At 39.6% G+C, this 72,089-nt stretch overlaps 1 protein-coding gene and 1 long non-coding RNA gene across 4 annotated transcripts; one reads left to right on the top strand and one right to left on the bottom strand.

Annotated features, from left to right (window-relative positions):
• Positions 1 to 34,718: 34,718 nt before the first annotated feature.
• On the bottom strand, positions 34,719 to 68,682 carry LOC143875702 (uncharacterized). Of its 3 annotated transcripts, none has more exons than XM_077377305.1 (10): positions 68,051 to 68,681; positions 67,405 to 67,554; positions 67,070 to 67,219; positions 58,478 to 58,567; positions 58,188 to 58,346; positions 57,120 to 57,344; positions 44,084 to 44,181; positions 43,509 to 43,578; positions 36,860 to 37,194; positions 34,719 to 35,504 (listed from the first exon to the last, which is right to left on the bottom strand). In XM_077377305.1, exons 1-10 carry the CDS (start codon positions 68,580 to 68,582, stop codon positions 34,896 to 34,898), a joined length of 2,418 nt encoding a protein of 805 aa, XP_077233420.1. In that variant the 5' UTR covers positions 68,583 to 68,681; the 3' UTR covers positions 34,719 to 34,895. The 3 variants fall into 3 exon arrangements, with proteins under 3 accessions (XP_077233420.1, XP_077233421.1, XP_077233422.1); XM_077377306.1 differs by having other exon boundaries at positions 58,188 to 58,337; XM_077377307.1 differs by lacking the exon at positions 58,188 to 58,346 and having other exon boundaries at positions 68,051 to 68,682.
• On the top strand, positions 53,545 to 57,503 carry LOC143875703 (uncharacterized). The gene is made up of 3 exons (XR_013250176.1): positions 53,545 to 53,566; positions 53,730 to 53,783; positions 57,130 to 57,503. It is a non-coding gene; the product is annotated as an uncharacterized LOC143875703 (long non-coding RNA).
• Positions 68,683 to 72,089: the final 3,407 nt, after the last annotated feature.

Here is a 72,089-nt window from a genome sequence, read left to right as displayed (position 1 = left end):
TTATGGAACATCACTGTATAACTTTCGAAAGACAAATACAAACTAAGATAAATAAACAAAATATGTAATTCCATATTCAATTAAGCACTATGAGTAGGAATTCCAACATATCAGTCATAAAATCACACTTAGATTCCTGTTTTCAGCAGAAAACAGAAAAAGAAATTATACGAATATGACGTGAAACTACTTTAGCATTGCCAGCATGAAGCATATTTGTACATCCATTCTAGGAGTGAAATGATTTTTCTGCAAAATTAAGTCCCCATTCCCATCAGCATCAACCTAACAAAGCAAGAAAAACCATGGTACAGAATCAATAAATAATTTCTCACTTTACCATGACCTGAAAACAATACTTAAGATTATAAGATACCAAACTAATACAACCGACTTAGGAATAAGCGACAGAAAAAAATAGTAATCCCATATATACACTTGCATTGACATGTACACAAACAAATATATAGGCCCAGAGAAATAGATGTGTTTGCTCGCACAAGTACAAATAAGAAACAATAAACTGCATGCATAGAGAAAGTCCCAAAATGAACCCGATGCTCACACTGTCACACGACACCATGGTAAAAGTATGGAAGTGACAACATGTAAAAAAATAGCACATAAATCCCTTCTCCTTTTACAGAGCTATTTAATCATAAATGATAAGCATGATATTGAAGGATACATTGGCTGGGATCGCAATGATCTTTGATAGCTCTAGCCTCTCGATACATTTTGAATCAGAGCCCTCTAGGTCCTCCATCTTCACTAACCTCAGCCTCAATCTTCAGGGAAAAAAAACATGAACATGCTTTAGAGTTTAGACACCAAAACCACAACTCATGCAGCTTACAAAACAGAAACAAAAAATTAGTTTGAGCAAGAATAGACCCAGGGTAGATATAAGATCCCAAATATGGAAAAAAAAACCAAACAATTTCAAGTTCTAACAGAACAGTATGCATCATGTTTCCAAACAACTGTAAGATACGAATACCACTATGCGGCCATGACGATTATGCTGATAACCAAAGTTGGGTTATTAGATAACCAAAGTAAAGCTTGTTGAATGGGCAACTCGGGTAAATTGTGGGACCAACTTGGTCGGGGTCTTGTTGAATGGGTAGCTCGGGTATGTAAAACCTGGGACCAACTCGGTCATGGAGGATGCACCTAATAGCTATTAAACACGTTAGGCCCTGTTCGTTATGGATTTTGAAACTGCAGTTTGGTGTACCCTATGAGAAAAGAACCAATTCTAGATAAATAGAAATCTAATGAAAGAAATTTATCTAGAAATCTAATGAAAGTAAATAGGAATCAAGAATGTAACAAATCCTTTAAACTTGTTCTCTATTTCATACTTTTATCTGTGAGAGCTTTATGTGATAAACACTTAAAGCTCTTGTAGCTATTGTGGAAAGAGTAACACAATATCAATTCAACAGGATCGAGGACACATGAAGATGTGTACATAAAGATGTGTACCTGCCATCCCCAAAGCCATGTCGATTTTCATTATATTTGGATGACTCACTCACTCAAATAAAATAAAACATATAAAAAAGAGAATAACCCAAAATAAAAGGGGACATGGGTATTTTTCCACTAAACATAAAAAAATGAGATTGATTTCCTCAAAATTACATAAAAAATTAATATATTTCTATGATTTTTCAAATATGAAAGCAAACATATGAAAAGTAAAAAAAGAAAAAAAAATAACCACCTGGCAAGATGAAGAAATTGTTCAAAAAGGTAACCCCTTCGGAAAATTTCACCTGCAAATCCACTGCATATATGCAAAAGCAAAATAGCTCTGAATAAAAGAAATCAGAAAGAAAGAAATATTATTATTTTTGAACAATATGTCTTCTTGATATTAGAGAGAATGAAAAAAAGGAAAGATCCTAGAGAGGAAACACAACACAACATAAATTAAAAATCTGATTTACAAAGAGAGGTAGATTTCATTGAAATACCATAAACAACTTTGCAACGCATGTTCACAAAAGCAGAGACATTTGAAGGAGACCAACTTGAGAATGCTTTCAAGGAGGTTCCACCAACGATGCCTTCCTAGTTCTTTCCTCTTCGGAGGCTTGTCGACAAATGTGCTATGTATATGCTGCCAAAACGAATTGGCACTTAAGAGACCCATCTGGAATGATCAAAATACGGTGTATAGCCGTCGATCAGGAAACTTGCTTTTCAAGGATCACAAAGATAAAATCATAGGAATCAAGTAACTCTACAACGCCCACAATCACACAATGAAATTAAGAGATTTGAGATCTTCTACCCAATACAAACGAAAAGACCCAAAAAAAAAAGCAAAAAAAAAAAAAACACTATTAAGTTCATCTAATATGAGTTACTTTTATATGATTTATGGTAAATAGATCGACAACTATAGATCTAATAGGATTTTGCATTTATTGAGTAAAACCAAAACCTATTTTCATAAGAATGACCAAAATTTTCAGAATCGAGAAAAATATCTCAAATACTTCCAAGAGAGAAAATTAACATGCACCCACTTGAAATTGGTCTCCGATATCGAAAAAACCAATAAAAGAAATCCACAAATTTTCATTTTTTTATATAAAAAACAATAAAAGAAAATCTTAACATATAAGCAAAAACAAACATATTCAGAGGAAATCTCAACATATGAGTAGAATTATATAGCTACTGCTTCCACTAAAATCAATAAAAATCTGTTAATTTCTGTGCCTCTAAGAACACAATCCAAAATAGCCTAAAAAAATGACAAATAGCGTAATTTTATCCATCGTTATACATCAAAAAGCTCTATAGCGAATTAATAAAATTCATAAAAAAAATTAAGTGTTTGTCGTTCATCAAAAGACCTTATGACTATGTAAAGTTTTGTAACTCATATACAAGCAAATTAGTAAATTCAGGATTAAAAAAAAAGCCATGAACTATAATTAAAATTGGAAAGAGCCATGAAAATTTCAATGTTTCACATACCGATGGCCCAACACCGTCTACCGTAGTGATCCTTGCATCCTCTCTTCATATCCTACTCAAAGTGCGAGCCAGTAATCAATGTCATGAGATGTAACATACCGATAATGCTTTCCTTGAACTATATGAATAAATAGCAAAGAAGAAAAATACAGATCTTGCATTCTCCATTGGAATATGCAGAAGCTAAAGAAAAGAAAGAAAAACATAATAGATATTGACATAGATGTGTCACAGGCTTTTGTGCTGACAAAAAGATATTTGCAACTGCACAACCTCTGTTCTTTGATACCTAAATTCAACAATGTCATATTTGAATGCATTTTAGTGTAGAAAGACTACTTGTCAGACATTAAGCAAAAGCTTATCATACAATTTAACATAGATCAACGTTGAGAAAGGAAGAAAAAGAAACTCAAAGAATACGTACCAAGATATTTTTCCTGTCAAAAAGCTTTGGATAGAAAAAAGAAAAAAGGCTTTGGATAAAAAATAGCAGATGAATTATTCAAGATATAAAAAAAAAGTTCATGACTAATAGATGGCATGAGAATCCTCCACTTAGTGAAAATCCACTACAATTTGAAGGTCAATGACATCCATAATGTTAATGGGGAATTAATACATATTATACCAAATAATCAACGAAAAAATGCAAACCCAAAGAAAAATCCATGCAGGCATAACAAACCTCAGGTTTCACGGATCCAGTTAGGTAAATGGCGCATCTCTCTGGAACGGATACAGAAAATACAATAGAATTTAGTATTGAATCAACAAAATAAAGTCTATTGCTGGGAGGTACATGTGGCAGGACAGATAAAGGAATTTGAGGAGAAGAAGCCCATGAATATTTTTTTCATTCAGGCTTTAAGAGTAGTAGAGGATTACGCATCTAATGAAATCACCATTAAAGCAAAGTTTGAGGTAGCCTTCCTTCATCGTTTATGGGGAAAAGGGAGACCTTGTTTTTGTTCTTCCTGGAGAAGCCAAATCTCGATACGTTATGACTGTTTTAGACAACCCATGACGTGCGTATTTTGATGGAAAAATTACAATGGGGGACATCAAAATATGAGAATGGCCAACGGGTGACACAATTTTGAAAAAATTTAAAAAGAGGGTTGATAACCCCCTTTTGAGAGTTTGATAACCCCATTCATATAGAGACTTGATAACCCCATTTCGTCCCTCTCTAACAATTTTTCGAAAGTATGTCCCCCGTTGGCAATTTGGTAATTTTTCCTATCTTGCTATCTTTTGGACCAATTACCAATGGGGGACAAACATTAGGCAAAATTATCAACAGGACCCATGCTTTTTAAAAATTATCAATGGGGGACAAAAGAGTCTTGTCAGTAAAAGCTGGACGAAAATGCCCTTTGGCATTTACAACACGTTTTGACCTTAGTTTTTCCTTCTTCCCTCTTGTTTTACTTTTCCATTATCACCTTTTTTATTTTTTACCCTACCAGTCATCTTCCTCCTTGTTCAGCCACCATTATTGTTGGCAAATCTTGAAAACTTGAATGTTGAGTTCTTAGCATCTATCTCTTTATATTTAGGTTTTGTTTTTCTTTTTTTTTTTAGGGTTTTGCACTATTTTTCATTCCACTGTTTCTGATTTATCTTGTTTACGGTTTAAGCTATTTTTTTTAGGGTGAGTTCTTGAGATAATGCATGGATGGCTTCACTCACTTTTTTGGAAGACAAGTGGTTGTATAAGAAGAAGTTGATGTAATACATGAATGGATGGCTACACATTTTTTGATTTACTTAAATTTTTTTTTTGTAATACACAAATTGGGATGTAATATATGAAGCACATTTAATGAAAACAGCATCCATTTCTTTTGTTATTTCTATCATGGACAGAATTGTAATGCCATTAGAAGAGTTGCTATAGGCATGGGGTTTTGTAGCAGAAGGGGTTTATCAACTCTCTGGAAGGGGGTTAGTAACCCTCAAAAGTAGGGTTATCAATTTCTGAATGGGCTTATCAAGTGCTTGAAAATTGGCCGAGAGTTCTGCAGTTTTGGAAGAGAGTTTTCAAGTCTCTAGGAATGAGGTTATCTAGTATAAAAAATGGGGTTACTAATTTCCGAATGGGGTGATCAAGTCCCTGAAAATTGGCCAAGGATACTAGAGTTTTGGAAGGGGGTTTTCAAGTCTCTGGGATTGGGGTTATCTGGTATAAAAAATGGGGTTACTAATTTCTGAATGGGCTTATCAAGTCCTTGAAAATTGGCCGAGGGTACTGGAGTTTTGGAAGGGGGTTTTCAAGTCTCTAGGATTAGGGTTATCAAGTATCAAAATGGGGTTACCAATTTCCGAATGGGCTTATTAAGTCCTTAAAAATTGGCCGAGGGCACTAGAGTTTTGGAAAGGGGTTTTCAAGTATTTGGGATTGGGGTTATCTAGTATCAAAATGGGGTTACCAATTTACGAATGGGCTTATCAAGTCCCTTAAAATTGCCCAAGGGTATTGGAGTTTTGGAAGGGGGTTTTCAAATCTCTGAAGTTGGTGTTATCCAGTATCAAAATGGGGTTACCAAATTTTGAATGGGTTTATCAAGTTCCTTATGAACACGTTTTTACTTCCTGTTTTTTTTTACTCGTTCATTTTCACGTTTTTTTCTTTCTACCGTACGATTCATCTTCCTCATCCTCCATTGAAAGGGAGAAGGAGAAATGCAAAACCCTAAACAAATGAAAAGCAAAACATAGATATTGAGAGATAGATGGGAATGAACTCACGTTTCAAATTTTTGAGTTTTCCCGCCTCCAATGGTGGCTAAATGATGAAGAAGATGACTGGTAAGGTAAAAAAAACAAAGTTGAAAATGAAAAAGTAAAAAAAAAAAGAGGGAAAGAAGAGAGAAGAGGCAAAAGTGGAAAAGCAAAACGTGTTGCTTAAGAAAAGGGCATTTTCGTCCAGCTTTTAATGACAAGACCTCTTTTGTCCTTCGTTGATAATTTCTGAAAAGCATGGGTCCTGTTGATAATTCCACCTAATTTTTGTCCCCCATTGGTAATTGATCCATATCTTTTTGTTAAAATGTACGGAGAAGTACTTTTTTGAATGGCAATATAGGGAGAATTACTAGAACCCCCTTACCAATGTTTCTAACAAAATTCACCAAAAATTTATTTAATCACTTCTCAATGACTTTAAATTTTTTTTTAGAGTGACTGCACATTAAATAAACCTCTGCAGATCTGAGGGTTAGGATCATCCTATGGAGATGATTGACAGGGTACAACTTTTTTTAACGTTGTAAAGCCCATGGAATGAACAGTTTGGATCATATTAAGAAGTGCCCCCCACTGCACATTTTGAATAATACTGGATGCTCACACATGATATAAAATCTCTGTACAATGATTGCTTAAAGCATACATTGGGATCATTTGTCATGATATATGTGTGGGTGTCTGAGTGCGTGTGAAGAGGGCATGAATTCAAAAAGAGTTCAAGAGGTTAGTTAGTTCATCAATGAGTTCATCTTTTACTAGGTTAGTACATCAAAACTCCATTTTCTTGGAAATTTGAAAAGAAGAAAAATACCCCTTGCCTTAGCTATGAAATAGACTATGTGGTCTCATTGGCCACCTAGACTGAGGCATACAATTACTTAGTAATGCAGACACACTCGGCCAGGCTAGTGTATCGACATTTCTGTTAGCTGATCTTCTGATATGGTGGAGCTGAACTATACGACCCTCCACACCATCGAGGATCTCGCCAATAAGCTCGGCCTGTTTGGATTGCCGGAATAATATTTCTTGTAAAAAATTTTACTACGAAATTTTTGTTCACACAATTTAGATATAAATGATAAATTGTAGAGTTATCATTATAAATTAAAGCTACTTGTAAATGAAACTCCAACTGAGGTGGCTCAAGTTACATTTTTTCATGTGCAACCAAACTATGAGAAGCATGAAATTTTGCGAAAAGTTCTCCTTTTCCAAACATTTTGAGAAAATTCCTGCAATCCCAAACAGGGGTTAAGACTGCATGATAGCCTGATTTTTTGGGCCAAAATAAAAAATCCTTAACCAAGCCTACTTTTGATTGATATGAGATAGACCCAAAAATCAAAAGTAGGCTCGACTAAAGATTTTTTCATTAGGCCCCAAAATCAGCATGGTCATGCTCTAGTTAAAGCATTTGTCAACAAATATATCCTTCTATACTTCAGTAAATGTAGACAAAAAACCGAAACAAAAGTCCAACAAATACTAACCCTAATTTGGATCTCTCCATTCATTTCTTGTCGTTTTGGAACATAAATGTGGTGTCAGTGGCAGTGCGACCTGCAACCCATACGTACTCATGGAAGTGTCCTGCCAGACATAGAAGAAGAGTAAAAGGGTGTCCTTATCATTTTCATCCGTTTGTTATATAGAGATAATAGAGGGTTGCAACTCGGTTCGGGTTGGGCAGGTCCTATCTTTTACCTTTAAACCTGAACTGACTTGAGATTACTACTTGGTTTTTACATTTAAACCCTAACCAACACAAGGCCCACAATTTTTTTAACACGACCTAGGGTTTCTTGGGGTTGGATTTGTTAAACAATCAATTGCTCCAAAAGCTTAAACTGTTAGAGTTGCTGTTAATTAATCATTTATTTATGCTCTGGCCATGTTCGTTTCAGATTGTGACAACCGATGGTGGGAGCCCAACTGACTATTGGCCCAAAATATAAACATATTTTTCTATTGGGGGCTTCTCAAGTAAAAAATGGGGAGAATATATCACATTCCTTGGCAAAATTATGAAGTCTGAACCTGTCACATTTAAGAACGTACAATATTTGGTTAAGATTGTCAATCGCATTCAAGGATGTACAGTAGACGGTTCAAAAGTACGTTTGTCAATGGATACACATCAGATTTGATCCATCTATGTCTTAGTCACGATCCATCCACATCCCTTATTGGTTGGATCGGTTAGACCGGAGTCGGAGTGTTCCTCGGATCCTACTTTATGTCTCTCGGTCACGATCGATTTCAAATCGGACCATCCATCGGAGAGTCCTACTAAGTCTTACTTCATTGTACATGGTTAAAATTCTCACACAAAGGCGAATGTGAGCCGTATCAAAAGCCATTGAATGGGTTAGGGGCTTCGGATAAATGGTTATAGAAGGAAGAGAAAGGGGTAACTTGAGACTTGAGAAAGATTAGGGGTTCAGACAAAATGAGGAATGATCCGATGAAGGGCGCCCTTGCAAAACTCAGCTTTAAGGATGCCCCGCCCTTATTGGTTGATTTCAGCAAAGTCAAAGGAGTGGTGGCACCGAAAAAAAATGGATGGGGCAGTGAAAAGTGGAAATGCCTTTGACTTTGCTGAAATCAACCGGTATGGGTTTCCTTGAAGCTGATTTTTGCAAGGGCGCCCTTTATTCTATCATTCCTTAGACGAAACACTAAAAAGAGAAATCATTCAAAAATTGCATAAGATTTACATTTACTAAAATACCGCTGAAATAGTATAATGAAAAATTGGAGAGGGTATTTTCATAGAATAGTGTAATAAATTCGGATTTAGGAATGTCCCATGGGCTTTAGTACCTTCTAGATCCGATTAATGTTTTTTTTTTTGGATATTATCTTAGGTATCCAAAATGTATCCATGGATCTTGATAACATGTCTAGATCCTATCCATTTAAGTGCTTATTCCGATGGTCCATCGGACGGTCTTGATTCAGTTGACACCCCCAAAAGTCATAAATCTTCTCGCAATAACCCAGGGAAAAAAAGAAAAAAAAAGAAGAAGTGACAGTTGAATATAGATAAGATATATTATTGCTTTTAATGGTGGCTATTTTCCCTTCAAATAATAAAAACAGATACATAGAATCTGTCACAGATTTTCACTTCTAATAATACATGTGTAAAAGAAAAAGGAAATTTGACGTACGGGGGACAAATAATACACAAAATATCAGAGGGGTCTGGGTTTGTCGAAAATGACAGATGGGAGTCAAAACCCGGTTTACGAAAATTTGCATGACAAAAATGCCCCTCTGGCAGAAACAGAGTGATTTGACTTTGACAATTAAAAATACATTTCAGTTTTCCCTCCTCTCTTCCCTCTTCTCTTCTTTCGTCTCTGTTTTTTTTACCTCCTCTCCTCCGGCGACAGCGACCTCGACGGCGATCTCGACGGTGAGGACGAAGGGGAAGCACGTATCAAACCTCCAAAACAGCAAACACTACCTGGTACGTCGTTTCCTTCCCTTCATTTATTCAATCTGTTTTTTATTTTTTTTTAAAAAGGAAAATGAGGTTGAGAGAGATGCAAAAGGGGGGGAGGGAATCCTTATTTATTCAATCTGTTTTTTATTTTTTTTTCATTTCATATACATGTCAGTTACTACATTTCCTCCTACAGAGTAAAATAGTTGTAAATGCTTGTAAATGCTGTTTCTTGCAGCTAGGGTTTTATGTTGTACATTAATTTGTGAAATGGAGAAATGTTATGCTGTTTTTTTATTCTAGGGTTTTATTTTGTACATTAATTTGTGAAATGGAGAGATGGGATTTCATTTCATATATGCGTATGTTACTGCAAATCCACCTACAGAGTAAAATAGAGGTGCATGCTATTTGTTGATGCTAGGGTTTTATTTTTTACGTTAATTTGTGGAATGGAGAAATGCGATTTCATTTCATGTACATATCACTTACCGCATTTCCACCTACAGAGTAAAATAAATTCAAATGCTCGTCTGCTATTTGTTTATGCTAGGGTTTTATTTTTACAATTTGTGGAATGGAGAAATGGGATTTCATTTCATATAGGATATGGATAGAAGAAATCTTGCTATTATTTTTTTTTGTATGCTTTGGAAGGAATGGTAATTTATATAAATGGCGTGAAGTAGATGTAAATGTTCATGTTAGAAGTCTCATGTGGCGATTTAAAAAGAGGAAAAGAGCAGATTCAATGTGTAGGAGAAAATCACGATTTGAAGTTTGACGGTAATTCAAGTCATTTGAGATTCAGGAAGTCAAGTCTATGGTTCGCTTTAGTCAAAATAGCCAAAGAAAATATCCAGGTGGCTCGTGGCAATGCTCCAATGAAAAATATCCAAGTCCCCCTTTACTACTAGTAACCCTATGTAGGTAGTTGGAAACCCCTGAGTCTGAACTTCATGACCATGGTTTGTAGTTGATGGGCCCTCTATGGGGACTTCTTCTACCCCATTTAAGGGCCAATAATACCTTCTTCAATACCTTGTAGAGCTCCCCTATATTGCCCTTCAAAACCCTCTTTAGCTAATAGTAACCCCACCTAGGTAGCTAAAAACCCTTTTCTGTGAACTTGGGGACCATGGTGGGCAGTTGATGGGTCCTCTATGGGGACTTCTTCTACCCCATTTAAGGACCCATAACACCTTCTTCAATACCATGTAGAGCTCCCCTATATTGCCCTTCAAAACCCTCTTTAGGTATTAGTAACCCCACCTAGGTAGCTGAAAACCCTTTTATGTGAACTTGGGGACCATGGTGGGCAGTTGATGGGGCCTCTATTGGGACTTCTTCTACCCCATTTAAGGACCCATAACACCTTCTTCAATACCATGTAGAGCTCCCCTATATTTCCCCTTCAAAACCATCTTTAGGTACTAGTAACCCCACCTAGGTAGCTGAAAACCATTTTCTGTGAACTTGGGAACCATGGTGGGCACTTGATGGGCTCTCTATGGGGACTTCTTCTACCCCATTTAAGGACCCATAACACCTTCTTCAATACCATGTAGAGCTCCCCTATATTGCCCTTCAAAACCCTCTTTAGGTATTAGTAACCCAACCTAAGTAGCTGAAAACCCTTTTCTGTGAACTTGGGGACCATGGCAGTTGATGGGCCCTCTATGGGGACTTCTTCTACCCCATTTAAGGACCCATAACACCTTCTTCAATACCATGTAGAGCTCCCCTATATTGCCCCTTCAAAACCCTCTTTAGGTACTAGTAACCCCACCTAGGTAGCTGAAAACCCTTTTCTGTGAACTTGGGGACCATGGTGGGCAGTTGATGGGCCCTCTATGGGGACTCTTCTACCCCATTTGAGGGTCCATAGTTCCTTCTGTAATACCATGCACAGTTCCCCTTCATTGCTCATAAGAAGCCCCCCTTAGGTACTAGTAACCCCATTTATGAAGCTGAAAACCCCTGAGTTTGAATTTGAGGACCATGTTCTGGATTTGATGGGCCCTCCTAGGGTACTTCTTCTACCCCATTTCAGGGCCCATTATCCCTTCTGTAATGCCATGCACAGCTCCCCTCCATTGCCCATGAGAAGCGCCTCTTAGGTACTAGTAACCTCATTTATGAAGCTGAAAACCCCTGAGTTTGAATTTGAGGACCATGTTATGGATTTGATGGGCCCTCCAAGGGTACTTCTTTTACCCCATTTAAGGGCCCATAATCCCTTCTGGTGTCATTTAATTAAGAAAATATTATATCCTTGGCAGATCTAACATGTTAAACTAATTTCTGGTAGATTTCATCTTTAAACTAGATTTCGTACTGTGACCTGTATACTTGAAATGCAATGTTCACTTATGTACAATTATTTGCATGCTTTAGTCTAGTATTAAATGTACTCTAAATAAAAATGTTATCATCTTCTTCTCATGTTTAAGTCTTAACCATATCATATACTCCTTTTGCAGACAAGTTCTAATCAGGAAGGTCATATTTTCTTCTTTCAGAACCACAGTTGTCTGGTTCACCTCCTCAACGTGTGCCTCCCAAGGTTTTGGTTAAGCCGGCCTCTACTTATTCACCTTGAGAAGCCCCCTTTACGTAGTGGTTCTTATGATATCTTGTCCGCCCTTTGCAGGTCTTCGTAAACTGGCACGCACAATGCTTTCTCTATTGTTACACTATGATGGCATACTGAAGGATGAAGTTAATTGGGAATATGTTGGTGGGAGTAAGAAATTCTTATTGGTAAGTCCCCGAATGAATCGTAAAGAATTGGAGGCTCTAATCCACAGTCGAATTGGGACTATTGGAGGACGGGTGTCACTATCCATCAAATGTCGATATGTTGTTGATCCATATATAAGCACTCTAATCGACGTCGATAGCGATGATATCTTCCAAACGTTGGTTAAGGTGCTTGAGAAAGAAACTTTCAACTCTGTGATGCTATACATAACAAAAATTGACAATGGCCTAAACAATGTCATACCTTCTACTTCCTTTTCACCGCGAAATCCCTCTCATAACCTGGCCATACCTTTGACTTCTGTACCGCCGATTCCCTCTCAAAATTCCTCTCATAATGCATGCATACCTCCTACTTCCGTTCCACCGATTCCACACCTAAGATATCCACCTGAACGAGTAACTGTCACTCCTGACTCTCATTTTGAAGTAGACTTACAAAGAGAATATGAAACAGAATTGGGTAATACAAGCATAGGAGGTGACTCAGCACAATTTAGTTCAAGGTATATCTTGTAGAATTTGATTTATATTCAAGTACTCAATCTACTATCCTGATTTTATATTGTTGAACTGTGTAGGGTTCGAGTTGACCTAAATGAAAACTTCTCGGACGATATGTATGGGAACCATATCTCCGAAGATATCATTGTCCCCGGGAAGGATGCAGATGTGCCGTTGGAGCATATTAATATTTTCGAGGATGATTTTCATGTCTTCGGTTGTGATTTGGAAGAATTTAGAACTGAAGATGACAATGATGATGATCCTGCAGAGGATGATGATGATGATGATGACGAGGCTAAGGCTGAGGCTGATGTTCAGGATGAGCAGGGTGATGAGGCCGCCCATGATCCTGAAAATTATATTGGAAATCAAAATCACGACGAAGATTCTTGTGAAAACCTTAGGCCAACAGAAGTGGCTCCCCCTACCGGCAATGGTCGGCCATTTCTACCTGCTGGTACAAGTCGGCCAGTCGAAGTAGATGACATGTATGTTGGGGCTGATGAGGTAGATGCAGATAATCTTGAGTTCGATGAGTTAACTGTTGGGGCTATGTATCCAAATATGAAGCAGTTCAAGAAGGCCGTTAAGGAGTATGCAATTCGGCAGCGATTCATGTTCAAGAAGTCACGGTCAACTCCCAAGAAGTATGCCGTTGTATGCAAGGAACCAGGTTGCAAGTGGCGTATATCAGGCATTAACCGTATGACTTATGTGTTAGTGAAGAAGTTTGTCAGCGACCATACGTGTACATCTCACTTAAAGGGCAATGATAATCATCTAGCTACATCAGCATGGGTTGTCGAGACATGCTTACCCCTATTTGATCGTCCAGAAGATGTCGGGACAAGGATCATAAGACAGTACATCAAGTCGCACTGGGGTATAACCATGACCTACCGTAGAGCACACCTTGCGATGAACATCATCCTTGAAATAGAGTGTGGAAATGAGGAGGACTCGTACCGCTTGCTGCCTGCACTGATAGTTGAGATGATGAGAAGAAACCCGGGCACCTACATGCGTATTTTTCGAGCGAGAGATCTACATCCAGGGGGAGATGATAAATTTGCTCGCTTATTCTAGGCATTTGGTCCCAGCATACGTTCTTTCCAGTCGCACTGGGGTATAACCATGACCTACCGTAGAGCACACCTTGCGATGAACATCATCCTTGAAATAAAGTGTGGAAATGAGGAGGACTCGTACCACTTGCTGCCTGCACTGATGAGGTAGATGCAGATAATCTTGAGTTCAATGAGTTAACTGTTGGGGCTATGTATCCAAATATGAAGCAGCTCAAGAAGGCCGTTAAGGAGTATGCAATTCGGCAGCGATTCATGTTTAAGAAGTCACGGTCAACTCCCAAGAAGTATGCCGTTGTATGCAAGGAACCAGGTTGCAAGTGGCGTATATCAGGCATTAACCGTATGACTTATGTGTTAGTGAAGAAGTTTGTCAGCGACCATACGTGTACATCTCACTTAAAGGGCAATGATAATCATCTAGCTACATCAGCATGGGTTGCCGAGACATGCTTACCCCTATTTGATCGTCCAGAAGATGTCGGGACAAGGATCATAAGACAGTACATCAAGTCGCACTGGGGTATAACCATGACCTACCGTAGAGCACACCTTGCGATGAACATCATCCTTGAAATAAAGTGTGGAAATGAGGAGGACTCGTATCGCTTGCTGCCTGCACTGATAGTTGAGATGATGAGAAGAAACCCGGGCACCTACATGCGTATTTTTCGAGCGAGAGATCTACGTCCAGGGGGAGATGATAAATTTGCTCGCTTATTCTGGGCATTTGGTCCCAGCATACGTTCTTTCCAGCGAACACTCAGATCGATAGTTTTGGTCGATGGGGCGCATCTACGTGGAAAGTATCTTGGAATCTTACTGATCGCAGTTGGGGTAGACGGGAACAACGGATTAGTTCCATTAGCTTTTGGAGTTGTCGAGACTGAGAACGAAGATAGCTGGTGCTGGTTCCTCTATTTGGTGAAGCAGCACGTATTGCCGGAGGGGATAGGCGCATTGACCCTATGCTCCGATCGACAAAAGGGGTTGATGCAAGCAGTGCCTAAAGTAATGCCTATTGCAAACCATAGCTACTGCATGCGTCACCTCGCCGCCAATTTGTACATCGACTTCAAAGACCTTTTACTTAAGAAATTGTTGTGGAGAGCTGCTAGGGCTTTGAGAGAGAGTGTTTTCATAGACACAACGGAAAAAATTAAGGCGAGGAGTGAAAATGCACACAACTGGATAGCCGCTATTCCCAAGGAAAACTGGGCTAGTTTCTACTTCAAGGGGGATAGATATGATGTGTTGATCACCAATAGATCGGAGTGTTACAATGCAGTGCTAAAGGATGCCAGGAAATTGTCGATTGCAGCTGCGGTGGAGCTGACTTGTTTTAAGAGCTCCGAATACATACAGAAACGTCAAGCGATGGGCCATGAATGGGAAACAAGGTGCACGCATTATGCAGAAAAACATTTGGGTCTGGCCAGGGAACAGGGTCGCGGATATGATGCTTATCGAGTAGGTGTGCACGAATTTGAAGTAAGGTCCCGTGATCATCATGATGTCGTAGACTTGCTGCAACAAACCTGTACATGTCGTGAGTTCCAAACGCTTGGGCTGCCGTGCGGACATGCCATGGCAGCCATTGCCATCACGGATTTTGATGAGTACGATTATTGCCATAAATGGTTTCGTATAGAGATGTATTGGGAAACGTACTATGAGGTGCTTCACCCTACAGTAGATCGCACTCAATGGGAAGTGCCTCCAGAACCTCTCAACACTGTATTACCTCCAATAGCGAAAAGACTACCTCGACGGCCGCATACGAGAAGATCTGACCACGAATTGCAGAGTGGAGTGCATCACAAATGTACGATCTGTGGAAAACTTGGCCACAACAAAAGGACTTGCAGAGAACCTCCCATGGAAAGACAACTGCCTGATGAATCTGCCATTGGACCCTCTGCCCCCGTTTTCAATAGGGACGTGATACGTAATTTATGGAGGTCAATAAGTGGTATAAAACATCCCCGATTCCATACTTATTCAGTGTGGTGGTGGTGTTTGTAGGTCGGGTGTACCTTGTGCAGCTCATTTTTTCACGTAATTACTCCGCGGACAATGCATTGGAGGCTCCACTAGGATGAAGGAGGAGAAGTGGATTAATTGAAAGTGTGCACAATAATTAGTTCATGTATTTAATTTTTTGTTACGGAAAACCCTTTTTTGGTATACTGTAATTAGTGGTGTGCATATATTTATCTTTTTTTGTGTACTGTAATTAAAAAAATGTACTTGAATCCTAGTTTATATTGGGTTTGAGTCTATTTGGCAGGGAAGATTCCTAAAACAAAGTATTCGATGTCTTCAAACAGAGTATATACCCAGGATACCCCGTCGCTAACATATGCTTCAAGGTTTATGGGTATATCAGTATGTCACAGGCTGTCACATTTCTGCAAGACTTCAAGCTTGGTCATTACATGAAGATTCCTCGAATAACAATGTTCATGGGTCAGGTTTGTGCCTCTCCTCTTCCACCTTTCCTCTTTACCCAATTGAACAAATTAATAATGAAATATGCCATCCTAACAATATCTTTTTCGTTCTAAATAATGACAATGAAGATGAATGGAATGAAAATTTCAGGTGGTGGGTACCCTGATAGCAGCACTGGTGTACTTGGGAACTGCATGGTGGCTCTTGGAGAATTTTAGCCTCAACCGGTGGGGAAATGACTTGGATGGGTGCCCCTTTGCTTCTTGTCCTACTGCGAAAGGCATCGTAGTTGAAGGCTGCCCAGTTTTATGAAGGTGGAATGAGTTCTCAAAGTTGAAGGTTACCCAGTTTTCTGAAGGTGGAATGAGTTCTCATAGTTGAAGGCTGCCCAGTTTTCTGAAGCTGGAATGAGTTCTACCTTGCAAGCATTGTTAAAATAAGTTTTTCCCTGCTGCTAAGAAAATAGATCAACAACTGGAAAAGAAATTTGGTTGTATATATATATATATATATATATATATATATATATATATATATAATCCATTTCAACTGAATCAATTCACTTTTTAGTGTAAATAACTAAAACAATACCGTTTACTTGAAATTTTTTTGATGAGTTTCAAATGCTATAAATTGTAGTTATGAATTCGATTTTGTTTTTCATTTTGGAGAATGCAACAAATCACGAAATAGAACTTTCTGCCAAAAATCTGGACGAATACAGAGAGAATGGGCCAAAAAAAGTTCATCATTTTGCAACATTTTTTTTGGGTTTTTCTTTTCCATCTACCATATTTACTGACATTTTTTTGTTCGTTTGAAGGGCATTGATGTCCCAAATAAATGGAGCATTAGAAAGTATCAAATCAAAATCCTTCATTTTTACAACTGTACAAAACCTATTTCTTTCCTAAAATACGAACTCAAATACAAAAAATCAATAATCATAGTGTATATTTTTTGGAAACGGCTAGAGCATTAGAATGTTTCATTCATCTAAGCAAAAGAAATCCCCACGAAAATGGAATTAATAAGAAAGCTCGATATACAAGTGTAAAAAAGAATAGAGTTTGAACTCAACTACCTCCTCTTCGATGAGACTTTAAGCTTTTGTCTGACCGTCCAAAAGCACTTTTACCCTGCTCCGTTTGGATGCCAGAATACCCCAACCCAGGAGAAAACCCTACGGTGGGAAAACAACTCTTCCTATCTTCTCAAATCAACTCGTCTCTCCTCAATCAAAGAATAACCTGTCCCTTCCTATATTTTGGAAGTTTGCAGAGAATACCCTGCAAAAAACCCAAAACAAAAGGGTAGCCTGCAAAAAACCTATACTGCAAAGAAAGAATGGAAGTTTGCAGAGAATAAAATTGTCCTGAAAATCCTGTGATGGTGGTAGGTGTAGGTAGGGAGGGTTCTATAAGAAGGAAGAAGAATGCAAAGAAGGGTGGTGTATGGAAGGGAAAGGGAAGAAATCTGTGCGTGAATCTGAGGAGGAGAGCACAGCTTCTAGCCCATTCGTATCGACGCAATCGACCCACTGAAGGGTAAAGCGAGCTCGACTAAATCTTCAACAGGTAGAACCCTTGCAAAATCGATTTGTGCTTTTGTTTTATGAAATTAGGGTTTTTTTTTTTTGAAAATAAACTGAATTTTGAAGTGGGTTTTTTCTGTTCTACAAATGTCTGTTGCTATATATTGCATACTGTTCCATGATGTTTCAAATCCTTCAGAAATCACAAGTAACAGATCTACAAATAATGAGTATGATCAGATTGGAGGATAATGAAATTGGTAAGGAGCTCATATTTGCCAATATCATGAGGCATATGTTTAAGGATGAGATAGTGCTCTAGGTAGTAGTGTCAAAATAGTGCTGTAGGTAGTTTTATAAAAATGAAATAGTGCAGTTGTCTACTTAATTCAACAAAATGACCCTACAATTTCGTGGAGAAGAACTCTTCCACCTGACCATAGCTTCGAAGTCTTCTATTCTTTCTGTTTTTTATAAAAAAAAAATTTCAGAAATGAATCCATTAATAAAGAGAAAATATAATAGAAAAAGTGCTTCCAAGGCAGATCCCACAAAAGATGAACATGACAGAACTTCAGTCTTTTGTCAAAGAAGCATATATTTTTTTCCCACAATCGACACATGTCTTTACTCCCTGCTCTGTAGTGGCTTTCTAATTCAAGCAATAACCCTCCTTTCTTGCTCCACATAATACTTCTTGTTCCAAAACCTTAATCTTGCACTGGACACACATTTGTGCGTAAGTCACGTAATCAACAGTCGTTAAGACTGATTAAGTGAAACCTAAGACTGATTTTTAAAACTAGCACAACTGCAGTTTTTTTATTTTTCTCATATTTAACATATTTCCCCTTTTAGGTCCTACTCTCGGTTTCCCTAGCATTACTCTTGACAGTAATATGTAATGTACATTATCAAATAGAAGCCAGGCTCAACCCTCCAGCAATTAACCATCTCAAATCTGAGATACATAGTTTTAATAAACTACAAATCATCTTTATCAAATCATCTTTTTTGATGGATGGCTGATAGAACTTGTTAATTTTTATGAGTCAGATAAGGGACTAATATCCAATTGTGATTGAATTGTTCCTGCAATTTCCATTCTTATGCAGTTGTCTTCACACGTACCTCTGTAATATTGGTTGCCTAGAATGTGAAGTCAATGTACTAATCCTTGACATTTGAATCTTCGAGTCATAATACTTACCCATACTTCCATCCCTGTTTCTTGAATAGATACATTCATTTCCCATTTCTTCATTATAGTTATTCATTTGCAATGAGCTTACCACCAACTGAAGATGATGGTAATGGAGAAGATGATAGAATGAATATGGTTAGACAAGGGGGCGCTTTGGTTGCAGCCGGTTCCGCTTTAGCCTTGGCGGCAGTGATGGAAGAAGAGCAAGCATTCTTCGAATGTTCTCCTTATGAGAACACCTATCTCACCCCACGCACATTTCTCCCCTATGTTGTGCGAAGTGACGAGCGCTGTCATGATCTCCTTCGAATGAATGTGGACTGTTTCACAAGGTTTGTCCATATATTAAAGGGTACCGGGCGGCTAAATGATACGATCCACTGCTCAGTGGAAGAGCAGTTGGCGATTTTCTTACACATCATCTCACATGACTAGAGGAACCGCTGTATGAAGGCATATTTTAGAAGATCAGGGGAAACAGTTAGTCGATATTTCAGTAAGGTTCTTAACGCAATTATGAGTATGACAGACTTACTCATAAAACCTCCATCATCGGATACACCGCCATAGATTAGAGCGAATGAAAGATGGTACCCTTAGTTCAAGATGGTACTCTCACCACAAATAATGCATGGCCTACCAATTTAATTTTCCGTTCTTGCAATTGATCTCATGCTTCCAAAATGGACTAAAAATACCGCACCATAGGATGATCCACAACCGTCCATTGATGGACCACAATGTAAAGAGGTTGTGCCCAAACTATCATTTACATGGGTTGATCCTAACCTGGGCACTCAATTTTTATTTTTTTGTTATGGAGTTCATCTACGGTGGAGGGCTACGATCAATCTATGGAATTGTCTTTTGCGACACAACCTATTTAAATTGTGGGCCATCAAATGGACGTTTTGGATCATCCTATGGTGTGGGGTGGACAGTCCATTTGGAAAGAAGGGGGTGGCTGTTGTCATAAATGGTGTTCAATTTATCAACAAGTTTGAAGAAGAATTTTTTTCTTCGCAAGAGTTCAAGCAACCAAACAAAGCACCAGATTTATTTTTTACCGGGATTTCTTTTTTCCCACCATAGTCCGCTCAACCAAACATGGGATTTTTATTTTACCAGGTTACTTCCAGGGAGTTTTTTTTGCCACCAATCTCCCAGGAAGATTTTTGTTCCACAAAAGTCCCAACAACCAAAAAAATTCCACCAACCAAACGGTTTGGGGCTCTTTCAGACAAAGTCCTAACATTTTTACCTACAATAAAAATATAAATACCCGGAAAAGCACAAAAAATAGGAATCCCATTGCCAACTCTGAGGGTGAAAATAAAAACTAGAGAGAATAACCACAATTAAATACAAATAAATCATATTTCCATCCAATAGAAATATAAATTCCCCCAAAACTTTCTGAACAAATATTTGATGATTTTCAAAGTCCTTTACCATATTTCGCAATGAACCCAATGCCACAACCACCATCACTTGACAGAACTTGATTTTTAATTACAAATACATAATTCTCAGTATGCTGAGATACAAACAAACCCTCCCTCTGTGTCTCTACAGCCTGGTTTCTGTCCTATACATATGCGCCCAACAATTACAAATAAATTTACCCCATTTTACCCCATTTTGCTTACAAATACACACAAAACTTCACTGGAAAGACAATCAATGTCCAACCTGTTTACACCATCCATGAGAACTTGACATAATTTACCCGAGGTGGATGAATAAATGTAAACCCGATATGCGAAAGACATAAGTCTCTCAAGCTCTGGAGGTCTTCTTCATTTTTCACTCATATATCCCCCTTAAGAAAATCGCCACAATCCTCGAACTCTCCGCGCAAGAATCTTTCACACAGCTGCAGCCGATAAGCTGGAATGTCACACTTGCTGAAAGTGAATGGATCCTTTGCATACAGATGCTCGATCGCTTTAAGCACGAACAAACCACAGTCGAACCTGCATAACAACGGTTGTATTGAGCGAATCAAATTCATACCCTAGAAAAATAAACATTTAAATATACTGACCCATTGGCCTGTTGTGGGAAATTGTCCATCTGAGCATATTGAAAATGGTCTATATCACAGCCCCTTTCCTTGAAGTACTCCTTCAACAACGCTACCTGCAAGTGATTAACATTGACAGGTTTAGGAAACATAAGTGTTATACGTATAGATTTATAAGTAGGAAAACATTGAAGATGCTAAGCCACTTATGGTCAATCCTGCTCGTTCCTGGAACTCCATTCCTTTACATGAATTGCATTCGTGGAAGATTTTGGTCACCATATCGACAATGAGAAGAACCCAGTGGCTGTCTTCTCATAATGGTAATAGTACCATTTTTACTGCTTCTAGCTGGTGGTCTATAAGTCTACCGTGCAGAGCGTCCTTCGCCGTCTTCCACTTTTCTACCCTCTGCTCCTCAGTCACTTCGCTCCCCACTGCAGTCAGAGTTCCCTATAAAAAAAAAGGAATTCAATGGAATACTACAGATATAATCTTATGTAAACTGAAATGTGGGATGATAGAAATTACACTTACATGTACCACCGAAGGAACGAAGACAATTCCACCCCTAGGATCTGCTAACCCATCCTCGTTGGAGGATTGTACGTGCTTCCCATATATATCCACGATCTTCAACGAAGAGAAGTAAATGTGAGATGTAGATTATTACCTGTGGTAATGTAGAATTTATTGATAAAAAATGACACTTACAGTGCCAGTGAGGTATTGTCTGACATTCCAAAGGTGTTGTAGGTCTTCAGCTATCAGCTGTACATCATCCTTTTCCATGAGAATATCACTGCAAAATTGTATTAAATTGTTACTTAATAATTTTCATTTATGATCACCTTAAATCATGGTCTAATATAATTCACATCTACTTGCCTTTTTTCATGCTTTAGAAGTCTCTCTATCAGAGCTGTTCTCCTTCCCTTAGGCAACTTCCCGTCATCCGCTTTCTTCTTGGGGGGTGGTTTAGGTATGTTGGGGTCCTCCACCTCTTTCTTCCCTTCCTTCTGCCTCCTCTTTCGGGTCTTCCCTGATAAGTAGGGGCTTTTTCTGGCTCTCCCAGGTTTCCTACTCCTTCCATCCATCTTCACACCCCTTACAATGCTCCCTAATTTGGAATCCACCATCTCATCCCTTGGACTCCTCACTTTCAGCTCAACTTCAGTAGATGGTGCCACTTCCTTGCTCACCTCCATTTCGAACAATCGTTGGAAAGGTTTAACGATCACCCCATGTGTGGTGCCGAATCTTTCTTCATGTGACTTGGGGTACTGAGACGATACATCTATTAGGGTGGCGGCTGCATCCATGTCACATCCAAGGTCAGCTAAATCCGTCCAATCCTCGCACAGCTGCGAAGATAATCGTGCACCTTGAGATGCATTTTCGCCCTTCCTCTCCTCCTCAACCCCCTCCATTCTTCCCCCTGTCCCTTCATTTTTTCTCCGCATATGCTCCCATCCTTTTTTCAATTCCTCCTCTATCTTTCCGACATCTTCCTCTCTTTTTCCAACATCTTCCTCTCTTTTTCTTATTTCTTCCCATGCTGCTCTAATCATCTGCCACTGTCTATCCACTACATCTCTCTCTCTCGCCAAAATTTTTATATGCTTCCAGTCATCTTCACTACTTCCTTTCTTCAATTCACTTTCTACTCCCAAAACTATCCCCTCGGATTCCAACTGTTCCTTATCGGCTTCCATTGTCTCCTCAACATCCTAATGTTTAAACATGACAGTCAATGATCAAATTTAAAATATCAACAAGTAAAATAAAATAACGTAGGCAACATAGTCCTGCTCGACTGCATTACCTCATCCTTTAGGTACTGTGACTTCTCTAACAAAGATACTTTCAATGTCACCAGCACCTAAATTTTTGGAAAAGATAGTCAATTAACAAGATAGTAGTATTGATATATACGTTAACAAATTTTTAATATCTCACCTCCGATTTCTTTATCTTCTTCTGCTCCACTAATCGATATATCTTTGATTCGTTTGCTTTCCAGTCCCATTTAAGCACACGTGGACGAGCACTTGGTTTGGTGGGAATCCAAAATATTGTATGCTCGTATAACCATACCTGAATACATATGAAACACCATGTTAATCATACTATAAACAGCGCAGTTAGAGTATTAAACGTCATGAGTCCAAATTACCTGAATTACCAACGAGCAGCCACCAAGGTACTTGCCACCCTTGCTGACTCTGTCTAGGTAATCTACGAGCCAGTCATACACTGCCATCGCCCAATTATACTTGCCAATCTTTCCTATGTCGTCGATATAGGGCCAGAACAGCTCGTCAGCTCGATATGTTCAGATGGACAAGTTCCCTCGAAACTCCAAGAAATGGTCCAATAATATTTTTTACTTCTGATCATTTTCTCGAAACTCCGAGAAATGGTCCAGTAGAATTTTTCCAACTTCTGGCCGTTCTCTCGGAACTCTGAGAATTTGTCTCGGAACTCTGAGAATGGTTCTCGGAACTCCGAGAACGTCGCGACACCCTAGAAAAGAGCCGTTGGTTTTTGAATTAAAAATTAGTTTTTGATTTTTATAATTCCAAACGGTCATATTTTCTTAAGAGGCAATATATACACATTCAAGAGGATCATTTTCCTCTCTTGAATATTTGGAAAAACCTCTTTAAGCATTCAAACAAACTTGCAACCCATTTGAGCTTAAGAATTTGTTTTCTCCCCAAACTTGCCTTGCACTTGCAAATATTTTGAGTTTGGATTTAGGGCTTTCAACTTGCAACCTACTTTGAGAAGCATTCAAGGGACTACAACGTGCATCAAGCTTTCAAGAGAAGCCAAGCTATTCATCTTCTTTACTTGTAAAGGTGGCTAGGGCATCCTATCTTAATACCCTAGGGAGTATCGCTTAGAACTCGGCGAAGAAGGAGAGTCGGTGTAAAGGTGTCAAGGGCATCCTCATTTAATATCCCTTGGAAGTGTAATCGCCTCGGAGCCGGGCATCGTAGAGGTCTCGCATAGTGGAAATCCTTAAGAAAGATCTTAAGAAGAGTGGAGTAGGGCTTTGCCCGAACCACTATATATCGGTATGTTCCTTCTTTTTCTTGCACTTTCATTCTTGATTTTGGTTTGGCATTTTATTTTGTTTTGATCTCATTTGAACTAACCAAAATCTAATCAAGAGAAGAAAATTCAAATTAGGTTTCATAATTAATTTTAAAAAGGCATAATTTAGTGTTAAAAACAATTCACTCCCCTCTTGTTTATTTCAATTGGTATCAGAGCCTCGTCTCTACTTTTTTTTTATAAAAACCCTAACCGGTCTAGAGAAAAGATTCTAAAAATGGCAAACTACCCTCAACACCATGAAGGTTACTCAAACACTAGGCCACCCTATTTTGATGGAACAAATTATGGATTTTGGAAAACTAAAATGAAATCTTTTTAACCCAAGATTACCAAATGTGGAGAGCCATTCATAATGGATATACATTACCTACTAGAAATCTAAATGATTGGACCGAAGCCGAACAACAAGCCTCAAACTACAATGCCAAAGCCATGAATTCCCTTATTTGTGCTTTGTCACCCGGAGAATTCAATCGAGTTTCAAACTTGAATTCGGCAAAAGAAATTTGGGACACCTTAGAAGTTACATATGAGGGAACTAATCAAGTTAAAGAATCTAAAATGAATCATATATTTAGGCAATATGAACTTTTTCAAATGACACCCGACGAAACTATTGCCGACATGTACACTAGATTCACTAATCTAGTAAATGGACTAAGGGGACGTGGAAAATAATTTTTAAATAGAGATTTAGTAACCAAAATCCTTAGATCCTTACCTTTATCATGGGAATCCAAAACCTCCGCAATCACCGAAGCCAAGGACATGAACACTCTAAACCTAGATGAACTTATAGGGTCCTTGATAACCCATGAGATGATTTTCAAAACAAAAGCACCCGAAATTGAAAAAGGAAAAGGTGTTGCTTTCGCTTGCAATGTAGGTGATAACGAAGAGGCAAAGGAAGACATGAAAGATGAAGTAGCCCTCCTAACAAGAAGGATCAAGTACTTACAAAGGAATATGGGAGGCATGAAAAATAGAAGAACCAATCCTCAATTCAAGAAGAAAGAAGAGCTCGGTGACGGATCATCCCAACCCCGATGCTATGGATGCAAGAAACTTGGTCACATTCGCCCGGATTGTCCACTCAACAATGAGCCTACCTCAAACAATCGTTTCAAGAGAAGAGAAGGCAAGAAAGGAATGACCGCCACATGGGATGAAGAAAATGAAAGTGAAGGCGAGCCAAATGATGGAGAAGATTGCTTGATAGCAACAAATGTTTGCTTCATGGCCTCAACAAATGACAATCAAGAGGTAAGTACCTTAAATGATGTTATTGTTTTAAAAGAAGTTCTTGATTCCTTACAAAATGCACATGATGAACTTGAAATTGAATTTGATAAAAATGCATCACTTGAAAATTCTCTTTCTAACATGACAAAGGAATTTGGTTGGTTAAAGAAAGATCATGAATTTTTAGATGATGAAAATGAAAAATATAAAATTAAAATTCATAATCTAAATGCTACCATCAAGATTTTAAATGAAAACCGACAAGAAATATCTATTGAAAACAACAGGCTAAAGCATGAAAATAGTAAACTATCTCATGAATATGATGAGTTAAAGAAACTCTTTGAAAAATTTGAACATGGTTCACTAAAATTGGATAGGCTTGTGAATATTCAAAGATTGTCACATGATAAAAGTGGACTTGGACATAAATGGAATACTACATTGTCAAACTATAAAAATAAATTTGTAAAGGCTTCTTCTAGTAGTACCAAAACTTGCTTTTATTGTGGTCTAGAAGGACATTATAAAGTTGCTTGCATGTATGCTAAACAAGATAAAATCAAATTGAACTCTAAAGTGAAAATAAATGAACTTAGCAAGATTAGGAAGATTTGGGTACCAAAGGGATCTCACTTGCCTATTCATGTGTAGGTATGCCCTAAAAGCCATAACAAGAAGAACACATGGTACCTTGATAGTGGATGCTCTAGACACATGACTGGAGATCTCACTCAATTTGCATCCCTATCACTCAAGGATGGTGGAGATGTTACCTTTGGAGATGATAAGAAAGGAAAAGTCAAAGGAGAAGGCACCACAGGTAACTCTACCTCTCCCATACATGATGTACTTTTATGTTGATGGCTTATCTCATAATCTTATTAGCATTAGTCAATTGTGTGACAATGGTTTTGAAGTAGTCTTCAACCCCGACAAATGCATTGTTAAAAATAAGATAGATGAAAAAGTAAAATTCATAGGTTTTAGAGACAATAACATTTACACTATTGGGCTAGATGATCTTAGACTTAAAAATGTAACTTGTCTTAATGCCATTAGTGAAGATTCTTGGTTATGGCATAAGAGATTGGGTCATGCCGGAATGGATCTCATTTCAACCCTCTCCTCAAAAAACATTGTTAGAGGATTGCCTAAGTTCAAATACACCAAAGATCACATTTGTAGAACTTGTCAATTAGGCAAACAATTGAAGAGCTCATTTGCCCCTAAAAATATGATCTCTACCACTTACCCCTTGCAACTACTTCATATGGATCTTTTTGGACCAATGAAGACAAGTAGCCTTGGTGGAAAGAAGTACGTGTTTGTCATTGTAGATGACTACTCACGATATACATGGGTCATATTTTTAGTACATAAAGATGAAACCTATGAAAATTTTCTTAAATTGTGTAATCAAGTCCAAAATGAAAAAGGTATTTCCATATCTTACATTAGGAGTGACCATGGAACGGAATTTGAAAATGTACAATTTGACACTTACTGTAATGAACATGGCATCAAACATAATTTTTCTGCACCTAGGACACCTCAACAAAATGGGTTTGTAGAAAGAAAGAATCGAACCCTCCAAGAAATGGCTAGAACTATGTTGCATGAGAATGATCTTCCTAGATATTTTTGGGAAGAGGCGGTTAGCACCGCTTGCTATATCATAAATAGGGTATATATGAGGCCAATTTATAAGAAAACACCTTATGAGCTTTGGAAAAACTTGAAACCAAATATAAGCTATTTTAGAGTGTTTGGTTGTAAATGCTATATCTTGAACATTAAAGATAACTTACACAAATTTGATAAGAAGTCGGATGATGGCATATTCTTAGGATATTCTATACATAGCAAGGCATATAGAGTATTTAATAGAAGAACTCTAGTTGTAGAAGAATCCATGCATGTGACATTTGATGAGAGAGAGCCAACACTTAAAAAAATGCCACATGATGAAGATTAACCTATTGAACATGTCTTACCTAAGACAAATACTCCTCCCCATACATCTACAAGTAATACATTACCTAGTGAGGAAGTTGAGAATGTAGATGATGACTCATTGCCTAGGGATAGGAGAATATTGGTAGATCATCCTGAATCCCAAATCTTAGGTGATGCCACATCGCCAATAAGAACTAGATCATATTATCGAAGTGTGAGTAATAACTTGGCGTTCCTATCCGAATTAGAACCTAAGTCCATCAAGGAAGCCGAAAAGGATGAATATTGGTTGATGGCTATGCAAGAAGAGTTAAGTCAATTCGAAAGGAACAAGATGTGGAGGCAAGTGCCTAGGCCTAGTGGTCATCCAGTCATTGGCACAAGATGGGTGTATAGAAACAAAATGGATGAAAATGGAATTATCACTAGAAATAAAGCTAGGCTTGTAGCCCAAGGGTACAATCAGGAGGAAGGAATAGACTATGATGAGACATTCGCTCATGTTGCCCGTATGGAAGCTATTAGGATACTCTTGTCAAAAGTGCCTTCCTAAATGGCTATATCTAAGAGGAAGTGTATGTTGAGCAACCTCCAGGATTTGAAGACTACAAACATCCAAATCATGTCTTCAGGCTTGATAAAGCTTTATATGGATTAAAGCAAGTTCCTAGAGCTTGGTATGAGAGGCTTTGCACATTCCTAGTGGAAAAAGGATTTGAGATGGGAAAGGTGGATAAAACATTATTTATCAAAAGAGAAAATCAAGATATCCTCCTTGTCCAGATTTATGTGGATGACACCATCTGTGGCTCAACAAATCAAAAAATGTGTGATGAATTTGCAACTCTAATGAAAAATGAATTTGAAATGAGCATGATGGGTGAGTTAACCTACTTCTTAGGACTCCAAATTAAACAATACCAAAATGGGATATTTATAAACTAAGAAAAATATACAAAGGAGTTATTAAAGAAGTATGGCATGGATAGCAGTAAGACATCAAGAATTCCCATGAGTACAACTGCTAAGCTAGAAAATGATGAATTTGGCAAATTTGTGGACCAAAAGATGTATAGGGTTATGATAGGTAGCTTACTCTATTTGACAGCCAGCAGGCCAGACATTATGTTTACTGTCTGTCTCTGTGCTCGATTTCAATCGGATCCAAAGGAGTCTCACCTATCGGCAGTCAAGAAGATCTTCAAGTACTTAAGAGGAACCCAAAGTCTGGGACTATGGTATGAAAGATCTACTGCCTTAACTCTCATTGGATATTCAGATGCAGACTTCGCTGGATGTAGAGTGGATAGGAAAAGCACTAGTGGGACTTGTCAATTCTTGGGCAAATCACCTGTTTCTTGGTTTAGCAAGAAACAAAATTTAGTAGCTCTGTCCACAACAGAAGCAGAATATGTGGCAGCTGGAGCTTGTTGTGCACAAGTCCTATGGATGAAAAACACATTGATGGACTATGGAATTAAAATGGAAAATATTCTCATCCAATGTGACAATACTAGTGCAATAAGCTTGACAAAGAACCCCATACAACACTCTAGAACAAAACATATTGAGATTAGGAACCACTTCATTAGAGATCATTCACAAAAAAGGGATATTTGCTTAAAATATATCAACACTGAGGAACAATTGGCTGATATCTTTACAAAATCCCTTAGTGATGATAGAATATGTTATATCTGAAGTGCCTTGAACATTTGGAGTGCGGATCAAGTCAAAGAAATTGCCAAATAAATACTTTGTGCCTTTCACCAGCTTATCTATATAGTATATATATATCATCCTTGTTTGGTAGTATCTGCATGAATGAGATGTCAAACATTAATCTTAAAAATCACTCAATTGGTACTCTTAGCCTTCTTAGTTCTCTAAGATGGAGACGTACCTTCACCTTAATTAAAATACCTAACAATTTGACAATATGTCAACATCTCGATCATGAACAGGTATATGTGCATTACTTGGATAGATATTTTATACCATAAGCATTGATTTAGGGGGAGTACCTAACTCAATCTTCATTCACTCCTAAATTGCTATACATTTTAGTTCGCCCTTTCCGTCGATGACAAAAGGGGGAGAAGTTTGAAATTGATTATCTATTCAATTGCCTATATGCACTATATCCTTTTAATTGTTATCATTTATTACTGTGCATATATTGAGGGGGAGTTCCTGCATTCACTTGCCTATTATGTCACTCCACACACTCCTCATAATCAATTTTGTTTGTCATCATCAAAAAGGGGGAGATTGTAAGCCCAAGGGTCTACTCTCCTATCTTGTTTTGATGATTCTAAACATAATTGATTATGTTCTTGAATACTAATTAATTTGCCTTGAAGTGTTGTGTTAAGATAGGTTGATCATTGAAGAAACCAACACACCACATGGTCATGCTTGAAGATGTACCACACAAGAGTCAAAGGAGCTAAGTGGAGCTCACATCATCTCTCAAGCAAGCATACACAAGATGGAAGACCAATTGAAAACCAAGGCTAAAGAGAAGTTGAGAGTTACCTAGAATTCAATGTACATCTTTTCTCTTTAGATTTCTAAGTCAAGGCAAAGTGTTTTAAAATAGTTTTTCAAAAACACTTAAGAACTTAAATGGTTTAGTGAATGGTTATGTGGTGGACCAACATGTTGGGACCCTCATAACATTCCAAATTATCTTAGGAATTGAGTTCCAAAAGCCCAAAATCAAATAGCAACAAAAAATATAAAAAGTCTGCTGATTTTAGGCTTCTCGGAACTCCGAGAAATGGTCCCGTAGTATTTTTTACTTCTAGTCATTTTCCCGGAACTCCGAGAAATGGTCCAGTAGAATTTTTCCAACTTCTGGCCGTTCTCTCGGAACTCCGAGAATGGTTCTCGGAACTCCGAGAACGTCGCGACAGCCAAGAAAAGAGTTGTTGGTTTTTGAATTAAAAATTAGTTTTTGATTTTTATAATTCCAAACGGTCATATTTTCTTGAGAGGCAATATATACACATTCAAGATGATCATTTTCCTCTCTTGAATATTTGGAAAAACCTCCTTAAGCATTTAAACAAACTTGCAACCCATTTGAGCTTAAGAATTTGTTTTCTCCCCAAACTTGCCTTGCACTTGCAAATCTTTTGAGTTTGGATTTAGGGCTTTCAACTTGCAACCTACTTTGAGAAGCATTCAAGGGACTACAACGTGCATCAAGCTTTCAAGAGAAGCCAAGCTATTCATCTTCTTTACTTGTAAAGGTGGCTAGGGCATCCTATTTAATACCCTAGGGAGTATCGCTTAGAACTCGGCGAAGAAGGAGAGTCGGTGTAAAGGTGTCAAGGGCATCCTCATTTAATATCCCTTGGAAGTTTAATCGCCTCGGAGCTGGGCATCGTGGAGGTCTCGCATAGTGGAAATCCTTAAGGACGATCTTAAGAAGAGTGGAGTAGGGCTTTGCCCGAACCACTATATATCGGTGTGTTCCTTCTTTTTCTTGCACTTTCATTCTTGATTTTGGTTTGGCATTTCATTTTGTTTTGATCTCATTTGAACTAACCAAAATCTAATCAAGAGAAGAAAATTCAAATTAGGTTTCATAATTAATTTTAAAAAGGCATAATTTAGTGTTAAAAACAATTCACCCCCACTCTTGTTTATTTCAGTATGATTGCACCTGGAAACAAGAGCTTTGGTCAAACTTGCCTGTCTTTGGCAGGGCCCGAGTCAAAGGACCCTCCTGCCCCTAGGCGAAAAGTTGCGTGGCTGGATTTGTCTACCAAGAAGAGTAAAAAAGTTGGCTATTATTCAAGAATAAGGAACACTTATTCTGGTGAAAGTCATCTTGGTTTAAAACTCAAGGCCAGGGTGGCAAGGTCAAATGAAAAGTTTCTTAGAAGAATTTTGGAGAAATCTTCGGGAACTAATTTAGTAGGGGTACGGGAGAAAAGCAATAGCCGGTTTCCAAGTCTTCTCAAATTATTTTCACATTCGGCTAGGGTAGGTTTCACTTATGGATAAGTCACTAGTAGCTTTCCCCAGTCACTAGAAGACATTAGTTTTTTTGGGAATGGGGGCTCCACCTTTTAGTACTCTCACCAGACGTGAGGCCATAGAGGCCAAAGCGTATTGCAGAAGTTTCCCTTATTTTATTATTTCTTGGATGTCGGGGAGTGGGCCATAATCCTTATTTATTTAACATTTGGTGCTAAAAGAAGCGTTCTGTTAGGATTGCGCTACCCTTTTCGACAGGTCTCCGTGTTTTGAGCGCATCTCTCTTTACTTATCTCAGAAGCGGAGAGTTGTAAGGTCTTGGGATTGGAATTAGAGTGCATCACTAGTACAGTATCTTGAAGAGCAGTAAAAAGCACAAAAGAGAGCTCATTGGATTTACTTGGTTTACTGGGCAGTCCGTTCTCATCCTCAACCAAGCATAAATGGATAATCAAGGTAATACACACGATTCATCTTCTTGTTCAGGAGGTCGGAACAGATGGTTATTTATGGAGATTCTGGTATTAGTAAAAATTCTCAAGAGGATGAGGTCGATGACCTATGATGAAGAAAGGGCTTCCATCAATGACCAACCCACAAAGAGATGTCGGGAGATCTTCTTCGAAAGCAGTGGAAATTATTTAAGCTAGAGACTCAAGACTGCCCTTTCACTTTGTATAGCCTCTGTGGGACAGACACAGTCAAAGACACCCACTTGCCGTTGTATAAACATCCTTTCTTCAAACTAATATTGAACGAAGAAAGGGCCGCGAGGAGGCAGAACTGGGAAGCTAACAAGGTGATCGGCACGGCAAATGATTGCTAGCAGAAAAAAAACCTGGATTCATGGATAGGGTTCCGGAGTATCTTTTCATTGATATGCCGGATTTTCAAATTCAGCACATCCTGGAGGAGTTGGAGAAGTGTTCGGCATAGGTGAGCCGTTTAAAGGTGAGTTGCTGCTGGAGTCTTCTGAAAGGAGGGTGGTTCCCATAACGTTCGGGATATTGTTAGAAGTTTAGGTTTTTTTGATGACATAAGTGCAGCAGAGGTTTAGAGGAAGTTTTTGGTGTTCAAGGTCTTAGCATAGGGTATCTTTTGTTCTGTTCTTGGGACTCCTAGTCCCAACCCTTGTAAAGATGTTTGAAAGATTGAAATAAAAATATCATTTTTCAAATTTTTTTGTTGTAGGTATTCCTACATTAAGAACCAGAATTTATTGTATCTTGCTTTCGTTATTTCTTCCAAGTTATGGTTTATTTCTGTTCAAGCAATGTGTATTTCATGACTGGATTTAATCAGTGCATTGTTTTGATTCCTTCTTTCTAAGACTTAATTTTTATGTGATCATGAGAATCTCATCACTTTCTTGCTTTGATACTTTCTTTTAGATTATGGGCAGACTGGATTCCTATGGGGAATAGGTGATACTGCGGATAACATCAAGACACTGTAAGCACTCACTATGAGAATAGTGGAGAACCCTAGAATATGTTATTTTCTTTGGCTATTTCATTTAGGCACATGATTCGTATTTGTATCTGGATTCTATTCTTTCTTATTAGTAACAACTCTCTGTTTTTTTTTTTTAAATTCATCATGAAACTTTTTCTGTTTCTTGCTTTGACAAAGTAACATCAGAACTCACTGGAAATGATAATTTGGAAGGCCAAGTAGAGGAGATCAACAGTTTTTCAGTGGGACTTTCATTTCAGTAGTAAAAGCTAAGAAAAAGGTTAACAGAAACCAAAACAAACAACTGAAGCCAGCTGAGAGCTTTTTCTTATCTACTCTAATGGGTATGTGTTTTTCAATATTAGTTTGCTCTCTTTATCTTGGGTGATGTATTTTCATGGGGGGCTTGTGCCTTTGTGCTTTCTGATTTATGGTTTTGAGTGAGAGGTTTGTATGCTTTTTTTTATTTTTGAATCTCTCCTCATGCCAATTCATGTGGATTTGTGGACTTTTGGGTTTGCCTTATTTGGGTTTTTGCCATTGAATGAGAAACAGGGCTTCCACTTCCCCTGAAGATTTTTTCTTTCTTTTTAGGGGTTATGAGAAACTATGTTATAGCCTTCATTATAGCTTATATAGGGCTTTAAGCAGGTTTTTGAATTCATTTAAGAGTTGGATTTGGCAGCCGCTAGCGCCCAATTCAATCGGTATGCAACTTTAGGATCCAAAGATATGGATGAACTACTAAGAATTGATGCTTCTGACAAGAGGTGGATAATGGAGAAATAACTAAATCTTTTTTATGTTTGTTGTTGTATTCATGAATGTGATTACTTTGCGTGGTTATGACTGCCATATTTGACTATAATCTACCTTTATATCTTGGAGAGTAAATCTGTTGGTTTCTGTTTCCCTTTCTACATGGAGGAGTTGAAAGTTTTGCAGGAGAAGTGGTTCGTTTAAGAAATCCTTGAAATATCCCCAATGGTATTTTGATTCTTTAATCGCTATTTTGATAAGTATAATAAAAATGGATATTATATGCTGTATTGTTTATGGTATTCTATGTTCCGGTTGTCTCACATGTTTTTCTTTTATTATTCCTTTATTGATTCTCCGGCCTGGGGGAAGTTCCTTTATTGATCATAATCATGATTATGTGTTATTTTCTGCAAATTAGTGGAAGAAATATTTTCTACTAATTTGTCTTGATGCATTGTATGTACATCTATTTTCAATGGAAAGAATCATTACCACTTCTTTCATATTTGTAGCATTTGAATAGTTTGATTGTATTTTTTCTTTTTGAAGAATAATTTTTGCAAGCTTAGTGTTGTCATATGTTTGTTTTATGGAAACACCTCTTTTGTTCACAAGAACTATACCAAGAGTTGCATGCCTTGGACAGATTTAAACAGGAATATTGTCGAAAGCTTTAGGAAGAGGAGAATTCAAGTGCAACTCAAAAGAGGTGAGTTTCTTTTAAAATTTTCATTAAACAAACTTCCACGACAAAAAGTTATATGACTTTATGGCTTTTCCTTTTTTTTTTTTTTTTGGTGGACGTGTTTTCTTCATTGGTAGAAAGATACGTAACATCTTCAAAACAGATCAGGAAAACAAAACCATATATTTTACTTTTTCTAAAAGAGAGAGGATTTATTTGTTTGCTTTTATTTTTTTATTTACTTGTTTTTCTTTGGCTTATGATTTTTTTAATCTTCATGAGCAGGATATACATGTTTTGTAGATGGATACATAGAATTATAGATAGTTCTTCTTCCTATATATATATTGAATGGCAGTTCTTCTTCCTATATTCTTTCTTTAGATGGACAGTTGTTAAGATTTCTTTGCTATTTGTCTTCTTTCATGCCTCATGCATTGCACATGGTTTCATACTAGTAGATATATATGTGCATTAGTATATATGTGTATATCTCTCTTTCTCTCTATATATATGTATGTATGTATGTATGTATGTATGTATATAAGGCACACCACATTCATTTCAACCTCCCCAACCTAATTAGACCTCTCCAACGGAGTCTCCTTTCCTCATAAAACATTAGCACAGATTCTATTTTTCAATAATGCATTCAGCCCCAATGATATGTTACTAAACAAGTAAAATATCAGATGAAGAGAGAGTGGGATAGAGAAAGTAAGGCAGAAAGAAAGAGAGTTACATAACTAATAAAGTTGTAGTGGTACATCTCCATGTCTTCAACACAAGAAAGACCAAAAACAAAAACCAAACCCAGGAGCATAACTGTCGCAAACAACCTCCAATGAAGAAAAAATCACAAACCAAAATATATATAAAAGAAAGAAGAACACAACTAAACAGAAAGTGCCTGGTAGGTACGTTCAGGTACCTTTCTAATGGTAGACTTTATAAGATCAAAATAAAGTGGAAACTGAGCCATAGCAAAAAATGTAACAGGCACACCCATGACCGCGTAGACTGGATAAGTAGCATACTTTAGCTTGTCTTTGATGACAAAGAAATGACCAGCACAAAACGAAACCAACATAGCAGCAATTGAGAAGAAGAGAGATGTGAGGCCCATTATTAACTTCTGTGGCAAATCCCTCCCAAAATCAGATTCCTGGTAGCGAGAAGTGAGGATGGACAGGAACATGATTAAGGAAGTAACAGAGAAGCATAGTGCAACAAGTGAAGAAATGGCAAAGATATCAAACGCCGGTTTGCCTTCGAATATTGGGAGGCCGTTGTTGGTTACTCCTCCAGGAACGGTGGTGGCCGAGGAAAAGGCGACCGTGGCGATGAGTGCCGCCACAACTGAGCATGATTGGGAGGTGTTGGTTAACCATGTACCCCCATCTTTAACCAGGTCTTGGTGTGTCTTTGTGAAGATATCCCTCGGTGTTTGGCCTTCATGGTTGTATTGAATGAAGAAATGGCGGTCCATGGAGGCCTTGACAAACTGAGATGAGATACAAGTGTGAGTTTAAGGCTATGTTTGGCAACCATGAGTTTTTTTCGATGTAATATTAGTTTACTCAACAGTGAGGGAGGGTGGCATGAGCGAGGAGAGGGTGAGGAAAGGATGAAAAACAGGGGAAAAAACTCCACAAAATAGGATCGATTTTTCTCACCCTCTCCTCGGTCATGCCCGCTAAGTCTGTCTTACCCCTTTCACACCAATATTAGATTTTCCCCCTGTTTTTGTGGAGGTTTCCCCCTGTTTTTATCCTTTCCTCACCTTCTCCTCGGTCATGCCCGCAAGTCTCTCCTTACGCCTTTCTCACCACATTATGAACTAATATTCCATGAAAAAACATTTCATGGCAAATATTTGAAATGAAGTAAACAAACAATAGCAAATTATGCTTATCTGAACCCTTTCATAAACTGAAGAGGTTAATGTATAGAAAACCTAATGAAGTGATCACTGTCAGCTGATACGAATTTGCAGGATACAGATAATTCTTACATGTGGGGTTCACATTATCTTGTGTATTATTTGTATAACTTGATATTACCAAACTTTGAAGCCCAATTAAGAGAATCCATGAATATGTTGGATTGTAAACATGATACTTAACCAACAACCAAAGCATTGCATCAGAGGGCTGACATGAATTAAGGAGAGTAGTCATTGGATCCTACAACCAAAGCAAAAGATCCCTAAAAGGTCCCACACTTAACCAACATCTTTAGAAATCCTAGCTCATAAATTATACTCTAAGGGAACAATAATTTTAAGAGGTTCATTATCTCTAATTTTCGTGAAGCACCTTTTGGAAAAAGGATGAAGAGGAAAATGTGTGAATCCTAAGAGGCCTCATTTTATCTGCTAAATGAGATAACCCTATTTTTTAAAAATTTTATAATATTTATGTTTATTCATATGAAAAGGTCTAAGGCCACGTTTGGCAACCATAAATTTTTTTCATGGAATATTACTTTATCTAGTGGTGAGAGATGGCTAGGGTTGGGTTGGGGGGAGGGAGGAGAGAAGAGACTTAAGATAAAAAAACTGAGAAGAGGTGGCTAAAAAGCAGGAAAAATTGAATTTTGATTAGAGTTTTTCTTTCCCTTTTTTTTCAGCCTTTTCTCACTTTCTCCCCATTTCATCTCTAGTCTCTCCTTCTCCCACTCTCCCTAGCCCTCCCTCATCACTTGATAAGCTAAAATTTCATGGAAATTTTTTTCATGGCAGCCAAACACGGCCTAATTAATCTAAGATTTAAATTTTATTTTAGATCAATTTAATAAAGATAAATGCTAAACATTAAAGTAGACATTGGAAAAATTAAGGAGAGAGACTAGTCACACCTTGTACCATTTGATCTCCCATTGCATTTGAAGAGCGGCACCAGCAATGAGCCATGGTCGGTTTTCGCCTAATGTTGCTGCTAAATGTAGGGCACTATTTCCCTCAACATCAACTTTCTTAAACACACTCTCCTTAAACACAGTCTTCTTTAGCATGAGCCTATACACATGGGGTTGTCTGTTCTCCACGGCCAAGAGAACTATATTCTTTCCATCCTGATTCATGTCTTGCATTGCAACTGGGAATGTGTCGAGAATTTTTTCTACTATCTCTACCACCCCCATCTTTGCTGCCACCAGGATCGGTGTCTCTAGGATCGGCGTCCCATTCATACCTGTCACAAGTGGAAATACAGTCTGTATAGTACCAAAAACATATGCAACGCTACTATAAGCTCAATGGTTAGATGATCTTCATGATCACAATCTCCACGGGGTAACTTTGAGCGGAGTGGAAATATCCATGAGAAACGAGTACAATCATCCATAAACAATAAATAAAATCGATGGCCATAATTGCTCGGGAGCTGGTACCCACAAATCAGAATGTAATATATCTAATGCATTAGTAGTGTGTAGATCAGATAATTGAAACGGAAGTTTGCAATGTCTTCTGGCCAGACATGTAGAACAAATTGAAATATCTGAAGGGAGCGGAGCTAACAGTAATCCTTTTATGAGAAACTAATTGGCGGAGCACCTAATTAGAGGGATGACCTAACCGTTGGTGCTAGGTAGTGCTAGGAACTTTAGTCGCCATAAAAACTTGCGAAGAGCCCGGGGATGAAATTGGTGAATGAAGCAACAGATACAGCCCTCCCTTAGTTGTTCCTTTGTGAAGTACTCTCCTTGATCAACGGTCCTGAATGATGCGGCCATGAGAATCAAAGAAGAACACACGATCAATGTCACGAGTCAGTTGGGCAACTGAAATAAGATTCTTCTTAATCACAGGAACACATAGAAAATTATTGTGAGTGAGGCCAGAAACAGGAGTAGTGACGGATCCAACATGAGTGATAGGCAGGTATGTCCATTACCAACTTGAATAGAGGATTTACCCGTATATTCAATGCCTTTTTGAATGGAGTTGACATCCGTAGTCATGTAATTCATTGCTCTTGTGTCGGGATACCACTGCTGATCAAGGCTTCTGATGTTGAGGGCGGAGAAGGATCTTGGAAGATCATTTGACTGAAATGCTTGATTGAATCGCTGGTAGTAGTGTCCAGCCTCATGACCTCAACGTTTGCAGATTTGGCAAGGTATTGGCTACAACTCAGGTGGCGGTGGTTCTCGACCAAGGATACCTTGCTGACAATTAGAGGAGAGTATTCCGGGGGGCGATTATTGCCATGATTGGAAGGGGCACCTCTACGGCGACGATTAGATGCATTCCGACCTCTGGAGGTCGAGTCGCTGTTCATCTGAGTGAGAAATGCGGTGAAATGGTCAGATTGGAGACATTGTGTCCGTTCTAGAAAGATTCATGACCAAAGAATAGAGAGTGGAGTTCTGCAAATGATGGAAGTGGCTGATGAACAAAAAGAGCAGTGGTGAAGTTGGCATATTCAGAGCACTCAGGGCCAAGACATGTGAGGGTATAGCTGACCAGATCAGCATCTGCGAGAGGACGTTGAATAGTCGAAAGAGCATCGGCTATAAACTTCACCTTTTGAAGGTAATCAGGCATGGATAGTGCACCTTTGCAAATATTTAGGATCTCTTGGTGAAGTTGAACCAAGGAAGCAGGATTCTTCCATGGGAGTGGGGAACCTCGAGTCCCGGGTTCTCAAATCCGAAACGGGAATCTTCTCGAATCCCAAAAAACTGGGAATTCAGGTTTGGATTCGCCGGTGTAAACTTACCAACTTCTCCAAAAGCTTAAGCTGTTGGAGAAAGGCGTTATTTATCTTTTATACTTCAACACTCCCCTGCACGTGTGGCCCACTTGGCAAACACGTGGCACATGTGGTCCCACTTTGGGCCGACCATCGCATGTGGATTTTTTTTGCTATCCGGGAGGTTTGAACTCGAGACCTTTGGCTTTGATACCATGTAAACTTACCAACTTCTCCAAAAGCTTAAGCTGTTGGAGAAAGGCGTTATTTATCTTTTACACTTTAACAGCCGGAAACCCGATTCCCACTTTTGGGAATCGAGCTTTATGATTCCCCGGAAACCCGATTCCTACTTTTGGGAACCGCGGTTTAATATTATGTGAAATGCGATCTCGGCAATTCCACGGAGTTTCCCTGGCGATGTCCAACTCCCTAGCGATTCCACGACAATTCCCCGACGACTCCTCAGTGACTCTTCGGTGACTCTTCGATGACTTCACGATTCCCGCTTCCGACCATCCCGGGAGCCTTCAATTCCCGCTTTCGATTCCCGTTTCTATTCCCACTTTTGATTCCCGCTCTGGCAACCTTGGTTCAAACACATTGCACAGAGTCCCCGCAACAGCAACAATGGAGCTCACTTCGGATCCAACAGCCGAAGCCACAGGAGTTAGGAGATTGCCTGAAACCAATCTTAGAGTGAGATTCTCAACCCTCTAAATGGTCGAAAGCTGGCTAAAACGTAGATTTCAACAAAAAAATCCCCAAAACAGGGCGTGACGCCCAAATAGGATACCACAAAAATCAATAGAACTTTTTTTTTTTGAATGGTATTATGGCTATCATTTTCAAAAAAAAAAAACTAGAACTTACTCAATCGGAGTTGGATCGAAGCGAGGTCATCACTAATGTGATCCTCATCAAAAAATGTTCCAAAAGGGTTAGGTTTCCCCTCTTAGCAGATCAAGGGCAGAGGGTTCTCTCTCATCAACCCCAAAAGTACACTTTTATGTATTTTTTCTAGAAAAATCATAAACACACTATGGAGGTCTCAAAAAATTCTCGAAAAAACACCAAATTCATGAGAAATATATGCCCTCTTTAACCATGAAGTTTTTCAGACTGAAACCATGACCGTACGACAGATGGTGTCAGTCTTACGGCTTGATGATGTCACCAATGGTGCGATCAGTCACAATGGTTGATTTGCATACACAAACAATTGTAAATCTTGCTTTGACACTAAGTTGTAATTCAAGGAAGATGAATGCAACAGAAAAGAGAATAGGAAGAGAAAATGAAAAGAGAGGAAGGGGAAAACGTTGGAGAGAATAGAATTATTACACTGTGATGGGTGATTCCTATGTATTTATATCAAGCCCTTGATGGCTGAAGAAAAGACATAAATGTCCACCCCCACTCCACACGCACAAAAATAAAAATAAAAATACTAATACAAGTAATACTTGTTAATTAACCAACTTCTCCAAAAGCTTAAGCTGTTGGAGAAAGGCATTATTTATCTTTTATACTTTTAACACTCCCCCACACGTGTGGCCCACTTGGCAAACACGTGGTACATGTGGTCCCACTTTGGGCCGACCATTGCATGTGGATTTTTGCTATCCGGGAGGTTTGAACTCGAGACCTTTGGCTCTGATACCATGTTAACTAACCAACTTCTCCATGAAACCAGGTTACCTCCAACAAAGGTACAATACCCGGTAGTCGATCTCCTATCCGCAGGAGATCCAGCCCAATCAGCATCTGAGAACCCCTCAATCCGTGTATGACCATGCCGTTTGAATAGTAATCCTTTCCCTGGAGCACCCTTCAGATACTTGAGAATTTGAACCACTGCGTTCCAATCAGATGTGCGAGGAGAGATCATGTACTGGCTAACTACCCCAACGGCGTAGGATATATCAGGACGAGTAACGGTTAGGTATATGAGCTTGCCCACAAGTCTTCTATACCCACCAGGATCTTTCAACAAATCACCCTCTTCTGGAACCAATTTCACATTTGGATCCATGGGTGCAGCTACTGGTTTCACACCAAGATTTCCTGTCTCTTCTAACAAATCAAGAACATACTTCCTTTGAGATAAAGATAAACCACGAGAGGAGTACGCAACTTCTATCCCAAGAAAGTATCTGAGACGTCCCAAGTCCTTTGTTGCAAATTCTTTTTGTAAGAAGTCTTTCAATTTTTGAATTCCCCCTAAGTCACTGCCTGTAATAATGATGTCATCGACGTATACAATCAACATAATGCATCCTGCTGATGACTGATAGCTGAATACTGAGTGATCTACAACACACTGTTTGAGACCAAACCTCATAACTGCCTCACTAAATCTACCAAACCAAGCACGTGGTGACTGCTTTAACCCATAAATCGCTTTTCTGAGTCGACAGACAGATGAGGACAACTCCCCCTGAGCAACATAACCTGGCGGTTGCTCCATATACACTTCTTCAAGTAGGTCGTCATGCAGAAAGGCGTTCTTCACATATAGCTGGTGAAGAGGCCAACCATTATTAACGGCGAGGGAGAGTAGAACACGGACAGAAGGTATCTTCGCAACTAGAGAAAACGTCTCATGGTAGTCTACACCGAATGTCTGAGTGTAACCCTTTGCCAACAGACGTGCCTTCAGTCGATCAACCGTGCCATCAGGAAGATACTTAAGGGAGAAGACCCATCGGCAGCCAACTGGTCGAGCGCCGGCAGGTAGAGAGACAAGATCCCATGTGTTGTTGGACTGAAGAGCGCCCATTTCAAGGTCCATTGCAGCCTGCCAGCCTGGGTGAAGGAGAGCCTCATCCAAAGACTGTGGTAACACAGCATAAGATATAGACAAGACAAAGCTTTTGAAAGGGAGAGTTAGACGATCATAAGAAACGAAATTAGAAAGCGGGTGAGCAGTAGAATGGGAACGAGTACGGGAAGCAATAGGAGAATCAGATACCTGAGGAGGGGGTAAGAAGATCTCTGCCTGTGAGGACGATTTCTCGGCTTGCGAGGGACGTGCCTGCTGTGGACGACGTTTATATTGGACTGTAGTAGGGGGACGAGCTACCCTGGGAGCACACGAGTCGACCTGTTCAGAAGGGCAAGCAGGAGGTGTGCAATAGGAGTAGTAGGAATGGGAGAAAGCTCAGGAAGTGAAATAGTCACCTCAGGGTCTGATCTGACATTGGAAGGACCAGAGGAAGAGCCAAAGAATGGTTCTGATTCGAAAAATGTGACGTCAGCTGATACATACCATCGGCGTAGACGTGGACCGTAGCAACGGTATCCTTTCTGGGTGCGAGAGTAACCCATAAAAATACACCGTTCTAAACGAGGATCCAGCTTATCACGGCCAGGACCCAAATGATGAACAAAACATACGCAGCGAAAGACTCGCGGTGTAAGGGAGAATGGGTCCTGATGTGGATAAACTATGTGAAATGGAGAATCACCGTGAAGCACCGAAGATGGAAGACGATTGGATAGGAAACAAGCAGTGAGAATGGGGTCAGACCAAAAGGATTTAGGAACATGCATCTCAAAGAAGAGTGTGCGAGCCACCTCAAGTAGATATCGCAGTTTCCTTTCAGCGACGCCATTCTGCTGCGACGTGTATGCACATGATGATTGATGAAGGATGCCATGACAAGAGAGATAGTCCTGAAAGCCATCAGTAGTAGAGAAAAACTCACGAGCATTATCAGTACGCAGGCATTTAAGATTAGTACTAAATTATTTTTTATTTCATCATGAAAAATTTTAAAAGCAGAGAAAACCTGAGAGCGGTCTTTCAGAAGATACAACCAAGTCATGCGTGAGTAATCATCAATAAAAACCACAAAGTACTGGAATCCATTATTTGACGCGACCCGAGAAGGTCCCCATATATCGCAATGAACTAACTGAAATAAACTATCAACCCTAGTAACGACTCGGGAAGGGAAAGACACTCGATGATGCTTCCCGAGTTCACAATTGATACCATGTTAACTAACCAACTTCTCCAAAAGCTTAAGCTGTTGGAGAAAGGCGTTATTTATCTTTTATACTTTTAACAATACCCAAGGGCTATTAACTTAGTTAAACATTTATTTCCCACAAAAAAAATAGTAATAAAACACCAAAAATTTAAAACCAAAATCTGCCACGAGAAAGCCTCCTCTGCTGATCAATGATTTTGTTTGCAAGAGCCATCATGATTGGTAGTGAACCAACTAGAACACCAGCAGTTTTTAGATTGCTGGTACAAGGAAAACATGCCTATGCAGTTTATAAGAGGATTTGGCTATTGCAAAACCACCTGATACAAGAATTTGTTTTTCCATTAAACCCCATCTTTCTGGGAAGAAAGTGACTGAACTGGATGTAGGGATGGTAAGAGCGATGGTGAGAGAATGGGAACAGCGGAAATGATAATGATGGCTACAGTCATAATGGCAAACTAATTATGGTTGCGATGGAGCAATGGCAGTCATAGTGACATAGTGGGTGTGGAATGGTTGTGATGGAGAGCAATAGGAGAAGACGAAGAAGAAAGGGGAAGAGAAAACCAAAAACAAAAAAGAATAAATAAATTGAGAAAACCAAATTTATCTATTTGTGTATGTGTTAATTTCTTACTAGGAAAAACCAAACACCAGTATATAAATCCATCCATGATATTTCCTTGGATATACATGAGGCTATGTACATTAAGATCTACATACACATAATATAATATAAGTTGTAACAAGTATATATAGGATTTACAGTGTTGCCAATTCCAATTGCGATGAAATTCTACAACATACCATTGTTGGAAAAGGCCCCATTGATCTCCGGATGTAGAAAGGTAACAATGTCAACAAGTTTCTCCATGACCTGCAATAGATTCCATGTCACTTTAATTTGGAAAGTTTATTTCGAGCAAATGCGTGGAACATTAAATGCCATATACAAACATTCGTCCCGTGCATGGAAGGAACAACAGTACAAAATAAATTTCGTAGAAACAATAAAATAAAAACTCCGCCTGTGTTTTACACAGCCTGTCCCAAGCCAGGATAAAGGAGGAGGGTAGGCGTTAGGTTGGCAGCCGGCTGTATACTTTGCCATTTTTCTATGAAATGAATCCTATAGAAAATTCTAAAGGATTCATTAGCCGACCCCAACTAGTTTGGGACAAAGGCTTAGTTGAGTTGAGTTGAGAAACAATATAATAAAACAAACCTATTTCAAAAATAAGGGCAGCAGAGAATGGCAGGTGTTGCAAGAAAAATACAAAAAATGAAATTGGAGATGCAATACTTCAAAAGCTTCCTTGAAACTTGTGATGCTAATGCATATTTGCAGTAAGTGACGAACAAGTATCCGTGTAATCATATACCTCTCCCAAATTTTTGGACGAAAGAGATTTCTTTTTCAATCCCTTTACAAGCTTTCTTTTGGGTTTTAACTCACTATGTAACACCGTGAGATTCTCTCCTGAAAAGAGAAAGTATTTGTTAATTATAATGTCATACTTCAATTATCAATGAATGATATAAAAACAGTCACATAAAAATAAAGTAAAACATATGATATGCAATGAAGGTTACACACATGAATTGCATTTTATAGAATTAAGGAGTGGTAATGAAAGACTGTTGGAATTTGATCTAGGCCAACAAAGATTATCATCCAAATCAATATTGTTAAAGAAGGTAAAACCAACCAATAGATTCTCAAACTTGTAATCATATAAGGTCATAATAAGCCATGACACTCCAACAAATTCTCAAAATTGCAATCATATAAGGATGGTGTAGGTTTCTTGTAAGCGATGACACTCCAACAAATGACAAAATCTTTTAAGCAAAAAGGGTTCGTGAGAAAAGTTGAGGAACATTCCTTGCTACACACCAAAATCCAAACATCAAATGTGATGAAAGAGATTGTGTATCATGCTGCTTACACATTCAAGGAAAATAATACCTTCTTTGGGAGGCACTCTGCTTCAAGGAAGCAGGATTCGTTCCCTGGACTGGGGAATCGTGATTCCCCAGTACGCGGATCCGATTCGGGAATCGGTTCGAATCCCCGAAAATTGGGAATTGGGGTTCGGATTCGTCAGAACCCCGATTCCCACTTTATGGGAAGCCCGATTCCCAATTTTTAGAACCGTGATTCCTAGGCAATTCCCCGGCGATTCTCCGGCGAATCCCCGACGAATCCCCAGCGATTCTCCGGCAAACCCACGATTCCCGCTCCCAACCATCCCCGGAGCCTTCGATTCCCGCTTTCGAATCCCGAATTGAATCCCGCTTTCGATTCCCGCCCTGGCAACCTTGAGTTGAACCATGCAAGTAGAGGAGCAAGCAGAGAATGAATTTTCAAGGGAAAGCCAGACAGCGCGAGCAGTCTGCTGATTAACAACTTGTGAGAGAACTGATTCGGCCAACGTAGAATTGATCCAGCCAAGAAATGTGGAATCCACATGATCGCAAAGGTAGAAATCAGGGTTAGGAATGGGATCTTTGCCGTTAGTAGGATGAAGGAAACGAGGTGGTGGAGGCATAGATCCATCCATGAATCGCAGAAGATCCTGACTATGGAGGATGGGAAGTAGTTGGCTCCTCCGCAGGAGATCATTGTTGCAATTGAGTCGAATCGAGACAAGATGATGAATATTGGAGATCGTCATCATTGTGAATGAGCCTTAAGAGAAGGGGTGCGAGTAGATGAATCGGAATCATTGGTGGAGTTGGGGGCGATGCTATTGAGATGTGACAATAAGAGGAAATTTAAATGAAAGGAGAGGATACTTTAGATAAGAAAGGAGGAAAAAGGTTTTTGAATGAGTTGTGGGAAAAAGGGTTGATAAACTGGGGGGGGGGGGTGCAGGGATGTGTGAAGTGGAGATGAGGAGAAGAGGAGATGCGTCTTGGGAAAAGAGTGATATTGGGAGATATGTTTAGGCAAGAGTGATATTTATATTTTTAAAAGGGAGAAGAGGAGATGTGTCTTGGAATAGTGAGAAGTGATTGAAAGCTTGAGAGAGAGAGAGAGAGAGAGAGAGAGAGAGAGAGAGAGAGAGAGACGAAGGCCAATGCCGCGGGTAGGAGAAGAAGAGCAAAGGAGATACCATGAGACACGAAGGACAATGCTACGAGTAGGAGACGAAGCAGAATTACAGGAACAGGTTCGTGCCCTGCTCTGATACCATGAAAATGAGATATCTTTGAGAATGAGAAGAAAACATATAGATTTGGAAATGATGTGCATGCTAATTACGTTGCAGAGATCCCATATTTATATTAGTATTCTTGATAAGTATCAAGAGGTTAGTTACAACTATCTAATGTATACAATCCCATAAAAAAATGGGCTATAACATGTATCCATAGAGTCCTAGTTAGTTATGACGAGTCCTGATGGGGTGTAAAAAGATCCCCCACTCACGAATCAACACGTGGCACCAAGGCAAGCCCACATGCTCATCACCCAACAAGGGGTAATAGGGTCATTACAGCCTAAAAAAGGAAAGATCAAGTGTAAACCTTGCCCAACCACAATCTTGCACCTGTCCAAGGGCATGAAGGAAAGGGTAAAGTTTGATCCACTAATAGGTTGACACCTGTCCCCAAGGGCAAAAGTTTGTTCCAAGGTTGCCAGAGTGGGAATCGAAAGCGGGAATCGAAAGTAGGAATCGAAGGCTCCCAGGGAAGAATCCTGCTCAAGGTTACCAGAGCGGGAATCAAAAGCGGGAATCGAAGGCTCCCAGGGAAGAATCCTGCTTCCTTGGGTTGTCCCCCAATGACAGCAGAGCACAGCCCAACTCGCTCTGAACATCCGATCCCCATCTCAACTCCTACGCCTGAGCAAATCCAAACCCTTTTCCAACAAATGACAACCCTTGTTGATCAGTACACGCACCTGATCCAACAAGCGCCTCAGCAACATCTCCCAGAAGTTCCCCGACCTACACAAGGAAGGTTGAACCCCCCTAGAGAAGAGCATGTACCTCTCTGCCGTGATCAGACCCGCCACTCCTTTTCGAGGGGGACCCATCACTCCAGAACAAGACATGCACAAACAGAGCCTCATCCCCGTCACCGATTCCGATCTCGCTCAGTGCATAGACACCGAGCCAGAGAGGATCGTGCAGAATAGGCGAGATCTCGACACCGTCGAAAGAGCTCAGAAAGTCATTCAGACTCAGCGGCAAGTCCCACTGTGGAGAGAAGGAACAGACCAGCTAGCCGAGTAGAGAGGAGAGCCGACCCAATGCTATGAAGAATCGAATAAATAGATCATCGAATCGAGGAGCTGACAAATGATCATAATTGGCCCATTTCAAGACCATTCTCAAGTAGACCTCCCTTTACAGAAAATATTAGGCGCGCCAGCGCCCAAAGGGTGCAAGATGCCATTAGTCCCGCAATATGATGGAACAATTGATCCCGTGGATCATTTGGAGATGTTCTGAACCTTGATGCTCCTGCATGGTGCCTCCGATGGATTCCTTTGCAGTGCCTTCCCAACCACACTAACGGGAGCTGCAAGAGATTGGTACTCACGCCTTAAACCAAACTCCATCGACGATTTTGAGGAGTTTGGGGATGATCTGGTCCGATACTCCATGAGTAGTCGAAGGCCACGAAAGACAGCGGCATCCTTAATGGCGTTAAGATAAGAGGACGACGAGTCTCTGAAAGCGTTCGTGAGCCGATTCAACAGGGAGGCCCTCCAAGTCCAGAACCTAGACCCCTCGGCCGCCACGAATACGCTCATCGCGGGAGCCAAATCCAATGAATTCTGGCGAACTGTAGCCCGTCGAAACCCACACTCCTTGGCGGATCTCATGACTGGAGCCGAAGAGTATACATCTGTAGAAGAGACGCTAGCTGCACTGGATTCGAACAGGAGGAGAACTTCGAAACAGAAACCCTACGAAGCAACGTAGGGAGGATAAGCCTCCAAGAAGAGAAAGGAGCCATCAGAGAAGGGAAGAGAGCTACACGCCCCTCAACACGTCCAGAACCCCCATCTTGGCTGCGACCAGAGAAGAAGATTTCGTTAGGTGGTCATCGAAAAGGCTTTCCAAAGGAAAAAAGAGGGATAAGTCCAAAAACCTGAGTCCTAGCTCTAGTTGGACATGCCTAAAGCCTGAGGTCCACCTCGGGTTGGGCCTAAGACCGACCTGCTCGGTTAGAATAAACATAAGTCCAAAAACCTGAGTCCCAGCTCGGGTTCGACATGCCTAAAGCCTGAGGTCCACCTCGGGTTGGGCCTAAGACCGACCTGCTCGGTTAGAATAAACATAAGTCTAAAAACTTGAGTCCCAGCTCGGGTTAGACATGCCTAAAGCCTGAGGTCCACCTTGGGTAGGGTCTGAAACTGATCCGTTCGGTTGAAACTGTAAAATGCTAATTTCTAACTCGATTTGAACGTGCTCGCTTTGGACCAAAAGCTTGCCTCGAGCTAGGTCGAAGATCGAGTCGTTACTAATGCAATGAATAAACCTATCCAAAAAGGATTAGCTGAAGCTCGTCGTGATGACCAGTTCGACCAGAATTTGGCTGACCTGGATACAACACAGCCTTTCAGAGTTGCCCACAGAGAGCAAGTGGCATCTCATCCACAATCCAGTTCGTCCAGCCGTTCAGAGCACACATGGCCGGACGGGATATTCCACTTCAAAATCCTGGTCGTCCTAAGCCGTTCAGAGCATATACGGCCGAACAGGATATTTCACTTCAAAATCCAGTTCGTCCAGCCGTTTAGAGCACACATGGCCGGACAGGATATTTCATTTCAAAATCCTGGTTGTCCAAAGCTGTTCAGAGCGTATATCGCCGAACAGGATATTTCATTCCAAAATCCAATTCGTCCAGCCGTTCAGAGCACACATGGCCGGACAGGATATTTCACTTCAAAATCCTGGTCGTCCTAAGTCGTTTTGAGCATATACGGCCGAACATGATATTTCACTTCAAAATCCAGTTCTTTAAGCCGTTCAGAACGTCTCCAGCCGAACTGGATATAACGCGTGGGTAAAACTTAACCTGAAGAAGGCTAAGTTGTAGTAGCTCATCTGTTTTTCGGCCGACCTGAGACGGACCACCTGAACCGGCTGACCTGAATCAGTTTCCAGTTCATTCGTTCTTCAAGCCGACCAAGATATAGCGCGATGTGCTACAAGACAAAATTCTGGTCATCTGAAGCCGACCAGGATATAGCCCGATGTGTTACAAGACAAAATTCTGGTCATCTGAAGCTGACCAGGATATAGCACGATTCGCTACAGGATAAAATTCTGGTCATCTGAAGCCGACCAAGATATAGTGCGATTCGCTATGGGACAAAATTCTGGTCATCTGAAGCCGATCAGGATATAGCGCGATGCGCTACAGGACAAAATTCTGGTCATCTGAAGCCGACCAGGACAAGGCGTGATTCGCTACAAGACAAAATTCAATTTTTTCTTTTAGCAGATTGCGCTATATCTTGGTCATCTCAAGCCGACCAGGATATAGCATGATTTGCTACAAGACAAAATTCTGTTCATCTCAAGCAGACCAGGATATAGCGTCATCCGCTACAAGACAAAATTCTGGTCATCTCAAGCCGACCAAGATATTGCGCAACAAATTTTTGGTCATATCAGGCCGACCAGGATATTGCGCAACAAATTTCTGGTCATATCAGGCCGACCAGGATATAGTGTGATGCGCTACACGACAAAATTCTGGTCATCTAAAGCCGACCAGGATATAGCACGATTCGCTACAGGATAAAATTCTGGTCATCTGAAGCCGACCAGGATATAACACGATTCGCTACGGGACAAAATTCTGGTCATCTGAAGCTGACCAGGATATAGCGCGATGCACTACAAGACAAAATTCTGGTCATCTGAAGCCGACCAAGACATGGCGTGATTCGCTACAAGACAAAATTCAATTTTGTCTTTTAGCAGATTGCGCTATATCCTGGTCATCTCAAGCCGACCAGGATATAGCATGATTCACTACAAGACAAAATTCTGGTCATCTCAAGCCGACCAGGATATAGTAGGGGTGGACATGGTTCCGGTTCGAACCGAGGAACCGAACCGAACCGGCACATATGGTTCTGTTCGGTTCGGTTCCATATTTATATGGTTCGGTTCCGGTTCTGATATCCTGGAACCGATTGAAATTCGGTTCGGTTCTGGGTTTGGGATCCCGGAACCGAAAACCGAACCGAGAACCAACCCTCACCTTAAAACCCAATGCCTTATCGCTTGATAAAATCACCCCACCCCCTTTTAATTCACCCCTCTTTAACATGTTGCTTTGTTTTTAAAATTTTAATTCACCCCCCAAATTTGTGCTTGATTATTCCAATTTGTGCATGTTTGTAAGTCATATATAATTTTTGCATTGCCCAAATTTGTGCAAATTTGTGCCTGATTATTCCAAATTCGTGCATGTTAGTCTTTGTAGTTCATATATAAAAGAGGACCGAACCGATTATAAATACGATTAGGCAAAATATCTACATTTGGTGAAGGTTGGGTAAACCCAGAACCGAACCGAACCGAACCGATTATATATGGTTCTAGTTCGGTTCGATTCCAAACATATATGGTTTGGTTCTGGTTCCAATTTCAGGGAACCGATTATATATGGTTCGGTTCTGGGTATACCCCAAAACCGAACCGAACCGAACCATGTCCACCCCTAAGATATAGTGTCATCCACTACAAGACAAAATTCTGGTCATCTCAAGCCGACCAGGATATAGCATGATTCGCTACAAGACAAAATTCTGGTCATCTCAAGCAGACCAGGATATAGCGTCATCCGCTACAAGACAAAATTCTGGTCATCTCAAGCCGACCAGGATATAGCGCGACAAATTTCTGGTCATCTCAAGCTAACTAGGATATAGCGTGATTCAAGACAAAATTCTGAACATCTCAGGCCGACCAGGATATTTGGCTTGCAAATCTAATTCATCCGGCCGTTCAGAACAAGTATGGCCGAACAGGATATTTGGCTTCCAAATCCAGTTCATTAAGACGACCAGAACGTCTTAGGCCGAACATGATATTTGGTCTCCAAATCCAGCTCATCAAGACGACCAGAACGTCTTAGGCCGAACAGAATATTAGGCTTGCAATTCCAGTTCATCCGGCCGTGCAGAACAAGTATGGCCGAACAGGATATTTGGCTTCCAAATCCAGTTAATCAAGACGACCAAAACGTCTTAGGTCGAACATAATATTTGGCTTGCAAATCCAGTTCATCCGGCCGTACAGAACAAGTATGGCCGAACATGATATTTGGCCTCAAAATCCAGTTCTTCAAGCCGTTCAGAACATCTCCGGCCGACCAGGATATTTGGCCTCAAAATCCAGTTCTTCAAGCCGTTCAGAATATCTCCGGCCGACCAGAATATTTGGCCTTAAAATCCAATTCTTCAAGCCGTTCAGAGCAAGTACGGCCAAACAGGATATTTGGCCTCCAAATCCAGTTCATCAAGACGACCAGAACGTCTTAGGCCGAACAGGATATTTGGCCTCGAAATTCAGTTCATCAAGACGACCAGAACGTCTTAGTCCGAACAGAATATTTGGTTTGCAAATCCAGTTCATCCGGTCGTTCAGAACAACTATGGCCAAACAGGATATTTGACCTCCAAATCCAGTTCATCAAGACGAGCAGAACGTCTTAGGCCGAACAGGATATTTGGCCTCCAAATCCAGTTCATCAAGACGACCAGAACGTCTTAGGCCGAACATAATATTTGGCTTGCAAATCCAGTTCATCCGACTGTGCAGAACAAGTATGGCCGAACAACAGAATATTTGGCTTGCAAATCCAGTTCATCCGGCTGTGCAGAACAAGTATGGCCGAACATGATATTTGGCTTCCAAATCCAGTTCATCATGACAACCAGAACGTCTTAGGCCGAGCAGAATATTTGGCTTGCAAATCCAGTTCATCCGGCCGTGCAGAACAAGTATGGCTGAACATGATATTTGGCCTCAAAATCCAGTTCTTCAAGCAGTTCAGAATATCTCCTGTCGACCGGGATATTTGGCCTCAAAATCCAGTTCTTCAAGCCGTTTAGAACATCTCCGGCCAACCAGAATATTTGGCCTCAAAATTCAATTCTTCAAGCCGTTTAGAACATCTCCGGCCGACCAGAATATTTGGCCTCAAAATCCAGTTCTTCAAGCCGTTCAGAACATCTCCGGCCAAACATGATATTTGGCCTTAAAATCCAGTTCTTCAAGCCGTTCAGAACATCTTCGGCCGACCAGGATATTTGGCCTCCAAATCCAGTTCTTCAAGCCGTTCAGAACATCTGAGGCCGACCTGGATATTTGGCCTCAAAATCCAGTTCTTCAAGCCGTTCAGAACATCTCAGGCCGACCAGGATACTTGGCCTCAAAATCCAGTTCTTCAAGCCGTTCAGAACATCTCCAGCCGAACCGGATATAACGTGTGGCTAAAACTTAACTTGCAGGAGGCTAAGTTGTAGCTCATTGATTTTTCGGCTGACCTGAGCCAGCCAACCTGAAATATTTTCCAGTTCATCTGTGAACCAGCCGACCTGAGGCGGACGACCTAAGCTAGCTGACCTGAATCGACCGACCTGAAACATTTTCCAGTTCATCCGTGAACCAGCCGACCTGAGCCGGCCGACCTTAGCCAACGAACCTGAATTCGTCGACCTGATCCGGACGACCTTAGCCGGCCGACCTGAATCGGCTGACCTGAGCCCACCGACCTACCATGGCCGACCTCGAAGATAAGCATACTAAGACAAACTGCAGAAGCTATGGTGCACAACTACTTCCTCACCCCTCACCGGTCTAAGGAAGTGGGTGGCATTTGATGGGGTGTAAAAAGATCCCCCGCTCACGGATCAACACGTGGCACCAAGGTAAGCCCACATGCTCATCACCCAACAAGGGGTAATAGGGTCATTACAGCCTAAAAAAGGAAAGATAAAGTGTAAACCTTGCCCAACCACAATCTTGCACATGTCCAAGGGCATGAAGGAAAGGGTAAAGTTTGATCCACTAATAGGCTGACACCTGTCCCCAAGGGCAAAAGGGTAATCCAATACCCAAAAAAGCCATCATCTCTAGCTTTGGTTTTCCCAATTTTGTGCCCATTACTGACTCAAGTGTCGAAGGGCCCGTCCGGAGTTACGACTCCGGGTTGGTCTTTTGACCTCGTGTACTTCTGTGCAGGACATAACTCTCAATCAGTTCAGCAGTTTGGACCCGCCAGATCAGCTCCTTCGTCACTGCCTCATCTGTTACCAATTTTGGGCCTAACAAGTCCCATTACGATCAGCTAATTGGGTAAGAAGATTATCCACTCAATGTTATCCACATTGAGATTGGGATCATAAAGATCACCTGCCACAATGTATCCAAAACTTCTAGAATATTATAAACTCCCTCCCTCCCTCCCTCTCTCTCTCTCTCTCTCTCTCTCTCTCTCTCTCTCTCACACACACACACACACACACACACACAATATTTATTGAGAACTGATATCTATATTAGTTGTTGATAGTGTTTTGGGAACTATAGCATCATTAATAGCTTAGTAGGGAAGATTAAAATTAATGAAGAGGTGAGCGGCACTATTAAAACAACAGAGTGTGTGTTTGTGTTTATGTGTGTATAGGATTTGCTAGGCAATTTCGTGGAAAGCCATTTCATGGCTCACTTTCGCAGGAGAGAAATGCCACCTTAGATGAATTAAATGAATAAGACAAAATCTGCTAAAAAAGTGAGCTTGCGTGGTTCTTCTGCTGCCAAAGACAAAAAATATCCCGGTACTTGATCTCGTTGTGGTGAAGTGATGTGAGTTCTCTGGTCAGAACTCTAATTTCATGATTTTTTTGGTCTTTAATCAGAGATTTTGGGGGGTTTTTTGTCCAATATTTTATGGGTTTCTGGTAGATCTGTCCTTGCATCTCTATTTCTCTCCTCCTTTCCATCTCCCTCTCTCTGATGCTCTTCTGTTTTTACTTTGCAGGTGGATTGAAGTTCTGGGTGCCGTATTTGATTTGTTCAGCAATTCAGAAATCAGGTAAAAAGCCATGGATACTCTGTTGAAATGATTCTAGAATATTAGATTGGTTTTTGGCAAATATGTGGGTGTTGTTCATTGCTAATACTGTATTCGATCTATTTTTTCTTGTTGAATTTGATCTATTTATGGGTGTTATTCATTGCTCCAGGAATGTGCTTACAAACAAGATGGGTTGCTACGTAGTATCTGTAGTAGTCCAGGAATATGCTTGAAATCACTTGCATCTGTATTACAACACAGTATTTTCGCCTTTGTTTTGCTTCTCTTTTCTCTGTTTTTGTCTATGTGCATCATCTTTCTATTTCATGGTAGATATATAGAAGCATGCTACGTTTTTTTGAAGCGTGCTAGTTTAAACATTGGATCTATGAAGAATGTATTTTGTGATATTATGTTGGGATACCCTTTACAATGGGATACTCTATGAGATATTATTTCGGGATGTATTTCTGTTTTAATAGATGCCTATGTTTTAATATTATATGTGATATTCTGTTATGTTGAGATGATTGTGTATGAGATATTATGTGATATTCTGTTTTGTGGCTATCTTTCCTAATACTGTGTCATTAGTATAGAGCATGTAAAATGCAACTATAAGTCCCTTTTTAGCCAAGAACTTTGCTATATTCTAGGTGGTTTCAAATGACATACCAAATGAACATTATAAGTTCCTTTTTACTAACCACATCCATTTTGTCTTGAAGAATGTTGTGTTTTGGTGCTATCTAAAGAGGCCATAGTCTTTTTTCTCACTCTTTTGTGAGTAATTGTTGTTGGTGCCTTTGTAATGTTCTAGGCAAAATATGAGTAGTTGTTGTTGGTGCCTTTTACGGTGGAGTTAGTAAACTTTTCATTTACTTTCTATCCTACCAAACACTCATTTTATTATTCTCCGTTCATTTTCTTTACAGTTTTATGACAACTAAACTCCCATATCATAGGATTTCCGTTCCATTTATTTTCCATTTGCCACCTCGTTTCCTTTTTCCTTTCCCACTGGAGTAAAACAACTGAATGGACCCTAAATGGATTAGATAGATAGTTGAAAATGGTAGATAATCTTAATAAGATACCCACAGAACAGGAAACCCAGTATTTCCCTTTGATTTGATGCAGAGGCAAACACGGATAGTAAAGCTTATAGATAGATAAATAGGAGATTTTATATGGTGCCTGAGCGCGAAGTCCAATGTAGGCGGTACCACCCTTGATATTTGATTCAATGGCAGCCCACTTTTTAAGATACTGCTCTTCGATCAAATATCAAGGGTGTTACCGACTTACTGCCTACAAGGGACTTCACGCTTGGGCACCATATAATTTCTTAGATAATAGATTAGATAGATAGTTGAGAACTGTAGATATTGATCTCAATGGAAATAAAAAACAATGGAAAGAAACATGGTTAGTGTGTGTGTGTGTATATATAGAGTAGATTTTATACAGTGTGTACGCATAAAGTCTATTTTCGAAAAGTACAATGGGTCCCCTTTAAAGGATGATCCAAACCGTTCATTTGTTGGGCCACAATGTAAATAAGCTGTACAATGTAGATCACTTCCATCGGATGATCCTAACTCTCTGACATGTAGAGGGACTGCTTTATAGAAACCTCTATAGATCGGAGGGTTAGGATCATCCTATGGACATGATCTACAGGGGTAGATCCTATTTATGTTGTCTCCCAACAAATGAACTGTTTGGATTGTACTATTGTTGACTTTTCCTTGCTCTCAAGGAAAATGCCATTGTGTAATTCAAAATTAAAAGTGATGCCCTCTAGTCCTTTACCTCTTTTTTAGTTTACCTTAAAATTTGAATTTCCCTCCATCTTCTTGGCCTTTAAGTGAGATATCTTGTCCCACATTGGAAGAATGAAAGGAGAAGAGACTGTATATAAGTACATATATTGGAGTTGGATCTCTAAGGGTTGGGGATTCTTAGAGAGTAAACCATTGGGTTTGTCGAAAAATCTTTATCACGTGGTGTGTCAAGCCGTGTTGGGTCGTGGTGTGTGTAAAATTTTCTTTTTCCTTTTTCTTTTTTTTTCCATTATTCATGAGTTTTTCGCAGCCAATCTTATGTTTTCGGCAGAAAAGTGTGTCGGTAAAGTGCACGTCGGTAAAGTGTGCCTCACTTTACCTTTCTTAATCTTTTGGTTTCCCTGGAAAAAGTATGTAGGTAAGTGGTGTTTTATTTTTACCACCATAAATCTCTTATTTTACGTAGGAAATAATGTTGCGATTTCTGTTTTGATTTTAACAACGACATAATTGCAAATTTATCTATATATCCGTTGGAAAACATTCTAAAACGTTTCCTAATCATGTCGTTTCATTAAGATTTCTTTTAAGCTTCCTTCCATTAAGACTTCAGTTCTTTCTCTCTCTGACCAATGTTGCATAAAGCGTGTCCTCTAGGCATCCGGGAAGCGGGAGTGCACAACCCCTCGAGCGGAGTTGTTGTATCTTGGAGACATACGCCGGAGTTCCTATATTGCACCACAATTCATCGTATGTGGGGGGCGATATTTGTCTTAAGGACAATGAATTTAGATTCATGTCTCGACTCATTTATAAGTCACTCTTTACCTTTTTTGTTATTCCTTTTATTTCTACAGGTCTGTTGCTGCATTCTCATTAGATTTATTGGTATAATTTTAAATCACACAATTTCCTGTAACACCTATACAGTGGGCTGCCCCACTGTACTTTTCAAGAAATATTGGATTTCACGTGAACACAACATATGCTCAACTCAACTAAGCCTTTGTCCCAAACTAGTTGGGGTCGGCTAATGAATCCTTTAGAAAAATTTTATGAAGACCCGGCTCCAATTGACAAAGTCTAATCTTGACACTAGTTGGGTTCATCTACATGGATCATTTTCTTCAATTTTCTCCTATCCAAGGTCATGTTCTCTGCTATGTTCCTAGCCATCAAGTCTTTCCTCAATGTTTCTGAAGTTGTTTTCAGTCTGCCCCTTCCTCTTTTAACGTGCACACAACAAATGAAAAATCATATATAGATACTTTGAGGGACTGAATTTTGTAAGAGTCAAAGGAGCTTTTTATTGATTTTTTTTTGGATGGTAAGGAGTTTTTTATTGATTTAGTAGGGCAAAATAGTGACTTGAACAAAAACTCAGCCTAGCTAAATCTGAGTTTACTCGGACAAATTGGCAAGTGCCTCAGTGAGCAAGTCTACTCAGATGAGTTCTTAATTGACTCGAAGAGTTTCTAAATAGTGGTTGAAATGCCCACATTTAGGATCTTGATTTATTCTCATTTATCTTTTTGAAATAGTCTAAGAAAATGAAGCCATAATATACCTCCTTGCAGCGGTTGTTTATCCAGGGAAGGAGGTTCGGAAGGAGGTTCGGTCATTTTGACAATTGAATCTCGAAGGCTGGACTCATCTTCGGGATGTTTAAGGGGAGTGCTTCCTGTGTAATCATACTCCCAAGAAGAAGCACGATTCACAAGTTCATCCATGATTTGACATGCCCATTTATGCTTCTGTTTCTTTTCTTCCATCTTTTGGATTCTTGAGAAACCTATGCAAAATAAGGCCAACTGTTAGAATTGTAGCAACATTAAAAGAACATTAAAAGTAAAATAAAATTAAGGGATGTAATATCAGTTTTCTTATCAAATGACTTCATATAAATGATGTTGGCCTGCTTCTTTACCAATTATTTCAGTTTTGTGTAACATTTCTCTTGTACGGAATGGCTAATCTATCTATAATATATACTAAATCATTCGTTTTCTTTCCATAGAATGTTTTATTAGAAGCATTTTTCAATGGGAAATTTTTACTGGACTTTTTTATTGTAGATTTTTTACAGCTCATTCATAGCACCTGCTGGGTCCATCATTTTACAACAATGTTTTGATAAGCTGAGGCCCATAATTTTACTCCCACGCATAGCATAGCTAGGACCCTCCATTTTACGCCTCATGTTTTGATATGGTAGGACCCACCATCTCTACCCAAACCTATGCATATGGTGGGGCCCACCCCCATTTTACACCCATCGTGAGTAGGCCCATCATCTCTACCCAAGTCCTTGCATTGGGGTGGGCCTCACCATTTTACACTATGTTTTGATAGTATGAGTCCCTCCATTTCCACCCACATCCTTGCATCGGGTGGGGCCCACCATGTTTTGATGGGGTGAGGCCATTATTTTACACCCATGCATAGCACGGGCCAGGAATGCTATTGAATATATAAGAAGTAATGGTCCTTCAAAGAGGATTCCCTCTCTCTCTCAACCTCTGTATTTCCCATCTGATGGTGCTAAGCTAAGCTAAGCTATATTATATAAAATATTGAGTTCAATCTGTGTTTAATAGACACTTTGATCGATCTCTTTCAAATACTAGGTACTAACCTAATCCGAGGATGACTAGCAAAATCTTCATGATAAGCTTGAAGAAACTGAAGCATGTAACATAAATGGAGGGGTAAGATTGAGGTGAAGTCGATGAACCATAACTCACTGGCTGCCCCTTCTTAACATTTTCTTTCTTTCTTTCACCTTCTGCACCATCTTAAAGAGAGAATAAGATTAAAAAATACAAAAAAGAAAAAGAAAATAAGGATAAATGCGCCTTGGAAGTCTGATTAAATTAAACATGTTTGATTAACAGTAAGCTAAAATTGCACCAAGGCAACACTCACCTCCAACTTCAGCACGAACACCATCTTGTGGATTCTCTGTGTCTCTAATCAAGCAATTAGACTTCCGATTCCATTTGCCGAAGTTTTTAACTAGAAGAAGGACAATTCAGAGTTATAAAAACACGTATAGAACATAAGTGTAGAGAAAATTAATGCGACACTTCTCACCATCCTTAGTATTTATTCCATCTCTTTTATGTATATATTTTAAAATTTATGGAACCATGGAATGTTGTCTCTTCAACATCTTGCTAGCTTTGTAAAAGTGAGATAAATAACAAGGACATCAGGCCTCAGAACTGTTGAATTTTGGTAAATCAAAATTAATGTCTTGAAAAGTGAAGTGTTATTGTAGTCTTCTAGGTTATTTACGAGGTATTGATAAAATAAAAAGTTTTTGTGAGCTTTCTAGAGTTCACTATGTTTGATTAGTTTATCCTAGAGACTTATGAGGAGTTCTATGTGGTTGGTTGTGTTATCTAAATGTCTAATGAGAACTACAACTAATGTAATTAATGTGGTTAATTAGGAATCTTAGGTGTTATTTATGTCTATATATGTAGTCTATTTGTGTAGAAAAAGTATGGTTGTGGAGATGTCAAGATTAATCCTGAAGAAAAATCTTTTCAATCATTTTGAGTGGAAGCTGTATACACCACTACAATTTATTTGCTTGGCATGTTCCCAACTAAGTCTATTTGGGATAAAACGCCCATTGAAGCTTGGTGTAGAGGAAAACATTAGTAAGAAATCTCAAAATTTTTGCTTGCGTTTGCTATATTCATCCCATATGAAAATAGACAAGCTAGATAAAACAAGAGATAGATGTATTTTCATTGGATATAGTAGTAGCCCAAAAGGCAATAGACATTGTGATCTTGAAATGAAGAAATTAATTATTACTAGAGATACAATTTTTGATAAAAATACATCATAAATTTGGGATGAAAAGAAAGTATAGGAGTGACCAACTTTATTAAAGGAAGAAGAATCAAGAGACTCCAAGATCAATACAAAGAAGAATCAAGAGACTCCAAGATCAATACAAGGAGGAGAAGGTTCTTCACAAATATCCAAGGACAAGGTCACCCTCATCTCTTAGAAGTCAAGCTAAGAACGGTAAGCAGTCTAAAAGATATTTAGGAGACATGCAAGTTTTCTCTCATAACGAAAATTGGGTGAAAACAATGAAAAAATAAATTAAAATAATAGAGAAATAATTCCCCTGAACTGTTAGGTAGCCCACAACAAATGATATTAATAGAGTGAAATATATCTATACAATAAAACAAAATTTAGATGGATCTATTAAAAAAAATATATAAGGCAAGGCTTGTTACTAAAGGGTACTCACAGCAACCAAGTATTAAATTTTATGAAACCTTAGATCGTATTCAGTTAGACACTATCATGATAATAATTGTCCTTGCAATACAAAAGAAATGGCCTCTTTACCAGTTAAATGTGAAATTAACTTTTCTAAATGATTTTTTGGATGAGAAAAATTTACGTTGCAAAAGAATTTATTTCAAAAGGAGAAAAAATAAAATCTGCTGGTTGAGGGAGGTATTTTATGGGTTAAAGCAAGCACTAATCTGCTGGTTGAAGGAGGTATTTTATGGGTTAAAGCAAAGCACTATGTTTGGTACACTGAAATTGATGTCAATAAGGTTTTTTAAAAGAATAAGAGGGATCCTACCTTAGTCTTTTAAAGAGAAGAATATTATTTTTTATTTGTTAATAAATATATTCTGAAAATATTCTTAAGAAGTTTACTTCAGAACTTGTGATAATTGATGAAAATTTGTGAATTAAAATATTTGTGATAATAGATCAAAATTTACTATCATAAAGAATCATTATAATCATGACACTATGCAATGTATTGCTATCAAGTATCGCTTCATCAAATAGACTTATGAAGAGGTGAAATTCAATTCAAGTACTGTAAGACAGATAATCAATTGGCATACTTCTTCACAAAGGAATTGATGACAGAAAGTTTTAGTATCACATACATCTATCAATTAGGAGTTCAAGGAAAGTAAAATTAGGAGTTCAAGGACAGTGAAATTAGGACTGTTGAAAGATAATGTGCCATGAGTTTAAAAGCGTGTCATTTGTTATTCTTGTATTATCTTTAATTGAAGATACTAGAATGATATTATTTAGAGTCATGTGAAAGTCTAACAGCCTTGTGAAAGTCTAACACCTTCTAGTCTAAAAGAAATCTAAGAGTCTTGAGAAAGTCTAAGAGTCAAGGACTCTGTATAAATTTCATGTAACTTATGTATGCATGAAAGGCCTTATAGTCCTTTATTTTTTAAGAAGTACCGTACGGTCCACACCATATGATGATCCAAACCGTCCATTAGATGGGCCACAACCTAAATAGGTTCTGCCTCAAAAATCATTTCCATAGGTTGATCCTAACCCTCCGATCTATAGAGGGACCACACATTAGAGGGTTGATCCTAATAGGATGGTATTTCAGAAGGAGAAAGAAAGGATAGACTGATGTTTAGAATTAAGGAAATAGTAGCTGAAGATGAAGGGGGGTTAGCGATCTTGGAGGAGTTTCTGGAGTCAGGGGGTAAAGGAAGAGCATAATAGGATGGCATTTCAGAAGGAAATTTCATGGAGACAGATCCAGAGTGAGATGGTTATCTGAAGGAGACAAAAACATGGCTTATTTTCATGGGATCTCAAGTGCCAGAGACAAGAGACAAGGAAACCGAATTAGTGCTCTTCAGGTGAATGGAAGGTTAGTGGAGGATAAATGCACTATAGTGGAGGAGATTGTGTCTTTTGATGAGAGTTTGTATTCCTTAGAGGGGTGATGCGCCTTAGACCAGATGGAGTGCCCTTCAGTTGTTTGGATGAGAGACAAAGGGGAAATCTTGAAAAACCATTTGAGGAGGAGGAGGAAATAAGTTTAGCTCTCTTTTCTTTGGGCAGGGATAGGGCTCCGGGATGGATTTTCTTAGCATTTTTTCCAAGCTGCTGGGACATTTTAAAGGCTGACATTCTCAACTTTTTCAAGGAGTTCATTGACGGTTTGAAGTTGGACGAAGGAATTGGGGCCACTTTTACTACCCTAATACCTAAAGTGAAAGGTGTAGTAAAGATTGGGAACTTCAGGCCAATTAGCTTGGTGGGGTGCTTGTACAAGCTCTTGGCTAAGGTGTTGGCGGAATGTCTAAAGAAGGTGCTTCCTAGTATAATTTCTTCAAATCAGTCAGTCTTTGTAGGGGAGATCAGATTCTGGATTGTGCGATGATTGCAAATGAGGTGGTGAATGTCTACCTTAAGGAGGGAGAACAAGGGATTGTGTGCAAACTAGATATGGAGAAAACATACTATCGAGTGAAATGGGACTTCTTGTAGTTTTTAATGCATTGAATGTGATTTGGTGCGAGATGGAGAGGATGGATCCATAGGTGTGTTTTTTCTTGTTGGTTAATGGTTTCCGAAGGGATTCGTCAAGTCTTTAGCGGTTTGAGGCAGGGTGACCCTCTTTCCCCTTTCCTAGTCGTGATTGTGGTTTGAGTCAATTGATTGATAAAGGGAAGTCTTTAGGGCTATTTGAAGGATTCATGTTGGGAAATCAAGGGGTGGAGGTTCTCATCCTCAGTTTGCCGATGACACCAAAAGGTGCTAAATCTTAAGGCTATCATGCACCCCGGTCAAAGATCAAACTTTCAAAAGTCTCGAATCCTTGACATGCACATTCCAAGTGAAGAGGTAGAAGGGCTGACGAGTCTATTGGGATGTTCAGTAGACAATTTTCCATTTTCTTATCTTGGTCTCCTATTGGGAGGGGGTAGGCCATCAAAGAACTAGTGGGATCAAGTAGTAGAGCGGGTGTAGAAAAGATTGGATATTTGGAAGAGAAACCTGGTTTCATTTCGGGTGGTGGTTGGGGGTGGGTGGGTAACTCTAATTAAGGCAGTCATATCAAATATTCTAGTATATCACTTATCGGTGTTCAAATGCCCTATGAGCATGATCAACCGGATTGATAAAACCAAAGGAGATTTCTATGGGATGAGGCAGATGATATGAAAAAGATGCATCTAGTGTGCTGGAAGGACGTGTTCAAACCAATTTAGGCGGAGTTCTTGGGATTAGAAGACTAAAAGAGGTGAATAAGGGACTCCTTGGAAGTGGCTTTGGAGGTTTGGGAAAGAGAGACCACCTTTGGGTGAAAGTCATTGAGAAGAAACTATGTTGCTTGGGAATTGGGTAGGAATTGGGTATCAGATGACAGGTTTCGCTAGAGAGGAGGGACACTCTTATCCGGAAGAGCAAGTTTTCTGAAGGTGTCAGGTTCAGAGTATACTCTGGTGAGAGAATCAAGTTTTGGGGTCATAAGTGGTGTGGAGAGACCCATATGAAAGAACGGGGTGACGTTGACTAAATACGAGATTTCGCTTAAAGTACATATGCGGGCCAACGAAAGGCAATGAATAGTCAGACTAGGCAACCGAGACTCCCTTCACAGGTCAACAAGCAATACCAGGCCAAGCCTTAGTAGATTTGTATATCGTGGTGGCAGATAAGGAGGTTTGGGTTAAGGATTGCTTTGAGAGCGACGAGGATGGGGTTGTATGAAAGATTAGCTTCAGAAGGAATCTTTTTGGCAAAGAATTGGAGAGTGTAGCGAGGCTCTTGCCTCTGCTAGCATCATGTTACATCAAAAGATCAGGTGAAGACAAAAGGGTTTGGATCCAATCCTCTTCAGGTACCTTCAACATCAAATCTTTCTGCAACCTGATTGCATCCAATTCTTTAGCTTCGCTAGTGGCTAGATATGAAATATCCCAGCTCCCCTTAGAGTTTGTGCATTTGCGTAGTCGCCAGTACTAGATGAAATCCTCAAAGTGGATCACCTCCGCAAAAGAAACATGTGGATCATTGACCACTACGCCTTATGTGTGGAGGCAGGTGAGTGAGTCGACTACATTTTCATTAATTGCACAACTGTCAGGTTTGTGTTCTATGTAATGCAAGTAGGGACCCCTGGTCCCCAATGTAATTTCCATAGTATCAATGAAATTGTCAATTTTCAAAAAAAAAAAAAAAAAAACTGTCAGGTTTGTGTGGAGTCGCATTTTTGGCATTTCTTGGGTTTTCCCTGCAAAACTATCAGACTTATTGGAAAGCTGGTCCCATGTGCCTTGGCGAAGAAAAGGTAAAATATTATGGAATGTGATAATGCTATCTACCATCTGGGTGCTATGAAAGGAAAGAAATTCCAGGGTTTTTAGAGGCGTAGTGAAGTCCTCTCAATTCCTCTTCATCAAGGTATAGAGAGGTATGTTATAGTATTGATCATAGGTCAATCGTTTCGCAGTCATGGGAGCTTCCCTGCTGCAGGTTTCTCAAATTGAACTTTGACGGTTCAAGTATAGGGAGCCTTGGTCCAACTGGATTAGGAGGTCTCCTGCGAGACGAGCATGAGAAACACTATGGGCTTTGTTAGAAATGGAGTTAGAGTTAGAGAGAGGAAGAAGAAGAGGAATGGTGAGGATGGAGAGTATCCACTAGGGAGCTGCTCATGTAAATGATTTATATATAGGCCTAAATAGGGCAACATGTTTACAATGACTACAATACCCTCTACACTACATTTAATACCTAATCTACGCTTACATGTTATTCAACGCTCCCCCTCAAGATGGAGTGTATATGCTACGGAGCTCCAATTTGCTACAAAGAAAACTACAACCAACCAAAAAATAATAATACAACAAAAAGTGCAATAAACCCATACACATAGCCAGCTTGGCACAACACTCCTCAAGCTGGTGTGGTGAGTACATAATAAAAAGCATAACAAAAAGATAGCAATGGCCACAAGAGTACAACAGTGAGATCGAAGGCCTTGAATGGAGCAGCTCCCCCTGAATCAACACGACGATGAGGGCTATCAAAACAGGCCCTCCCCCTGAATGAGAGCGTGACAAATAAATCTGCAAACCACGAAGGATCGAAAGGTGACACCTTGTCAGTGAAATAACAGCGATCCATCGAGCAAAATAAGCACCGAAGGCACTCACGAGCAACGACGAAGTAGCACTAACTGGCAGAGACATCAGCTGAGTAACACATCGCCAAGAGAAGAAGAACAACCACCGGAAAGATGATTAGAACCAACCAACGACGGGGGACACCATCGTCTGAAGAGACAAGGTCAATGGGGACACCGTCGCCTGAAGAGAACCAACCAACGATGGGGACACCATCGTCTGGAGACAAGGTCGACGGGGACACTATCGCCTGAAGAGAACCAACCAACGATGGGGATATCATCGTCTAGAGACAAGGTCAACAGAGACATCGTCGCCTGAAGAGAAAAACGACCAACGACAGTGGAAATCACATCGCTCGGCGTAATTAAGGTCGGAAGCCAAGCTAACAGCTAGGCATATAGCAAGACAAAGAGAAGTGGATTGCACCGCAAACCACGATGAAAGTGTAAAACTACGCCAAGAACATGAAGAAGGAGCAACAAACATGCGACGGAGTGACAATGCGAAGAAGCAACTCACTCTATGAAGGACTGACAATGAGAGGAAGAAACAAGAAGTGACAATGTGAAGAAGCAACTCACACTCTGAAGGATTGACAATGAGAGGAAGAAACAAGCCATAAAATAGAAGGGTGAACACCTTAAAGAACTGAAGAAGAAACAACGAACGAGGAAGACCAACACCAACCAGCTACATGATAACACTCCCCCTCAAGTTGAAGCCGAACGCCTTCAACTTGCAAAGAGAAGAAGACTTTTAAGGCATAATACCTCTCTTAGATATTTTATCAAACACTTAAAGTGCACCTTTGACATCAACATAAAATACATAATGGGAAGAAAGAAATGACTACAAGACAACAACACGACAACCATAAGGCAACAACAAGACAAAGATACAACACACTCCATCCATGGAACTACATGTAGGGCTTCAACACCCCCCCTCAAGTTGAGGTCGGAGGCCTTCAACTTTTAACAAAAAGAATGACTTCAAGACACCACACCTCTCTCAGACATTTCACCAAACACTTGGCGTGCACCTTGAAGAACAACACAAAAGGCATAGAAGACAATGAGAAGAAAGGATTTAGAATATAAAGATTAGGATGGAGGGGAGATGGAGATTCAAAAGGGAAAGAAAGAAAGGATTTAGAATATAAAGAAAGAGATTAAGAAAATAGAAAGAACCCAATAGGGGTATGGATTTAGAAAAGAAAAGAGATTTGGAGTTTTGGATGTCGGATAATGGAGGAATCGGAGGTGGAGTACAACCCAAAATGGGTTACGGCAAAGAGGGAAGAGTTTTTTTTTTTTTTTTTTTTTGTGGATTTACGGCAAAGGGAAGGAGTGGGTTTTATGGAAAACCCAACACGAGGGTTTGCGCGTGAGTTGAGAGATGGAAGAGATATTTTATTGATTTTGGGAGAGATTTTTTAGAGAGATTGAGAGAACGCAAAAACCGAGAGAGAGAGAGAGAGAGAGAGAGAGAGAGAGAGAGAGAGAGAGAGAGAGGCTCTTCTTCTTCTTCTTTTCTTCCCTTCGGATCTTTGCTCTGATACCATGTTAGAAATAGAGTTAGGGTTAAAGAGAGGAAGAAGAAGAGGAAGGGAGAGGATGGAGAGTCTCCGCTAGGGAGATCCTCATGTAAATGATGTATATATAGGCCTAAATAGGGCAACATGTGTACAATGACTACAATACCCTCTACACTACATATAATACCTAATCTACCCTTACATGTTATTCAACAGGCTTTTTCAGGCCCAATAGGGATTACAAACTCTACTGAGACGGAGATTAGAGTAGTTCATTAAGGTTTAAGGATGATAGGTATGAGGATTCTTGATCAGGTAGTGGTGGAGGGGGAGACTCCCTCAACGTTATTAGGTAGTTGAGGGGGAGTTCTCTGCATCCTTGGAGGTTTGCTTATTGGATGGACTAGATCGTAGATAGTGTGGAGGGATCCTCTGTTTCATTCTGTCATGTAAGGAGGTCGGCAAATATGAGGCCGATAGGCTGACGAGGGAGGGGGTTTCCAGGGCAGCTATGGAAACCTTTGATTTTCTCCCCCCTCGAGGTGTCTTTGTGTTGTGTGTTCTTATTTATTGTTTTCTTTTGTATTGTAACTATGATTTCAATCGCCATGGTCTCTCCTGTGTCTTTTTTCTTCGTTAATTTAACATTTCGCCACTTAAAAAAGTAACCAGGTAAAAAAAATAGGTTGTTTCACCTCCATCTGACCAAGTGAGTTTCCCGACCTGAAATCAGTCCATGCACTTTTTGGAGAATGGCTGAGATTAGTCCAACTGTAAACAGGTTTTTTACTCTCAGCCCTTCACAAAAAAGTGATGGGCTGATTTCTCTGGCACCCTTAGTCTCGAGGTTCCAACTTAAACAAATGGGTTTCTATTGAGTAAAAAAGCATTTCAATGACATCTTTGAAATATCCCAGAAACTGTTTGGTACTGGTATGTCCTGAGATCAGTATAGTGGCTTCAAAGTGGTTTCTATGCAACTTTGCCTCTTTTTAGAGTTGGAATTGCTCGAAGTCTTACCCAAAACACAGACTATATCCTTCAATATCTTCCAGACGATGAAGCATGTTTGGTAGTTCTCTGGGATGTAATGATTGCTTACTGTAGAAGAATCCTGTGGGCTGTAACCATTAGACTTGTTCTCCCCCATCAGCGGATCAACAAATACACCTATAAAAAACCGCATTAGTCATGAGAAGTTTCACAAATTTAAGTTTAAAAACTCAACTCAGTGACAGGTAAGTTCTTGTTTGGCTTTTTTTAAGGTAATGTTCTTCTCAAAGACATGACATATCTCTTGTGAGTTATGGTTAGAAATCCACTGAGTTGACTCTGGCAGAGTTAGAAAGTCTTACAAGAGTATATGATGTGGTCGAGGCGTCGGATGCGGGTTCCACTCCTGAAAGCGTGAGGCTTGTTGGCTAGAAGATGGAGAGGTAACTCCCCTTTCTCGTTATTGAAGTTAACAAGATCTTCATATAGATAAATTATCTGGAAGGCCAAATCTGATAGCACACAGTAGGAGAAGTATAAGAACTTAAATATACAACGATGAGACTGCTCCAGTCCCCTCATGACACTTTCGCGATTGGGTCAGCCATACACTTCACATGTTTCTAGCTATTCATATGCCATGTGGAAATTTGAGAACCCCCTCATGATGGTCCACCAAATCAAGGGTCCAAATTACAAACAAATGTTCCATGTGGGACCCAACTTTAATAGTTAGACTTTGTGGAAGTATAAATGATTAAATAACACAACTCATTAAGCTTTTGGAGTTGTTGGTTGTTTCACATGCTATCAGACCTATTGCCTCAAGACAGGTCCTGGGTTCAAAACACAACAACTTCCTCATATTAAAATCTACGTGCGTGCTCAACCCAAAAAACAGAGGGGCCACAAGTGAGTGGGGAGTGTTTGAAGTATAAATGATTAAATAACACCAACTCTAACAGCTTTAGCTTTTGGAGGAATTGGTTGTTTTACATAGATACATACCGAAGTATTCCCCTGAAATGGTACAATGAAGAATGGTGTCTCCGTCATCCCTCCTGCAAAGTGACTTGTCATGAGGATCATGACATTTTTTGTGGAGTGCAAGAAAAGCTTCCTTCTTGCCTTGGAGAGCAGCCAAAAAGAGTGGTGTCTCTTTCGCCTTATTTCGAGCTGTGATGAGCATTTGATCTTTCGCCAATAAGCAATCGCACATCTCCACCATCCCCAATGTTGCAGCGAAGTGCAATGGGGTGTTCCCTCTATGGTCACCGATCCGCAACGTCTCCGGATTTGCCACGAAGTTCACGAGCCTCTTGACTATGTTTGTGTTTCCACTAGAGACTGCTAAGTGTAAAACCGTGTCGTCCCATCTCGTGATCTTGGCGCCTTGTGCTTTTGGATTCTTCTCATAGCATTTTATCACATCTTCCCACTTCCCTTTCATGGCATCCTTGAACATAGATTTAGAAATCGTCTCAAGCTGCGGATCCCATTGAGGTTCCATATCTCCTTCCATTCTTGCATTAGGTTCCATATCTCCTTCCCTTCTTGCAAAATTCACTGACCGAGAAGAGAGGAGGCCAAACTAGTTATTTTATCTTGGATTTCTAAGCTGCACCAAATTCTTGTTCTTTCCTAGAATAAAGAGAGGCTTCTGTTGTTCTGCCTTACACTTTTGTGGGCCACCTTCATCTTCTTTTCTACACTAAAGAGAGGATTTTGTTCTTGTTCTTTTGTACTCTAAAGTGAGGCTTTTGTGGGCCTTCTTCTGTACTCTAGAGTGAGGCTTTTGTGAGCCTTCTTCTTTTCTTCTTTTTTCTAGGCTAGAGGTGCAGGTCCGACCTGGTTGTGGCCAACCCTACCCCAACCCGAGGACCTAGAACCTCAACCCTAACCCGACCCAACCCCAGCCTTTGGTCAAGGAGGGTCAACCCTAACCCAACCTGCCTTTAAATCTCTCAAACCTAACCCAACCCAACCCAACTTTCCAAATCACGCCGGGTTTAGTCGGGTTGGAACGAATTGGGTTCAAGTTGGTCTAAGGGGAAAAAGAAAAAGAAATAGAAAAAAAAATAACCCTAAGTTTTTGACATAGCCATACAATCACAATAAAATTAAGGGGAAAGGGTCCAGTTCCGGTCAGGTAGCCCAGGTTGCATAAAGCATCAACCCTATTCCAACTCGAAATTAAATCAGGTTGTCTTTTCCTAACCCTACCCAACTCAAGGAAATACCAACCCAATCCAACCCAACCCCAGTTGAAATCTGGTTGAGCCCGGCCCAAGTTGTACCTCTACTATATACTAAAGAAAGGCTTTTGTGGGCCACCTTCATGTTCTTTTCTAGGGTAAAGAGAGGTTTTTGGGGACCCAATTCAAGGGCTTTTAAAAATAGCGTGGTCCCTGGGCTATTGTTTCTTTTGCTTTTTGAAAGAGACCAGAGAGACAGTAGAAAATCCAGCCCAGATCTCACTGCTATGGCCAATCAAGGTAAGCTCTAAGCCCTTTTGTATTCTAGTTTATTTGTATGGTTAGACCCATTTAAAATAATAGATCTTTAATGTTATGAAGAGGAATAAATCTTTTATTGTTAATTTGATTAAATCTCTTGTCTACATACTTGTAGACTTCTCCAAGAGACTTCTACAAAATTTTAGACTTTTGGAAGGTCCTCCACTTCTTCATGCTTATTTTGAGAATCCCATAGGCCTATAAAAGTAGATCCCCTGCCCAAAATACTAGAATTAACACCCCGGGGTGGAGAATTTATATGATGGGTGACCGTGAAAACACGTGAAGTTTAAAAAAGTAGGTACGGCCCACTTTTTTTTATGATCTAAACCGTTCATTTGTTTGGGCACAACGTAAATAGGTTGTGCCCCAAAAATCATTTCCATAGGATGATCCTTACCCTCCAATCCAAACAGATGAACGGTTTGGATCATAAAAAAAAGTGGGCCGTACCTACTTTTTTAAACTTAAGGTGTTTTCACGGCCACCCATCCTATGAATTCTCCCCCGGGGCGTTGCTTTATGCCATATAGATTGCGTGGGCTACAAAAAGTGGGGAGGTGCACAATCCTCCCTGACTTTACTCCTTTCTCAACAGTTTGTCTTTGATTGCACTCATGTGCCAATCCCAGTGACTTCAGTTATCCTTGTCACATGATGTCTACATTAGAATAAAGAGAAAAGAACATCAAAGCAACAGTTATACTGCTCGCAATCTGAATAATAAGTCTACTTGTTTCTATTATATATATATAAACTTACATCATACTATTTTATTATTTTTATTCCTTCTGTGAGTAGGAAGGGCAGCTTTCTTGTATCTATGCCTCATGAGATCGGAACCCGACAACTAACGTGATCTATAACACATCTCACCCCATCTTTTTGCAGTTATATAACAGTGAAGGAAATGATATGGGCACAACCTTTTTTTTTTTAACTGCACTTTTCATGTTTTTAAACACTTTTAGGATCTTGGATTTCCTCAAAATCCTAGATGGGAGACGAGAGAAGAAGGAGACAGTCCGTCATTTTCATTTTCTGATTTCTCCCCCTTCTTTTTGTCGAGTGAGAGAGTAGGAGAACAACCCGTGTTTTCAGGTTTTAGAAATCTCAAGCTGGGAGAGAGATTTCTAAAACCCGGATTTCTAATTTAAAATACAACATAATGGAATGTAAAATCCAGACTTTTACACCTCTTTCAAACTAAAACTTAGATATATTCTAAAATCCACGTATCCAAACAACCCTATGTAATTTTTAATTAAAAATGATTTTCCGGAGTTATTGAATGTCTGCATTCCCTTTGCAGTTATTGAATGTCCGCATTCCCTTTGCATTGAATACGACACTTCTCATTTCGTTAAACACTAGTAAAAAATGCACGTGCATTTCTAAGATATTTTACAACATGGTTTTGCATAGCTGTGAAAAACTGATTTTGCTACTATCAACTGATGAAAGTAACGACTACTATATTCTGATTTTTATATCCACATAGCTAAATTTGAATAATTTTAAGAGTAAATGTTAGGCCGTAAGATGATTTTTTACCAATTACACATGAAAGCATGAGTGAACCGAAAAACAAGGACATGTTTGGACTGCAGGAATTTTCTGGAAAATAGTTTTTTTTCCAGAATTTCTCGTTTTTACATTGTTTAATCATGAAAGCAACAAAGAAGAACACAAGAAGGCGATATTTTATGTGGTTCGGCAAGATGCCTACTCCATAGAGAGATCTCTCACTTTTTTCTTTCATTCATACTGAAAATACATACACCCATCAACAATATATAAAGAGAAGGAATACAATATCTTGCCAATATTCATTCCCAATCTAATCCCATAGAATCAGCCAATCATCCACAAATAGCAACAAGGCTGCAATGGCAATCTTGCAAGAATGGTAAGGAGCTCCAACGGTAATATTCTTGCACGTATCCAACACTCCCCTTCAAGTTGGTGTGAAAATGCCAATGGAGCCCAACTTGGAAAGAATCTGCTGAAGTCTTGACTTTGAAACTGCTTTTGTGAATATGTCCGCAAGTTGGTCTTCACTTCGAGTATAAGGAGTGCTAATAATTTTCTCTTGAACCTACTCTCGTACAAAATGACAATCAACTTCTATGTGTTTGGTTCGTTCATGAAACACGGGATTAGCAGCAATATGGAATAGCAGCACGATTATCACAAAACATCTTAATTGGTTTTTTAGTATAAAAACCCATGTCTTGAAGAAGAGACTTTATCCAGACAATTTCATTGGCTCCAGTCGCCATAGCCCTATACTCAGCTTCAATACTGGATCTGGCAACCACAGACTGCTTTTTACTTTTCCAAGTGATAAGATTACCACCTACCATCATACAGTAGCCAGTTGTAGATCTTCTATCAATACTTCCAGCCCAATCTGCATCAGTATATCCTATAATATCTATATGGGAATTATTTTTCATCCAAATTCCTCTACCGGGAGAACCTTTTTAGTATCTTAGAATTCTTTCAACAACTTCTAAATGATTTGTTCT

Source organism: Tasmannia lanceolata, unplaced genomic scaffold (genome assembly GCF_043159265.1).
Source record: "Tasmannia lanceolata isolate RefF3 unplaced genomic scaffold, GAP_Taslan_0.1 ptg000004l, whole genome shotgun sequence".
Classification (NCBI taxonomy): Eukaryota; Viridiplantae; Streptophyta; class Magnoliopsida; order Canellales; family Winteraceae; genus Tasmannia; species Tasmannia lanceolata.
This window is presented reverse-complemented; position numbering and strand designations above follow the sequence as displayed.

What these genes read in the sequence shown, in the direction of transcription:
- LOC143875702 (XM_077377305.1), bottom strand. Translation starts at nt 68,582, where the DNA reads ATGGAACCTAATGCAAGAATGGAAGGAGATATGGAACCTCAATGGGAT. An exon ending in CGTCCAAAAATTTGGGAGAG is followed by an intron (nt 43,579 to 44,083) that starts GTATATGATTAC and finishes AATCTATTGCAG; the next exon opens with GTCATGGAGAAACTTGTTGA. An exon ending in TGGGGCCTTTTCCAACAATG is followed by an intron (nt 37,195 to 43,508) that starts GTATGTTGTAGA and finishes CACTTGTGACAG; the next exon opens with GTATGAATGGGACGCCGATC.